The sequence below is a fragment of the Erinaceus europaeus genome, chromosome 19, assembly GCF_950295315.1.
Source record: "Erinaceus europaeus chromosome 19, mEriEur2.1, whole genome shotgun sequence".
NCBI classification, from domain to species: domain Eukaryota; kingdom Metazoa; phylum Chordata; class Mammalia; order Eulipotyphla; family Erinaceidae; genus Erinaceus; species Erinaceus europaeus.
Window position 1 is genome coordinate 63,149,624 of NC_080180.1, and position 72,089 is coordinate 63,221,712.

Sequence of the window (72,089 nt, forward strand, 5' to 3'; positions counted from 1 at the left end):
AGAGACACTGAATTGAACTTGTGATTGCTAAATACATGTGTACATGTACACATGTGAACACACTGCAAGTTGGCCAAGAAGATGACCAGAGAGATGAGACCTGCTCTAGATAACATAGTAGGCTACAACACAGTTATTACAAAGAGTCTTGGAAAAGCATATGGTTTAAAAATAAAAGCAAATTCAGTATGATACTGCCATTTGACTGTTGAAAAGAGATCAATGATGATGCTACTACCTCCCTCCTTCAGTCACCAGTGGGGTTATGATAGTAGTTACCAAACACAGTCAAAATAAAAGATGGATTTTCAAAAGCACAAATTAACCTGTTAAAGAAGTGGCTCCAAATACGTTTTTCATCACTTGACATTCGTTAGTAAGAAAACCAAGTCTCCATTCATATCATGTAGAGACAAAGAAGAATAGCTACCAGAGGCTTAATTCTTCAGTTGAAAGACAGTGAGAATGACCCTCCACTGTTCCTTAGAGGATGCACTTGCTCTTGATCACCTTGCTGTGCATGCAATTCAAAGTAATATAGTAAATATAAATCAGTATTTTATTTATGTCTATTTATTCAACTGTATTTTCCACGAAAAAATTTAATGAGAAACATTTTTTTTTAACTTTTCTTATTGTGGTGTGGGGGATTGAACCTGGCACCTTGGAGCCTCAGGCATGAGACTCTCATTGCATGATCACTATGCTATTTCCCCCACCTTGAGAAACAAACTTTTTGTATCACATTCAATTTGAACCTCTAAAATATTTTATATAATTTTTAAAAACTACTTGTTTTGAACTGATCATTTACATTAATATTACCAAAGTGTTTTATACACCTGTTATAATTTTGTAAATCAATAGTCACCAATAAAATTTTTAAAACTTATATTCAAAAAATATAGATAAGAAGTAGACCTATAAAAAATTAGCAAGAGGTTCCTTTTTTTTTTTTTTCAATCTGAGTAGTGATATATCTCATATTGTTTGATAGTTAAGTGCGATGTTAAAATGCTGGTGTATCTTCCCCGGGCCAAGACAGGAAGCACTGAAGCAGAGAAAGGAGAGAGAAGTTTCCACCAGATAGCTACGCTTGGCTGCTCATTGCGTTCGACACACTTCATGATGAGTGAGGAGTATACCCAACACAGCCTTACTGCAGCTAGACACCACACAGTAAAAATTGGAAATTAGAGTTATTCCCAAGTGTAGAACCTATAAAATTAAATTTAGTGTTTGCAAAAACCAAGATCAGAGGACATTTTGCATTCTACTGTTACCAGTATTGAGATTTTATTTTTTCTGAAAAAAATATACTTTCAAGAAAATTACTTCTTTGACTTGACAATATTACTAAGGAATGGGATCAGAAGTCTAGCTAGATTTAATCTTATGGTTTCAGATACAGATAATTAGCAAAATAATGGACAACACAATGATGAAACTATACGTAGATATTGAATGAGTCTGTGAGAGAGAGTTGAGCCCTGCTTTTAGCCATCAAGAATTGACAAGTTGTTCAAGCTTTCCAAGATTCAGGGACATCTATCCTCTTCAGGGTGTTTCATTATTTCCTCATTCATTTCACCTTACTGCTGTTTTCTTTCCTTTTGAAATTGAATATAATATACCATGTCTAAACATTGTGTACGATTTCAAGCACCATATAAACACCGCTACTAATATTTGTCCCCTACCTTTCAAGCTAGTTGGTATAATATGCTAAAGCCCACCCTGTTTCTTCTGCAAGGGTATGGGACTTCCACGCATCCTAAAATCTTTCTGTAAACAGTGGAATTAATTTTCTCATCCATTCCAGGAAGTTTCTGAAGCTTTGTTTATAAAGCTATTGTTACCTGGACATGAGCTATGTATATGCCACATAATATGCACAAGTAGCTTTTTTTTAAGTTGTTCTACTTTTATTTATTCCCTTTTGTTGCCCTTGTTGTATATTATTGTAGTTGTTATTGATGTAGTCCTTGATGGATAGGACAGAGAGAAATGGAGAGAGGAAGGGAAGACGGGGGGGGGGGGGGGGAAGAAAGACAGACGCCTGCAGACCTGCTTCACCACCTGTGAAGCAACTCCACTGCAAGTGGGGAGCCGGGGCTCGAACCGGGATCCTTATGCCGGTCCTTGCACTTTGTGCCATATGTGCTTAACCTGCTACTGCCTGACTCCCACAAATAGATTTGAATGGAAAAAGCACGTCTGTAGGTGTCTGTCTTTCTCTCCCCCTCTCTGTCTTCCTCTCCTCTCTCCATTTCTCTCTCTTACCCAACAACAAACAACAACAACAATAACTACATCAATAAAATAAGGGCAACAAAGGAGAATAAATAAATAGATAATCTTTAAAAAAAAATAAGCTGGGATGTGTCATTCCAAATAAGCATCGAGTGCTATCCAGGATGTGTCATTCCAAAAAGGTGGGATGATTGCTCCTAATTGTTTAGAATGGTGAGGAACCTGAAGTGTCCTCTTGGACAGTCATCTTTAACAAGTAAGTAGTTCTTTGCTTGGCATCAAATCAGTCAACAGAGTGAAGCATCATCACTTACGGAACTGCCATCATCTAAAAGTAAAGAACTGGACACTTCCTTGAGGGAAGTAAATTATACCTTGAATCTTGTACTAAAAAGAAAGAAAACTTGAAATCACATATGGGGCTCTAGCTAAAAAGTCAAAAACCAACAGTTTAAAGCCCTTGTACTGATAATGAAGTCACAGATTTCCTATGTCTATAGATAGTATAATTTCTTTAGATAGTGGCTAAGAGTTAATATTGACACAATGACTTTGTGCAGGGGTTCGTGAAATATCCCCTCAGACTGCCAATTAGATTACAGCCTGATATTCTTACAATGTACCCAAGTGAGAATTAGCATGCCGAGATCCAAAATGTGGGTTGGAGTTCCCTTCCTGTTAGCTGAGGTCAAGTGATTGTGTGTTTTTCAGCTGAAGGTGAATAGAAACAAGCTATGCCCCTCGCACCCCGGATCTTAAAAGACAGACTTTAGTCAAGATTCCACATGCTTCCTTTCCCTCTGCTAACTGGAGTGGTTGCCCAGAGACAGGCTGCGGGACAGAAGCTGATGCTGCAGCATCTATGGCTTGTTACTGTTTAGTCACCATAGGCGAGAGCATTTCCCTGACAACAAACACCATGACTTGAAGGAAGGAGGAGCCTAAGTCTCTCACTGATAAACATTCATGCCTAGGTGTGTATCCAGTGCTAATCTTTGCCAATTTAAAGCATCAACCTGCACAAGAGATCTTCTTTCTGAGAGGCATGTTAGTTCTCTGCCTTTCTATATATCTGCAGAAGCTAGTCCTTACTTTTAGACTGTGCTTACTTGAAGACTGGTGTGGTAGTATTTGATGTTCAGCACCTTCTTCGTGCGCCTGTATTTCTTTTTTAATTTAATTTAATTTTATTTTTTATTTAAGAAAGGATTAATTAACAAAAACATAGGGTAGGAGGGGTACAATTCCACACAATTCCCACCACCCAATCTCCATTTCCCACTCCCTCACCTGATAGCTTTCCCATTTTCTATCCCTCTGGGAGCATGGACCCAGGGTCATTGTGGGTTGCAGAAGGTAGAAGGTCTGGCTTCTGTAATTGCTTCCCCGCTGAACATGGGTGTTGATTGGTTGGTCCATACTCCCAGTCTGCCTCTCTCTTTCCCTAGTAGGGTGTGTCTCTGGGGAAGCTGAGCTCCAGGACACATTGGTGGGGTCTTCAGTCTAGGGAAGCCTGGCCGGAATCCTGATGACATCTGGACCCTGATGACTGAAAAGAGAATTAACATACAAAGCCAAACAAATTGTTGAGCAATCATGAACCCAAAGCTTGGAATAGAGGAGAGGAAGTGTTAGGGGGGTACTCACTGCAAACTCTAGTGCACTTCTGCTTTCAGGCATATATTGTGCAGTAGTTTATGGATACGTGTAAACATATGCTCTCTCTCACAGAAACTGGTGTATATCTAGGTTTGGGGACTTTGTTAGAAAGTGAACCACCTGAGATGAAATTAGAGTATACTATGAAAGGAAAGGTCTCACCCGAGTAATGAAGCTGAAGGGTTGCCATTCCACACGTGAAGTCTCTGGACACAGTCTGAAGTGAAGCATGTTGAGGTGGCAATCGTTGTGTTGGTGAGGTTGTGATCAGCAGATGCAATATTATTTGATATGGATTGGGAGAGAGATACGGGAAAGTGAGCCCTATCCAAAGGTTCCAGGCCTGGGGGGAAGTAGGGGCTCTATAGTGGAGATGTGAGGTTCCTACTGTCTTAGGGTTCAAAAAGACAATGGATAGTTAATGTTATCATAACAATATTTGGTAATTGGGTTAACTTTGAAAAGTCCTTTTGTTAGGATTTGCTGTACAGTACCCAGTGTCTTGTATATAGCTGTGCTATTGGATGCTTCTAATCTACTTGGTCTAGGCTTTTGAGAGAGTCTGCATATCAATTACACAGCCTATATATTGAAAAGATTCAGTTTGTGTTTTGAAAAACTTAGAAACATACAATTAATTTTCCCCCTCTCGTATTAATTAACTAGTGATTTATAGGACTACATTTTACTAGGAGTGTACATAAACACCATTCCCACCACCAAAAGACTGTGACCCATCCCTCCCATCCACTTTCACCCCCCACTGTCCCAGGAAGCTGCATGTCTACCCCTCACCACAGGGTTTTTACTTTGGTGCCCTACTTACAGTTTGGTCAGGTCCTGCTTTTAGTTTCCCTTTCAGATCTTCTTCCTCAACTTCTGTTGATGAGTGGGATCATCCCATACTCATCTTTATCTTTTTGACTTATCTCACTTAACATAATTCCTTCTAGCTCTGTCCAAGATGCGTCAGAGAAGCTGGGATCATTGTTCTTGATAGCTGCATAGTATTCCATTGTGTATATATACCACAGCTTTCTCAGCCACTCATCTGTTGTTGGGCACCTGGGTTGCTTCCAGGTTTTAGTTATTACGAATTGTGCTGCTATGAACATAGGAGTACACACCTCTTTTTGGTTGGGTGTTATGGAGTCCTTGGGGTATAACCCCAGGAGACGAATTACTGGATCATATGGAAGGTCCATGTCTAGCCTTCTGAGAGCTTTCCAGACTGCTCTCCACAGAGGATATACCAATTTACATTCCCACCAGCAGTGTAAAAGGGTTCCTCTGTCCCCACAACCTCTCCAGCATTTGTTGCTGCTGTCCATTTTGCTGTATGCCATTCTTACAGGAGTGAGGTGGTATCTTAGTGTTGTCTTAATTTGCATTTCTCTGACAATCAGTGACCTAGAGCAGTTTTTCATATGTTTGTTAGCCTTTTGGATCTCCTCTGAGGTGAATGTTTTGTTCATATCCTCTGCCCATTTTTGGATAGGGTCATTTGCCTTTTTGGTGCTAAGTTTGCTGAGCTCTTTATATATTTTGGTGATTAGTTTCTTGTCTGATGTATGGCATATGAAGATCTTCTCCCATTCTTTGAGGAGTCTCTTTGTTTGTTTAATAGTTTCTTTGGATGTGCAGAAGCTTTTCAATTTGATGTAGTCCCATTGGTTTGTTTCTGCTTTGGTCATCCTTGAAATTGGGTTTGATTCATCAAAGATGTCCTTGAGGTGTAGGTGGGAAAGTGTTTTACCAATGTTTTCCTCTAAGTATTTGATTGTTTCTGGTCTGACATCTAGGTCTTTGATCCATTTGGAGTTGATTTTTGTTTCTGGTGAGATAAAGTGGTACAATTTCATTCTTCTGCATGTTGCAACCCAGTTTTCCCAGCACCATTTATTGAAGAGAGCCTCCTTTTTCCATTTAATACTTTGGGCCTCCTTATCAAAGATTAGATGTCCATAGGTGTGGGGATTTATTTCTGGGCTTTCAATTCTGTTCCACTGGTCTGTGTGCCTATTTTTGTTCCAGTACCATGCTGTTTTGATGATGATGGCTTTATAATATAGTTTAAGGTCTGGGAGTGTGATGCCTCCATTTCTGTTTCTTTTCCTTAAGATGGTCTTGGCAATTCTATGTGTTTTCAGGTTCCAGATAAATGATTGTAGTGTTTGTTCTATTATCTTAAAGAAGCTTGGTGGAACTTTGATGGGTATTGCATTAAATTTGTATATGGCTCTGGTTGAATATTCATTTTGATGATATTTATTCTTCCAATCCATGAGCATGGGATATCTTTCCATTTCTTGGTAACAGTTTCTATTTCCTTGAGTAGTGACTCATAGTTTTCAGTATATAAATCTTTCACTTCTTTGGTCAACTTTATTCCTACGTACTTGATTGATTTTGCTGAAACAGTAAATGGGAGTGATTTCTGGATGTCTTCTTCTTCAGATTTAGTGTTTGCATAAAGAAATGCCACTTATTTTTGTACATTGATTTTGTAGCCTGATACCTTGCTATATTGCCTAATAACTTCCAGTATTTTTTTGCTGGATTCTTTAGGTTTTTCTATGTATACTATCATATCATCTGCAAATAGTGAGAGCTTGACTTCTTCCCTTCCAATCTGTATTCCTTTGATTTCTTTCTCTTGCCTGATTGCTATGGCAAGAACTTCCAATACTATGTTGAAGAGTAACGGTGACAGTGGACAGCCCTGTCTAGTCCCCGATCTGAGGGTGAATGCTTTCAGCTTCTGTCCATTGAGTATGATGTTGGCTGTAGGTTTGCTATATATAGACTCCACTGTCTTGAGGAATTTCCCATATATTCCCATTTTTGTAGAGTTTTGAGCATGAATGGGTGTTGGATTTTGTCAAAGGCTTTCTCTGCATCTATTGAGATAATCATGTGGTTTTTGGCTTTGCTTTTATTGATGTGGTGAATGACATTGATTGTCTTACTGATGTTGAACCAGCCTTGCATTCCTGGGATGAATCCCACTTGGTCGTGATAAACAATCTTTTTGATATGTTGCTGTATCTGGTTGGCCAAGATCTTGTTTAATATTTTGGCATCTATGTTCATCAGAGATATTGGTCTGGAGTTTTCCTTTTTCGTTCTGTCCCTATCAGCTTTTGGTATCAGGGTGATGTTGGCTTCATAGAAGGTGGAAGGGAGTATTCCTGTTTCTTCAATCTTATGGAAAAGCTTCAGAAGTATGGGTACTAACTGTTTCCTGAAAGTTTTGTAGAATTCATTTGTGAAGCCATCTGGTCCAGGACTTTTGTTGTTGGGGAGGTTCTTAATAACGGTTTCAATGTCTTTGTCTGTGATTGGTGCATTTAGATTTTGTAGTTCTTCTTGGTTCAGTTTTGGAAGGGCATATGCTTCTAGGAATTGTTCCACTTCTTCCATATTCTCTAGCTTGGTGGCGTATAGTTCTTTGTAGAAGTTTTGCAGGATTCTCTGGATTTCTGTGGTGTCAGTTGTGAAATCTCCTCTATTGTTTACAATTCTATTAATTTGAGTCTTTTCTCTTTTTTGTTTGGTAAGTCTGGCTCAGGGTGTGTCAATTTTGTTTAATCTTTCAAAGAACCAACATTTGGCTTCATTGATCTTTTGTATGGTTCTTTTATTTTCAATGTTGTTTATTTCTGTTCTAACTTTAGTGATTTCTGTCCTTCTGGATACTTTAGGGTTCCTTTGTTCCTCTTCCTCTAATTCCTTGAGGTGTGCAGTAAGGTCGTTCATTTGAGCTTCTTCTTGGTGTTTAATATGTGATTGTATGGCTATAAGTTTCCCTCTCAGTACTGCTTTAGCTGTGTCCCAAATATTTTGATAGGTTTTGTCTTCATTTTCATTTTTCTCCAGGAACATTTGAATTTCCTGCTTGAGTGAATCTCTGACCCAGTGGTTCTTAAGGAGTATGTTGTTTAGTTTCCAAATTCTGTGACTTTTAATAATTGTCTGTTTGTTGTTAAATGTTAGTTTTACTCCACTGTGGTCTTAGAAGATACTTGGGATGATTTCAATGTTCTTGAATTTATTGATGTTGTCTTTGTGGCCGAACATGTGGTCTATCCTTGATTATGTGTTATGTGGATTTGAAAAGAAGGTGTATTCCAGTTGTTTGGGGTGAAGGACTCTGAAAATTTCCAAGAGGTCTAGTCTGTCAATCTCTTCATTCAGTTCTCTTGTATCTTTGTTGGTTCTCTGCTTTGTTGATCTGTCTAAGTGTGAGACTGGGGTACTGAAGTCTCCCACTATTATTGTATTGCTATTGATGTATTTTTGAAATTCTTTCAGTAAGTGCCTGACGTATTTGGATGGTCCCTCATTGGGTGCATAGATGTTGATGATTGTTAAGTCTTCTTGGCTGATTAATCCTCTAATCATTATGTAATGTCCTTGCCTATCTTTTATTACTTTATTTAATTTAAAATCTATCGTTTCTGAGATGAGAATGGCTGTTCCTGCCCTTTTTTGTGGTCCGTTAGCCTGTATGATAGTTTTCCATCCTTGTACTTTAAGTCTGTGTTTATCTTGTTGTGACAGATGGGATTCTTGTAAGCAGCATATGGTTGGATTATGTTTTCTGATCCATCCCCCAACTCTGTGCCTTTTTATGGGTGAGTTTAAGCCATTGACATTTATGGATATTATGAATTTAATGTATTGTAGTGCCATTGTTCAAAAAAATTTTTTTTTGTTTGCTCTGATATATTGCCAGTATTATAGTGATGTTCTTGTTTATAAGAGGTCTTTTAGAACCTCTTTCAGGGCCGGTTTGGTGATGGTTGCCTCCTTTAACTGTTGTTTGTCTAAGAAGGTTTTGATCCCTCCATCTAGTTTGAATGAAAGTCTAACAGGATATATTATCCTTGGTTGAAACCATTTTTCATTCAGGGCTCGATAGATATCTTGCCATTCTCTTCTAGCTTTTAGAGTTTGAGTGGAGAAATCTGCAGATAATCTTATGGGTTTTCCCTTGTATGTGACTTTTTTTTTTCTCTCTTGCAGCCTTTAGGATCCTTTCTTTATCCTTACTACTTCTCATTGTAACTATGATGTGTCTTGGTGTCTTCAGGTCTGGGTTGATTCTGTTTGGTACTCTTTGGGCCTCTTGAATCTTGATGTCCTTTCTGTTATTCAGGTCTGGGAAGTTTTCTTGTATTATTTCCTCTAGAATGTTTGCTTCCCCTTCCTCTCTTTCTTCCTCTGGCAGGACAATTATGCCAATGTTACTTCTTTTGAGATCATCCCATATGTCTCTGTTGTTGTTTTCAGTGTCTCTCAATCTCTTTTTAAGCTCTTTCACCTCTTTCTTCGTTTTCTCTAACTCATCCTCTGTCTGACTAATTCTGTTTTCTGCTTCTGTTAGTCTGTTTTCCCTTGCCTCCGCTTCTTTCTTCATTACAGCTATTTCAGCTTTCAGTTCTCTTATTGCCTCAAGATAATCAGTATTTTCCTTGGGGGTCTCAACTGTTGTTTCCCTAATACTGCCATTCCTTTCCTCCAATGTTGTTTTCATTTCTGTGATTAATAAGTTTATTATTGCTTGCATACTTTTCTTATCTATGGTTACTTCTGGCTGATTTGTAGTTTCTCCTGGTCTCTTGTCTTCATTCATTGGAGTAGCCTTGTTATTTGTTTTTGATCTACCCATTTTTTTGATTTATGTGTTTCTTTTTTTTATATGCTCTGTTGTTCCTCAGTTGTTGTGTCTTGAGCACAAGCAACACTGTACTAAATACCTTTATGACAATTGCACTCACCAACCTCAGCAATTACAGTAGCAACTGAAGCAAGTATTGAAGCAGTTTAATCACTACCAGTTAGCCAAACAATTTCTCCAGTCCGTGAAAAAATAGTAACCAAATCCCAGTGAAGAAGAAAGAGAAAAGAAAGAAGGGATAGCAAGAATAGACAGTTATGCAAATCTACTATCCACTGTATATTCTAGGGTTAACAAGAGGGGAAAGGGGACTAGCACATAGATACACACATAGAGAGTCCATTCTGAGTCAGATTTATTCCCCAAAATAATTCACAAATTCAGAAAGGCAAAGAAGAAGGAAGGAAGGAGTGTATGACAAGATAAAAAAAGAAAGAAAGAAAAAAGAGACAAGTGAGAGAAAAGGGGAAAGATAAGAAAAAGAGCTGTAATTAAAGAGCAGTGAAAAGAAAAAAACCCTCAGGACTAGACAAGGATGGCTGAAATAGACAGTTATGCAAATCTACTATCCACTGTATATTCTAGGGGTGGCTAAAGGAGGAAGGGAAGTTGAGCAGAGACACTCACAGTGAGAGTCCACACTGAGTCAGAATTCTTCCCCAATATAATTTGCAAATGTGTATAAGTGAATTCAAAAAAGCACACTGTTTGTTGGTGTGGGGCCTGTGGCTTTGGAAGCTGTAGGATTAAGGAAGAAAGGATGACAAGAATGAGAAAAAGAAAAAAAAGAAAGAGAGAAAAAAGAAAAAGATAAGAAAAAGAATAGTCATAAAAGCGGTGAAAGGAAAGATTTTTTAAATTTATTTTTAATTATTTAATTAGCTATGCAGGGTGAGGTGGGGGGGATTGGCTACTTAGAAAGAAAAAAAAGGCCAGAGTTTTCAGAAGGGTATAGACTTAGAATGAATGATACTCCCTGGTGGGACAGGAATTTGATAAAGAAAGAAAGAGGCTCAGCAGGGGAGCCTGCTAGGAGCTGGTCCCCAGGGACTGTTTATGGGGGGGGTGGGGAGGGGGAGGAGGTGTGCTTTATAATTAAATGGAAAAAAATATTTTCCCCCTTTTTTTCTACTCTATTTCTTAAGCCAAATTAAGTTATAGTCACCTCCTTGGTGTCACCACTAGGACCCCTTATTGACTGGCCTACTAAAGGCAGAAAACCCTACCGTTTCCAGAAGATGTGGTCAGAGCTCAAGTCACTAGCAGCTTCTCAGTCCTCCATCTTCTGGGAACCCCCGCGCCTGTATTTCTTAAGCCTGTGTTTTCTGAGGCCTTCTTTCTCTTCCTCATATGTGTCCCTTTCGTTTCTGCATTAAACTCTGACATTTAAATTTCTATTCTTTGTGGCCCTAGAGGTGGTTTACTGGTAGAGCTCTTTGGACTTGAAGGATAAGGTTGTGAGTTTACTGTCTGGTACCCCATATGCCTGAGTGATGCTCTGCTTGCTCTCTCTCTCCCCTTGTTTTTCTTTATCTAGTGAAGTAAATTAAATAAATATATACATATTTATTAGTGACTTAATAGTGGTTTACCCAATTATGAGGTAACAGGCATATTTCCACACTCTTCCCACCACCAGTCCTATGTCCCCATTCCCTTCACTGGGAACCACAGTAATTCTTCCAAGGTCAGAGATATGGGTTAGCTAGTAGTTATAGAACTATCTATATTTGTAGAAAGTTACCCATTTTCTTTATGGTCCTTTAATAATCTCACCTACACCTATTGGTACCTCTGAATGCCCCCCCCCCCAGAATTTTACGGAATTGGAGACCAGAACCCTCTGGTCATCTTCCCCTAACACCTCTCCCCCTCTAGGAGTATGGACCAGAATTCGTTTGGGGGCTGCTGAAGATGGGAGTTCTGGCTTCTGTAATTGCTTCTCTGCTGGACATGAGCATTGGCAGGTCTGTCCATAACCCCTGTCTTTCTCTAGTGGAGTAAGACTCTAGAGAGGTGACATTCCAGGACACATTGTTGAGGGTCTCTGCTCAAGGAAGCCAGAATGGAATCTTAACATCTGCAACTTGGTGGCTGAAAGCCATAAGATATAAAGTAAGACAAAACAAAAAAAAAATTAAGCAATAAATAGTAACCCAAAAGTAGGGATAGAGCAGATGACAATAGGGATATTAGGATGGAGAGAAACTAGGAAATCTACATATTACTAGGGGTCCATCACTTTAGTAATTTTGCTTGAACTTGATAGTTAACATGGAGTTGAGCTAAAAATCTTGTCTGGGAAGATGTAGTCAGAGTTTAGAGTATAGCTAGAAAGCTGGATTAGGGCAGAGAGTAGTTTCCAAACTTGAAGAAAGTATATAAATACAATTAATTATATAAATAATACTTAACTCTTTGCCCCATCGATCTGACCCAGGGCCCATATATTTATATTTAGCATGGGAGTCCCTGTGGTTTGAGCTTGCAGTTCAAGGGGGAGTTCCTAGCTCATAACTGGGAACATTCTAGGCTGCTATCATTTCAGGACCAGTCTTCCTGGAGTGGCAGAGTAGGATGCCCCAGCCTCTCTTGGGAGATTGGGGCAGTCCTTTCCATTGCTACTTTATAATGAGGTCATGGTCTGGGTGAGGCCCACAAGAAAGTTTATGTTGGCTTTCCTGGTTCCTGATGGGAGTGACCACTGATGGTGGATAGAAGGATCTATTAGAAGTCTAGGGTTATCATTTCTATGAGGGAATCTAAGGATTCCCTAACTAGGATCTGGTGCTGGGGTGGCTGCCAGTTCTTAGCAACATCGCCCCACCAGATATTCGTAGGGATGCAGCATCATCTAAGTTCATTTCCCACGTGTACGCTCGACTGGACCTGCCAATATACGCGGATATCTTCGCCCACCCTGTCCAACGCTTGACGTCTCGTCATCCAATCTGGTCCCCTACGCCTACACTGAACTTCTCTGTTCCAGACTCTTGGAAACAGAACTGGCAGTCAGCTGAGGTAAAGAACAAACACCTCATCACAGACCCCTGTAAGCGTCAGCCTGGCTTTGACCTAGCACGTTATGATCGGGCCCTCCTCAATCGCTATTGAACAGGCCATGGCTGGTGCGCCGCTATGTTCCATCGCTGGGGAGCCAGAGACGACCCGAACTGCCCCTGTGGCTCCAGACAGACTATGACCCACATAGTCAACGACTGCCACCTCTCCAGATTCAAAGGAGGTCTCTAAACTTTACATCAGGCTCAACCTGATGCTGTTGACTGGCTACGGAAGAAGGGCAAATGCTAGAAGAAGAAGAAGGTATTGGCCAAAAGGGTCATCATTAATTAAGCCTGTCTCCTAACCCTTATCCAGCTTTTGTAGGCTAACATACTTTCTAACAAAGTTAGAGACCCTAGATAAAGGTTAGGGCCTAGGGGACTGGGTACACGTGTATACTTATGCATAAATTAGAGGCAATTATATACCTCAAAGTAAAAGTTCTCCTTAGTCTGCTGCGAGTGATTAGACTTAGATTTGACCATCTCAGAACATAAGTAGAGAGGCCTAAAGAAAACACCATAAATTCTTAAATCAAATGTTTACTACTCGGCCTAGACATTCTCCTCTCATTCTCCCTACTTCACTGTCCCCAATCACTCTGTCTACTCAACTATCTACACAAAAGAAAATTAAAAAGAAAAAAATCTAAGGAAAATAATGATTTTTATTATTTGACATTCTTATCAAATCAGTACTTATAATTATCCCCCCTTTTTTTTGCCTAAATGACTCATCTTTCTTTTAAAAAATATTTTATTTGTTTATTCTGGATAGAAATAGAGAAAAATGAGAAAGAAGGGGAAGGAAGGTATAGGGAGTGAAAGACATGTGAAGCCCTGCTTCACCACTCACGAAGCTTCCTCTCTGCAGGCGGGGGCTGGGGGATTGAACCCAATTCTGTACGTTGTGATGCTTGTACTCTACCAAGTGCACCACCTGAATCCTCATCTTCCACATCATACTTTTAATGTTGTCAGCCCTGCGAACTCTCTTTGCCCATATTCATGTAGAGCATCTACTGCTAGCTGCTTGTAGATTGTGTTATGTCTATCATTATCAGAATTTTGCTTTGTTGGTTTTGAGTTTTGTTGTGTGCAAAGTGTGTGTGTGGCCTTCCTTTAAAGCTCCCCTTCTGTACAAATAAAACATTGACTTTTTCATTCCTGACTTCAATGTCTCAGGTAATTCAGATAATTCACGGTACATAGTAGGAGTTTGAAAAATACATTCTAAATCATTATATTTGTTCAAAGATAGACCGAGAAATAAAACATTGGAGAAACCAGTAGATGCCAAGTGAGTATTGCTGGTTATAATGGTAGTTTATCTTCAAATATTGCTGAGCACACAAATTCATTTACAATAGGATTGAATTATATGGAGAGATAAAGAAGGAAATATTGACTGGGACTGAACTTCTATACAAGTTTTATAAGCACCTATTTAACATTTCGTAAAAATTAAATGAATCTATAGTGCTTTATATACACCAAAACCTCATAGTTAATGAAGAATTTACTGCCTCCAGGGAAAGTAATTGAAAAGGTGGCTTATTCATTGATTTTGTTATAATATTCAATGAACTTTTAAACACAGTATTATTGTATTTTCAAATTAATGGCAATATGAAAATCATGTTTTACTTATTTAAAATACAAAATGATGTTGTTTTTCATTCAAAACTAATAATTCAAATGAACATTCCTTCAGAAAATGCATAGTTTCATTTAATCTACATTATATTTTTGAACATATGGAATGAATGACAATGCAGTTAAACACAAAGACAAGTTAAATCTGATTAGTTTATAATTAATTTCTATTCACATACCCTACAGTTTAATTAAGTTATATTATTCACGGTAATAATACATTTTAAATTACAATGTATATATTTAGAAAATCAATTATTTTTCCTGAACACATATGATAAGAATAAAAACATCTTTGAAAGATAAAGATGAAGAAATAAAAAAAAGAAATTAAGAGTTACCTTGATATCAATGAATACGACGTAAAACTGCAAAAAGTCTTTCATGCTTGAGGTACTGAGGTCCCAGTACCACCCAAGCCAGAGATGAGCAGTGCTCTGGTAAAAAAAAAATAAATAAAAATAAATAATAATCAGTAGAATTATAATCCTCCTTCCTTATAATATTGTAAGCCAGTATTAAATCACTAATAAAAGGAGAAAAAAGCTAGGTTTTTATACTCAGGGTAAAAATAATGTATTCAATGAAAACAGACAGGAATCACTGAGCAATATACATGGTTCATGTAATAATGCAGTACTGATGTGACATGGTAAGGAAGCATAAGAACATTAGATTCATGTTGGAAATTTGAAAAAGCCATGTAGGTGAGGCATGACTCAGTCATTGTAAACATTTTCCCGTCCCTTTCTGGGAAAGAAAAAGGTGTCAGAAGCATGTTTCATTTTTTTGAAGAGGTAACACTTTCATTAAGGAAAGGTATTATAAGTACTCTTTTTGAGCATAGATGTCTTTTCTTTATTCAGACAAATTATTTAATCTCTGTGAGCTGAGAAACGGACATATTTCCAAAACAAGAACTTTGATTCAAGAAACTTCTTTGATGAAATGAAGTTCTATTCAAGTCTCTTTCTCTATCACGAAAGTTACATTTACACCTTCTATATTTATTCTTCCATTCAACAGAACTGAATAAAAACACTTTTTTATTGACTAGTTATATTAGAGTGGTTGATTTGTTTGAATCATAAATATTTACATGTTTATGAATGTCAGAGCTTGTAAATAAATTTTAATAGATGTGAATCTCATAAACCACAGAAAATGTAGTAAATAGTGACAGTTCACAAATACAAACATTGTTGATCTCTTCAGATAAATATAAACTTGAAATTATACTTTCAGATGTTAGCACTTTAAATTGAATTATTTTCCCTCAGACATTATTAAAAACCCCAAAGTGATTTATAGTCTTAAAATAGCTGTCCTTCCATTTTCTGAACCTATACTGGTAAAAAAAGTAAATAAATGTCTCTGGGAAGTTTCAAGATATAAGTATGGATTTATGTTTGGTTAGTATTTATTTGTTTTCCAATATTCTCTTTCTATAAAAGGCATGTCACATGGACAAATGTGGAAATAGATAAAATATTAAGGGACATCAATAAATTAGAATTTCAAAAGGCTTGAGTATGTTTAAAACTCATTGGCTATATAAGTTGAAGGATTGTTGAATCCTATCCTATTTTTTCTGTTTTCGTGGTAATATTCAATTTTTAACTAATTACAAAATCCTTAGTGAAGAGAGCTGACTGCTCCCTATGAAGCTTGCAAGTGCAATTGTTAATTAAAAATTATGAAAAGAACCTATTTTCTATTTTCTTACTTTCTTAGTAACTCAAGTGCATCAGTGAATATCATATTTTCTCCTTAGTTTAAATAATGCTTGAAAGAATTCAGCTTCTATTTCATACTATATTCAGTTAGTATTAATTCATTGTCTAACCGTCCAACCTCAGAGGGCTAAAAAGATTTCAATATCTCCTACTTTTTCCACTAGTCCATTATCCACAATTAATTTAATCTTATCACTGAATTTGAGTTACATTCATTCATTCTTGTGACAGTGTAAAATACCAAGTTAATCTCAACCTTGATCCTTGTTTTTGATCTCACACTTAGCCAGCCTCCTATTGTATATTGCTGGCTGATTACTATGATTTATGTAATTTTTTATAATGACATCCTGACTTAAAACACCAGTCATCAATTTATCTTAAGGGTAGTAGCCTGGTCTTGGTTCTGAAGCCAAATGTATACCCTTCTCAAAAAGAATTCAGTCCCCTCTTAGAAACTTCTGTGTGTAGGACTCTCAACTTTATTTCTGTCTATTGACCTTGGGAACATTTATATTTTGTCTACGCTAGAGTCCCCATTGTAATGCACTTTCAACTCTTAAAAGAGAAATTCTGGAAGCTTAACCTGGCACGAAGCAGAAGGACCAGCATAAGGACCTCAGGTCAAGCCCCCGGCTCCCCACCTGCAGGGGAGTCACTTCACAAGCAGTGAAGCAGGTCTGCAGGTGTCTGTCTTTCTCTCCCCCTCTCTGTCTTCCCCTCCTTTCTCCATTTCTCGCTGTCCTATCTAACAATAATATCAATAACAATAATAACTACAACAACAATAAAAAAACAAGGGCAACAAAAGGGAAAATAAATAAATTTTAAACAAATTTTTAAAAAGAGAAATCCTATTTCTTTGTTTGACTTCCTACCCCCCCCAAATAATAATCCAGTGATATCAGCATCCTTGAGTCAATGAGCTCACCCACCAGAACCAAAAATTTTCTCTCAAGGTGCTTGAATCTACATTAGAATTTGTGTGAAATCACGTATCCTTAAAACCAGCCTTTTCCTACTGTGAATACCAGGTCCTTACCAAAGGAGAAGAACTTAATATAAGATTTGAGCTAAAACACAGACAGCATGCTAATAATAAATCTTATTAAAACCTATTTCATATGGTGTCTAAGACCTAACAAAACTATTATTTGTGTATCTGAGTTGTTCTCTCTCAAGCATAATGGTCATCAGAGCAACTTTCTTGCCTGAGGTGAGGCTGGGCGATCTCCAGTTCAATCCTCAGCACCACTAACTGCTTCTGGCAGACTTGTTTTTCAATAGGACAGAGAAAAATTGTGGGGCTGGGGGGCTGGATGGTAGACAAAGAGATGGAGAGAAAGAGAGACACCTGCAGACTTGCTTCACCGCTTGTAAAGCAGCCCCCTGTAGATGGGGAGCCTGGGACTCAAACCCAGATCCTTGGTTCTTGCACTTTGTACTATGTGCACTTAACCAGGTGTGACACAGCCTGACCCTCTGTGCCAACTCTCTCTCTCATTAAAGTAAAAATATTTTTAGGGAGTCGGGCTGTAGTGCAGCAGGCTAAGCGCAGGTGGCGCAAAGCACAAAGACCAGCATAAGGATCCTGGTTCGAAACCCGGCTCCCCACCTGCAGGGGAGTCGCTTCACAGGCGGTGAAGCAGGTCTGCAGGTGTCTATCTTTCTCTCCTCCTCTCTGACTTCCCCTTCCTCTCTCCATTTCTCTCTGTCCTACCAACAACAACAACAACAATAATAACTACAACAATAAAACAACAAGGGCAACAAAAGGGAAAAAATAAATAAAATAAATATTTAAAAAATTTTTTAAAAAGATGAAAATAAAAATATTTTTAAAAAGCAATAAAAAGAGGTCTATTAGAAATTTTATCAGTGAAATGTAAACAAACCACTAGGCTGATGGCCTGTGAAGGCCAGGGTCCTAACAGTAGAATCCAGCATCTTCACAATCCCATCCATGTTTTCTGCATGGATGATGCCAGCTGTTAGGAAACAACTAACATCTGTGTATGTTGCTGGAGAATTGATTTACCTTTTATGAATCTGTGGCCGAACACTTTGCCAATTTCTTTTAATTTTGTCTACTAGTGTATCTGCACATTCCTCTATGTTTGCTAAAGCTTATCCTCAGTGTCTTAAAAGATAGGCGTTCCTTATCTAATCTTTATACTTTTGATTTATTTTGCACTATTTTATTTTCTTAACTAAAAAAAAGCAGCACACTGTAAAAAAATATGACAATGATTATGGAGATCTCCCTCTTTTATTTTTCCTGAGTTTTCTCAATTTTCACAGATTAACATTAAGCTATAGAAGTTTTATAGCTAATCTTTATTATGTTACAGAATTTACCTGCGTATCTCAGTTTTATAGAAGGCTTTCTTATATAAAGACCCACTAGAATTTGACAACATTTGTCCCATAGCGCTCATATGTGCTCGCTTATTTATTTATTTATTTATTTATTTGCTTCCAGGGTTATTGCCGGGGGCTGGGTGCTGACATTATGAATTCACTGCTCCTGGAGACCAATTTTTCCATTTTATTGGTTGGGACAGAGAGAAATTGAGAGGAGATGGGGAGATAGGGAGAGAGAAAGATAGACACCAGCCAGCCTACTCCACCACTCGTGAAGCTTCCCCTCTGTAGGTGGAGAGCTGGAAGCTTGAACCTGGGTCCTTGTGCTTCCCACGATGTGCGCTTAACCAGGTGCATGACAGCCAAACCCTGTTCTTTCTGTGCTTTACTCTAGTGTCTTGAATAGTTTTTACTGATTTGGTGTAACAACCTATTCTATCCTTAGCATAGTTCATTTTTTTTCATGTAGAATTACCTAAGTATACTCACTAATAGAACTGAGTATTAATAATAATTTGCTAAAGATATGGGGAGCCTTGTTGAGGAAGGCAAAACTGAAATATTCTTGTCTGATCAGCTATCTGTCTCCGTTTTTTTTTTTTTCCTCCTCCAAGGTTATTGCTGGGCTCGGTGCCTGCACCATGCATCCACTGCTCCTGGAGGCCATTTTGTTCCCCCTTTTGTTGCCCTTGTTGTAGCTTCGCTGTGGCTATTATTATTGCCCTTGTTGATGCAATTCGTTGTTGGATAGGACAGAGAGAAATGGAGAGAGGAGGGGAGAGAAAAATAGACACCTGCAGACCTGCTTCACCGAAATGGAGAGAGGAGGGGAGAGAAAAATAGACACCTGCAGACCTGCTTCACCGCCTGTGAAGCGACTCCCCTGCAGGTGAGGAGCTGGGGGCTCGAACCGGGATCCTTATGCCGGTCCTTGTGCTTTGCGCCCCCTGCGCTTAACCCACTGCGCCACCGCCCGACCCCCACCTGTCTCCTTCTAATAGGAGTGAATCTGGCCCAGCTGGATGAGTCGGGGCTTGTCCCTTCTCTTTTCGACATTGTTTTGGGAACACTGGCTAACTTGGGAAGATATGCCCCAGAAATGGCTTCTAAGCGTCTTCCTCACCTGGACGGTGTTTTCCTCATGTGGTCTACACGGTGTGTCGCTACCTGGTTTCCCTTCTTCTTGAGTTTTATAATGAATATTTCCAATTATGTAAGATTGATAGGGGGCTTCAGTCCTTCTGGGATTCAGATGAAACGTATATTTTCCCGGACCAGGCGGTGGCACACCCAGTTAAGCACACACATTCCAGTGCACAAGGACCCAGGATCAAGCCCCAGGTCTCCATCTGCAGGAGGAAAGCTTCACAAGTGATGAAACCGAGCTGCAGATGTTTCTCTGTTCCTCTTCCTCTCTATCTTCCCCTTCAATCTTTGTCTCTATCCAATAATGTATTAATTAATACATAAATAAAATATCTTTTAAAATTACATTTTCCTGGAAACTGATATTTCACTAAAATCTTCCCTAATAGAATACTCATTTTTCAGTGCATCTGTGTGTTATTACTGATGTGACTTTTCATATATTGATTTCTCTCTTTTTTTCTTGCTCATTTAAATCAGGTACTTTCTCTCCTTTTTCCTTCAAGCCACACTTTCTCTACTGATTTTCTCCATGTTGTGTCTGTTTTCTAATCTTTCCTGCACTGTGCTCTTTACTTTTTTTTTTTTGTCCAAGTCATCGTCAGTGACTGCAATCCACCCACCCTGCAGAACACTAACTCTTTTACTTTTTCCTGACAATAGTATTTTTTGTTTGTTTGTTTTTTGGTCTCTGGGGTTATCACAGGAACTCAGTGTCCGCACTGTCAATCCACTGTTCCTGGAGGCCATTTTTTCCCCTTTTGTTGCACATGTTATTTATGGTTGTTATTCCTGTCGTTGTTGTTGGATAAAACAGAGACAAACTGAAAGAGGAGGGGAAGACAGAGAGGAGGAGAGAAAAGCAGACACTTGCAGACCTGCTTTACTGCTTGTGAAGAGACACCCCCCTCCCCCCCGCAGGTGTGGAGCCAGGGGCTTGAATGGGATCTTTGCAAGGTCCTTGTGCTTGGCGCCATGTGTGCTTAACCCGCTGTGCTACCGCGGTTCCCTTTGACAATAGTTTTTTAATACAATGGAAATCATTTTTTTGTTTAGAAGCATTCTGTTTATAACTTTAAGCTGTGTTCCTAATTTAAGGAACCCTTGCCAGCTGGCAAACTTGCGGTTCTACCTTGCATGTGTTTAAATCATGTCCATTGTCATATGTCAGTTTGTGTAAAGAGAGGACCTGAGAAATCTAAGCGTTATTTCCGCAGCTCCTCATTCACTCCAGTTAGCTTCCTCAGGACTGTTGCAACCTCAGGTTGTAGCGTATGCTAGGAGGATGTGTTTTAAATTTCCTAGAAATGTGAACATGTCACATTAGGTGTTGGTGCCAGTCTATCAGACTTATTGGAGATTTTAAATCTGCCATACAGAGTTCTAAAATACTTTAAAAATGAATGAATATTTCCTTCCTAAAGGTGTATTAGTTATTAATTAAGGGGAAAGAGAGCGAACCAGAGCCTCACTCTGGCAAGCGCAATGCCATGTACTGAGCTCAGGCACTCATTCTTGAGTCTAACACTCCATTCACTGCTCCACCTCCCAGGCCACACTACCATCTGGAGTTTTGTTAAAAACAACCTTGAGCTGTTAAAAAAAAAAAAAAAAAAAAAAAAAAGAGGGAGTCGGGCTGTAGCGCAGCGGGTTAAGCGCAGGTGGCGCAAAGGACAAGGACCGGCATGGGGATCCCGGTTCAAACCCCGGCTCCCCACCTGCAGGGGAGTCGCTTCACAGGCGGTGAAGCAGGTCTGCAGGTGTCTGTCTTTCTCTCCCCCTCTCTGTCTTCCCCTCCTCTCTCCGTTTCTCTCTGTCCTATCCAACAACGATGACAACAACAATAATAACTACAACAATAAAACAACAAGGGCAACAAAAAGGGAATAAATAAATAAAATTTAAAAAAAGAAGAAGAATATATAAAAGAAAATAGAGTGCTATGGATTTTTTGTGTGTTTGTCTGTTTTCTAGAGCACTGTTCAGTTATGGCTTCTAGTGGATTTTCACAAGGACTTTGTCTGCTTCAGGCAGGCGTCTCCCTGCACAGCCACTATGCTGTCTCCCTCGCCCATGCCAGTCTATGGCGGTACTACATCAATTTCTTCTTCTTGCTTTAAAGCTATCATATCCATTCTGTCAGCTATCTGTGTGTCACGGTTCACATCTCTTCAGTATTTCCCGTGAGTAAAGGCTTCTCAAGGTGAAGGTCACATCTCAGTGGGGAGACATTAGGGAATGGAGTTTGCCTACCTGGTTCTGATGAGGACTTCTGACCTAGATCTAATTCTTTTTTGTTTTAATATATATTTTTATTTATTACTGGATAAAGACAGAGAGAAATTGAGAGTAAAGGTGGAGATAGAGAGGGGGGAAAAGACACCTGCAGCCCTGTTTCACCCCCCGTAAAGCTGTCACCCTACAAGTGAGGACCAGAGGGCTTGAACCCAGGTCCTTGCACACTGTATGTAATATATGCGCTTAACCAGGTGCACCACCACCTGGCCCCTCCTAGATCGACTCCTTTCAAGTCTTTAAATTGTTACAACTAAAACAACTGGTTGAATAATGAAGAGTTAAACTATCATCTCAAGTCACAGAAGAGAAAAAATAGGATATTCAAATAAAGAAGGGAGTAACTTTATTAAACAGTTTCAAACAGGTACTGTCTTCTGACTTTGTGAGAGAAACAACAGAATGAACCACAATTCTTTGAAATATATACATATATATATATATATATATATATATATATTCAACCAGGACACTGCTCTGCTCTGTTTTATTGAGGTGCTGGGGATTAAACCTGGGACTTTAGAGCCTCAGGCATGAAAACTTTTTGCATAAAGGATTACCTCCTTGAGCCCCTTCAAACAAACAAAGGAATAAGGGAGTCAAGTGGTAGCTCAGCGGGTTAAGCACAGGTGTCTGCAAAGCACAAGGAACAATAACCACAACAGCAATATATATCGTTTGTTTTGTTTTGCTTGCTTTGTTTTGTTTATCAGAACACTGCTCAGTTCTGGCTTATGGTGGTGCAGGGGACTGAGCCTGGGACTTTGGAGCCTCAGGCATGAGAGTCTCTTTGCATAACCATGATGCTATCTAAACCCACCCTCAAAATAATTTAAATACAGACTCCAAGAAGGCAAATGTAATTTATGCCAGTAAAATAACGGTTTATTGATATATTAAGCCATTTTATTTAGAAATACGTTTATTAATCTGAGTGAGCTTTTCAAGAAATTAATACGCTTTAGTCAACCCGTTCATTTAAAATTTAAGCATAATAAACATGGACAGTGATGAAGAATGTTGAGAACTTTCTTTCGTCAGTACACCTACCCAGCATGCTGTATTCCCCCATATCACACAGACATACTCCAGAGGATGTATTTCAAACTCTAGAAGTTCCTAGTTCAGATGGAAGAAGGGAGAGATAACTCACCTGTGTTAATGTGACATCCAGAGGCAGTAGTAAGATACAAGGAACCAGGCTAAAGACTGTCCTATCCTGACTGAGGTCTGGCCCATGGCCAACATCACTGCAACTGGCTTTAATTACACATTGTATTCCTTGCTTTGTATTTCTTAGAGGTGTCTAATGGGATCCTTCCTACTCCCACAAGGCTAGGGGACATTTGATCTGAGGTAGGGACAACTTTTGGCTTTTATTTTATTCAGTTCCAGTTGGGATTCTCTTCAGGGATTTTCGAATTGATATTCAGTGCGAGTATTTCTTCTTCTCTAGATTATTACCTTATTATGACACTTATGAATGGTACACAGAATACTTAATTAATTTAATTGTTCACTTTTCTCGTGCTGGGTGTACGTCTGTTCCACAGGAACACACAATGATTGCTTTGAGCAATGAAAATTGAGAAAAAAAAAATTGTCAGGAACCACTATTAATAAGGTTGTATTCAAATGGCCTTTTGTACCTCTGGAAGAATTGGGGCCTAAACTTTAAGAGGTCCATAAAAAGAGAAATAGTATTTGTTTCATATCTGTCAGGGAATGTGAGTCCTGGGTAAAATTGACTCTGATGGGGAAATTGTTCGGTGTAAGTAGGTATCATTCTATACATCACATTGCGCAACAAAAAGATAACGAAGATGCACGGGGCCTCCACATGGTCCTGCTAGGTAACCATCAGATGCCGGCAGCAAGACTAGCAGTAAACAGCTGGAATGAACGTCAACTTCGTACACACACACACACACACACACACACACACACACACACACACACACTCAGAAGCCATGCATGTGACTATCTGGGCAAATAAAACCCTTAGATGTCACACAATGTGAGAAGGGACAAGAGAAGACCACATGACTTCCATCCAAGGAATCCAGAAAGACAAGGAAGGCAACTGAGTCAGTTTCTCACAGTCACTCAGCCATAGAAAAATGCTGCACCAGCCTCCTAGCAAGGAGAGTCAGGATGAAAGTGAAATATGACGGATTGCTTAACAAGACACATGCAATAGAGATGAGAAAGACACAAGGAAATAGAAAATGTTTATTCCTCATGGTCCAGGAGGTGGCACAGTGGATAAGGCATTAGACTTTCAAGTAGGAGGTCCTAAATTCAATCTCTGGCAGCACATGTCCCAGAGTGATGTCTGGTTCTTTCTCTCTTTCCTCTCATTTCTCATGAATCAATAAATAAAATCTTAAGAAAAAAAAAGAAAATGTTTATTTTCTCTATGACTGTCATTTATCTACCCGCAATAGACTATCACTTGATCAACAGACTTCTTTGGTTTTCATGTGAAAAGTGTGCACTTAAGATTCAGGTGTGTTGATGTGAATAGATTAACCATAGCTCAGGGTCTGGTATAGGTGAGATATATAAATAAATGGAAGAGGAGAAGAAACTCAGGCTTAGAACTGTGAGCACCCATCCATGGAAGAAGGACTCAGTCATGGATGGGGTGGTGGCTCAGAGCAGAGCATGTGTGCTTTGCTGATCTAGGCTCCTAGTGCCATTCCAGTATGTGGACGGTGTAGACCAGAGCTGTGCTGTGTTCTCCTTAAATAAATGATTAATTTTTCTTATTTTTTATTTTTTTAAATGTTTATTTATAAAAAGAAAACACTGACAAAACCTATAGGATAAGAGGGGTGCAACTCCACACAATTCCTACCACCAGAACTCCGTATTCCATCTCCTCCCCTGATAGCTTTCCTATTCTTTTAACTCTGACCAAGATGAATAGAATAAAATACACAATATTGGAAGAACTGTACTACAGGCATGCTTCAAATCTTTATGTTTTGATAGCAGATTTTGTTCAAAAAACCTAATTAGAGAATCCTTACTTCATCTGTCCTGAAGGAAATACAATATATACCAGGGTCATTAGTCTGTGAGTTATGTTGTCCAACATTTTGGAAAGAGTTTAGATTATTATTTTATTTATTTATTTGCCACCAGTGTTATCATTGGGGCTTGGTGCCAGCACTATGAACCCACTGTTTCTGGTGGCATTTTCTCCATTTTATTGGATAGGACAGAGAGAAATTGAGAGAGGAGTGGAAGATAGGGAGAGAAAAAGAGAGACACCTGGAAATCTGCTTCATTACTTGTAAAATGAACCCCCTGCAGATAGGGAACAGGGAGCTCAAACCCCAATCCTCACAAGGGGCCTTGTGCATAGATTATCCTGAAATATCTTCGATGTATAAAATGTGTAAAGGATTTGAAAATACTCCATCTCCACTATTAACAACAAAATCCTAAAGTAGAAGTGGATCATCTTCCCTTCAACCCTTCACTGACTGAATTTCTCTTGGTCAGATTTAAAATCTCTTTCCACAATAAAATACACATTACCTGAGAGGGATCAGTGTTAATAGATCTTAATCGAACATTACTCATCGGTATATTCTAGCATTCTTACACCAAAACTATGTTCACAGCTCTCTTATGATCTTTCAAATATTCTTATGTGTTAGACCAGCACTTTCAATTATGTAGGCAAGCCTTTAGTGACTATGTTTGTGTAAATGCGCACATTTTCACATACAAGTCTCTGCATCATTGATGTGTGTCCTTCTCAATTATCTCCAGGGGAAATTTTTCACTAAATGATCTCTGGTAAATAGAGGCATGGCATACAATGGTATTTTCCACTCTTTCTTTCTTTCTTTCTTTCTTTCTTTCTTTCTTTCTTTCTTTCTTTCTTTCTTTCTTTCTTTCTTTTCCCTTTTGTTGCCCTTGTTGTTTTTCATTGTTATTGTAGTTATTATTGTTATTGATGTCATTGTTGTTAGATAGGACAGAGAGAAATGGAGAGAGGAGGGGAAGACAGAGAGGGGGAGAGAAAGACAGACACCTGCAGACCTGTTTCACCTACAATGAAGCGACTCCCCTGCAGGTGGGGAGCCGAGGGCTGGAACCAGGTTCATGACACTGGTCCTTGCACTTCACGCCATGTGCACTTAACCAGCTGTGCTACCGCCAGACTCCCACACTTTTTTTTTTTTACATTTGTTGTGAATAGCTGATGTATCCTATTGAACTCAGGTATACAACATAGGCGTTCGATTTGTGTATTTCTTGCCAAATGATCATCACAGTCTAGTTGTGATCATAACTTTAAATTTTTACACTTAGAAGCTTCCTATTATGCATCACAGTGTTATTACTTATAGTCTCGTATAGTGTGTCAATGACTTGATTCTTTTCTATCTGGGAGTTTGTAACTTTGACCTTAACCCACTGTTCCACTTTCCCCCTCCACTCGCAACTTCCAACCTGTTTTCCAGCTATACGAATATTTGCTTGTTGTTTTGTTCTGTCTTGTGTTTTAGATTCCATATATAAGTGAGATTACTGAGCAGTTATCTTTCTTTGTGGACTGATGTCACTTAGCACAAGGTCCATGTTATTGCTGATGGCAAAATATTCTTCTTTTTATGAGAGAACAATACCCTGTTAATGCATTACATGTGTATACACTGTGATTTCGTTTACACCGTTGACAATTCACTAAGGCCGTTCAGTGAGTTGGACAACAGTCTTTATCCAACATTGAAGCTCTTCTCTCCATGATGTGTATTAATTTCATGTTTATATTAACTTTCTTCATATCTCTCTCTCCTTTTAAACAAAGCCATTAGACTAAATAATATGGAAACTCTCATATGGTACAAACGTGTTAAGGTAGAGACAACTGAAAAGAAAGATAGCATAGCTGCTAGAAGAAAGATGTGCTTAGTATAAGGCAATGAAGAAATAGTAGTGACTTCCCTATGATTTGCACTTACACAGCTACTGAATTTATACATAAAAATACCTTTGGTGGTTACAAGGAATAAAGTAGTAACTTCCAAACCTTGACTTCGAAGTTCAGAGTGCATGTTTTCTCATTTTACTGTTAGAGGCAACACTAAGCTTCTGCTTTAGAACTTTGAGCTACAGTATTTCATTGGGTTTTCCAACCATCACCTTGCATCTCCGCAACCAGAAGAAAGCTAGTCAGTGAAAATCTACCCATAGAGTAGAGCTGCCTTTCTTGAAATCCAGCCTAAGTGGAAGAAGCATGAGAAATTGAGTGTGAAAGCCTTGGAGGAAACATTCATTGCTTCCAGAATCCAGAACCACCTAGTTTAACTCTAGTCTATACTATCAAATGTTTTCTTTTATGCCTTCATAAGTTTGCTTGTATATGTGTCCCAAATTTCTGTGTGTTTCATATTTTAAACGCTTCTGGAAAAAAAATGCAGTTAATTGAAAGTCAGTAAGGAATTAGCCATCTGTTTCCAGAGCAGCAATGATAAGGCCAAATGCTAGCCTGTGGTACATGTCCAAAACCCTCACAGAAATGTACAAGCCACATATGGCTGCAAATGTTGTTTTAAAATCAGAAGCCAATTAGTGTGCTCTGTGTCTCCAAGCCTGATCTGGATTTGTATTACTGACAAATAAGGAAAGACTTTAAATAGAACCTTAAAACTAACCACTTAGGGTAGAGCCTAGCACTTGTTCTTACCAGTAATAAATGCTGTAGGAGACCTCTACATTTTATTTTTCAAATGTTTTTTTTTTATTTATTTATTTACTATTGTAAAAGACAGAGAGAAATAGAGCTGGGACGGGGGTATAGAGAAAGAAAGATAGACGACACCTGCAGCCCTGTTTCAGAACTCATAAAGCTTTCCCCATGCAGATGTGGTAGACTTCTACTTTTTAAAGATTTATTTACTTAATAGTGAATATGAGACAGAGAGAAAGAGAGAGAGAGAGAGAGAGAGAGAGAGAGTGAGAGAATCATTCATTCAGGTACCTGAAATGCCAGGATTCAACTTGGGACTTCATACTTGAGAGTTCAAAAGAAATGTTTTTAACTTTATTGGGGGAAAATAATTTATTAGAGAATGGTTGTTTGCACATGGGCACAATCTCTCACATCTCCTTTAGAGGTTTCATAAAAACACTCTCATAATTTCTTTTCTTCTTTTAAATTATTTTTTATTATCTTTATTTATTTATTGGATAGAGATAGCCAGAAATTGAGGGAGGAGGGAGTGATAAAGAGGGAGAGAAACAGAGAGGCACCTGCAGCAGTGCTTCACCACTCACAAAGCTTTTCCCCTTAAGGTGGGGACCAGGGACTTGAACCCAGGCTCTTAGGCACTGTAACGTGGGCTCAACTAGGTGCACCACCCGCCACCTGGCCCCGCCAACCCACTCTGATAATCTTCCATCATCATACACCAGGATCCCTGGGTCATGACTTCTACTGTTTTTAAGGATGAATTCTCTATTTTATTTTAGCTTTTGAGCTCTCTCTTTAAGTGACTGGTCATAGGGAACCATTTTTGGTTCTCTTGATAGGATTGAACTTGCATAAAGTGCTGAGACAAATGTGTGTCAAATACTCATCAGACCCAAATGTATTAGCTCAGTTAAAACATTAGGACTAGGTAGGAAAGCATCAGGACTAGGCAGTGGCACACCTAGGAAAGTATGCACATTGCCATGTTCAAGGACTCAGGTTCAAGCCTTTATTTCCACCTTCCCTCCTCCCCCATCCTTGTCTCTCTCAGAAAACAAACAAACAAATAAACAAACAAACAAATAACTGACTATAAGGAGCAGTGGAGCCATCAAGCAGGCACTCAGGCTCAGGGATATCCCTGGAGGGAAAAAGAACCAAGCAGAAATCACCCCATTACATGTGCATTAACAGTACTCCAACAGCAGCAGAAGTGAATGAAACATCAAGATTTCCAGAGAATAAATTGTAAATTGTCCAGTGATTCTGCTTCTTCTTCTAGCGTTTGCCATTCTTCCGTAGCCAGTCCACAGTGTCAGGTTGAGCCTGATGTAAACTTTCAAGACCTCCTTTGAATCTGGAGAGTTGGCAGTCGTTGACTATGTGGGTCACAGTCTGTAGCCACTAAGTGACAGGAACCCAAGCATTGAGAAGCTCCGTGCTAAGGCTGTGCAGTGGCTCACTTGGTTGTGTGCACACACATTTTCTTTTTATTATTATTATTATTATTATTATTATTATTTTATTTCTTTATTGGGGAATGAATGTTTTACATTCAACAGTAAATACAATATTTTGTAGATGCATAACATTCCCCAGTTTCCCATTTAAAAATACAACCCCCACCAGGTCCTCCGCACACATTTTCATGCACACAGACCCAGGGTCAAGCTCCCAGTCCCCAGGTACAGGAACAAACTTCAAGAGCCCTGAAGCAATGCTGCAGGTTTCTCTCTTTCTCTCATCCTATCTCCCTCTTCCATCTTTGTTTATATTCAATAAATGAATGAATAAATAAATATTTTTTAAAATAAGTTAAAAGAAGGAAAACTCAATACCGAACTGATTTTATTTCTGTCCTCCGTAAGTGGATATGAGCTGAAGTATTTTTACTTGTTGCCTTCTTCATTCACTGAGGTATCAGAAACTGTAGCATCCTCTCCACTTCCCATTTTTTTCCAGTTGTCAGGTTTAGAACAGTAAAAGTAAATCTCTTAATCTTAAGGGCCCAAGTCTAGGGAGGCACCCATGTAAGCCTGAAATGCACCAACACTCACTTTTGGAAAGGCCAGTGTCTCTTTTGTAGCCTCCTGTGTGCAGAGAGATGCAGATTGGACGTAGATCTCAGTGAGATGGGCTCCATGTAATAGTAATAACAAACACCTTACATTTATCTAAGGGTAACATACCCAAATTTATTCATACCAAATGAGGCGAGAATCAAATTGACCTTCAAGTGATGGAATGAGAACAACTGTCACAGAGAGGTTTTGGGTAAACACATATAAATGCATCAAATTTAATAGGATGGTTAAAAACTAAAATCAATAGTAGCTGAATATTCAGCTTAGACACTTTCCCTAACTCAAACTTTACTGCAGCAAACATTGTTATTGTTAAAGATTGAAATCAATCATATTTTACATTCTATTTTCCTGGAATGAAAATACTTTTTTAAAAACTTATAAACATTTGAAAGAAATAAATTAATGTCATTCTCTTTGACATTATGCTTATGTTTTCAATTTATACTTGAAAGTTTGAAAACAGAGAAATAAATTATGTGGATGCCTCACATTAGTGTGAAAACTCCTCTGACACTGTAAAAATAACAACAGCATTAAGTTACTTCAATAATTGGTGGTGTTTGAAGAAAGCTCATTAGCACCTTGTAAATTTTCACATAGCCTGTGTTATAACTTCATTTCCAGAAGAGCTATCATAGCACAAAAACAAATCCCATGTGCAATTAATAACTGAAAAGATTCACTGAATGATTTTGAACAGGAGACAGGACATAATAAAGAATAAATTTTCAACTTAGTATGTAGGGCTGAAACATTAATAAGAGTCATATTGGTAGAAATTCTTCACCTCTTTTCTTTCTTCTTTTTTCTTTTTTTCTAATCTGTCCACCCACTTGCAAGATTGACTCTATGCTGCAGCTTCTGCAATTTAGTAGTTAGTTATGTTGGAAGTAAAGTATGATTATTTTATAGCTTGGAATATGTGCCTCTAGAAGCCCATGCATTATTTCCCTGAAGCTATGTTTTCTTCTAACTTATACTTTGATGTCAATGTAAAAATAACTATTTCAGGATTTAATATGAACCATTAATACTAATCTGATTTTAAATTCAATAGATAACTACACACATAGGGGGAAAAGTGAATCTATTTTTTGCTGACTGACAGCAGCATTTTTTTCATGGAACCACAAACAAAACAGAACTTCTGTGGAAACTAGGACTGGCCATTGTCACCAAGAGATGCTGTATAAAAGGTGAGTGTTTGGACTAAAGAGAAATGGGAATACAGCAAAAGAAACCACCGTCAAGATGAAAAGATAAAACCAATGAGTGGAAAAAGACATTTACAAATCACACAGTCAACAAGGACTTATGCACAATAGATAAAGAACTCAAGAAGCCCAACATTTTAAACATCTTAAGCTTTATTTATTTTATTTAACAAGAAAAAGAAAAATTGAGAGCACAAAAGAGATAGAAGCACACCTGCAACACTGTTTCAATATTTATTTATTTATTTATTTTTTATTTTATTTATTTATTTTTTATTTATTTATTTTATTTATTTATTTATTTTTTATTTAAGAAAGGATTAATTAACAAAACCATAGGGTAGGAGGGGTGCAACTCCACACAATTCCCTCCGCCCAATCTCCATATCCCACCCCCTCCCCCGATAGCTTTCCCACTCTCTATCCCTCTGGGAGCATGGACCCAGGGTCATTGAGGGTTGCAGAAGGTAGAAGGTCTGGCTTCTGTAATTGCTTCCTCGCTGAACATGGGCGTTGACTGGTCGGTCCATACTCCCAGTCTGCCTCTCTCTTTCCCTAGTAGGATGTTTCAATATTTATGAAGCTTTCCTTCTGCAGAAGGAGCCCAAGGCTTGACTCTGGTTCCTTGAGCATAGTAACGCATGCTGTTAACCAGGTGCACCACTTCCCAGCCTCTTCAGGTCAATGTTAAAGAGAAAAAAATTAAGAAAGAAAGGAAGGAAGGACTCCGAAGTAATAGGTATGACTTAGAAAGGAAGATTAGGCAGGATCATAGAATGGATATATATACATATGTATAGTTATATATATATAATTATATAGTTATATAAATAATTACGAGCCCATATCAGTGATCTTGGGAGAATTAATACAATGTCCAGTAAAGAGAATGGGGACACAGAATTCTAGTGGTGGGAAAGTATGGAATTATGCATCTGTTATCTCATAATTGTGTAAATCTATATTAATTCACTAATAAAAATAAAACAACTGCATTAGCAAAGAGGGAGAGACTTTGAACAGATAGACAGCAGGCACATCAAAATATGGACATGCACTTCTAAACCACAATGAGCTGTTACTTCATACCTATGAGAATGAATATTATCAGCAAGACAAAAATCACCAAGTGCTAGCAAGAACTGGAGAAAATGGAACACTCTTCACTGTTGGTGGGGATATAAACTGGTGCAACCATTATGGAAAACATTATGCAATTCTCTAGAAAATCAAGAACATAAATCCTGTGTGATCCAGCTACTCCCTGCATGGGTATTTATGCAAAGAATATGGAAATACTAATTAGAAAATGACATATATGCATCCTATGTTCATTGAAGACTTTCAAAGACTTGATTTGGAAAGAAGCTCAATGCCCAAGATGAAGAATGTGTGGTTAATGTATACACAATGGGATAGCTAAAAAAGGAAACCGTGCAACTGCACTTAGTGAAACAAGTTGAACAGAGACAAATACACAATGATTTCATATATATGTGGAAAATAAAGACATAAAACAAAAACAGAGTCTTAGGTATAAAAACAAAACGATGGCTACTCAAAGGAGAAGGTGGTATAAGAGCCGTCCATTTGATAGTGGAGGATAAAATCTAGTTGAGTCACGATAAGAATGTAATATATATAGAAACGTCAAATAATAATGCTTCACACAGGCACCCCGGTTCCATGGCTGCCAGTTCTTAGCAACATCGCCCCGCCAGATATTCGTCGGGATGCGGCATCATCTAAGTTCATTTCCCAAGTCTACGCTCGACCGGACCTGCCAATATATGCGGAGATCTTCACCCACCCTGTCCAACGCTTGACGTCTCGTCACCCAATCTGGTCCCCTACGCCTACACTGAACTTCTCTGTTCCAGACTCTTGGAAACAGAGCTGGCAGTCAGCTGAGATAAAGAACAAACACCTCATCACAGACCCCTGCGAGCATCAACCCGGCTTTGACCTAGCACGTTATGATCGGGCCCTCCTCAATCGCTATCGAACAGGCCATGGCCGGTGCTCCGCTATGTTCCATCGCTGGGGAGCCAGAGACGACCCGAACTGCCCCTGCGGCTCCAGACAGACTATGACCCACATAGTCAACGACTGCCACCTCTCCAGATTCAAAGGAGGTCTCGAAACTTGACATCAGGCTCAACCTGACGCTGTTGACTGGCTACGGAAGAAGGGCAAATGCTAGAAGAAGAAGAAGAAGAAGAACAGGCAAAGTATAAACCAATGATACATTATTGACATATAAGGAAGAGGAAAAAGAAATAGCATCTACCAAGTTTTTAAAACATCCATAAGATTAATTAGAGACTATAGAACTCATCTCTTCTGCAACCACTAACCCAATAACTCTCCAGTCTCACCATCAAGGTTTATGATAGTTTGACTGATGAGGGAGAAAAGGAGTCAGATCTGTGTGTCTCAGGCATGATCATCATTATGATTCTTTTTTTTTTGGGGGGGGGGGATTGGAAAGGCCAAGTCCCTGAGGCATTGATATGAATCACTTCCCTGCTCAAATTTTGCCGAACTGCAGAATTTGCAGAACTACCCTCTACTTTTCATTACTGAGAATAGCTTGGTGAGAAATCTTGAAAGACTTCCACAAGCTTATGGATTTTTAGTGTAGCTTTGAAAAAGGTGGCTAATGAACTGTAGTCTTATTTCAGGAAGTTTAAGTTCCAAAACATTAAGAAACTCAACATACCACAAAGTTTCTGGAAATTTGTGCAAGAGGTTACCAGCTTGACCACTAAAGATTCTTTAACAAAATTTTACAAGTGCTAACAATAAAGATTAAATTACAATAATTCAAATTACATCTAATATATAAATTTATATTTATCATATATATAGCTATGTGAAACAGTATATCAAAATATATACACATATGTAAGTCAAGCCACATAACACAAGAACATATTTATAGGGGGCCTAGTGGTAGCGCAGCGGGTTAAGCACAGGTGACACAAAGCTCAAGGACCTGTGTAAGGATCCTGGTTCGACCCCGGCTCCCCACCTGCAGAAGGGTCACTTCACAAGTGGCGAAGCAGGTCTGCAGGTGTCTATCTTTCTCTCTCTTCTCTGTCTTCCCCTCATCTTTCAATTTCTCTCTGTCCTATCCAACAACGACAGCAATAATAGCAACAACAGTGATAAACAACAAGGGCAACAAAATGGGCAAATGGCCTCCAGGAGCAGGCACCAAGCTCTAGCGATAACCCTGGAGGCAAAAAGATAAATATAAAAAAAAATAGTAAATACAGTGGCAAAAAAATAAAAATAAGAAGAAATTTATAGTAGTGTAACTAGTAGTTTCATTGTACTTGGAATATGTAAAAAAAAAAGGTATCACTGATTGATAATAAATATGTCGACAGCAATAAAGGCACATTTTTAAGATAACATATATATTAACAGGAACTGTGCCATTTTTGGCCAGAGAAAGAGACTGAGTCTCAAAGATGGGTATTTCAACAGTAGTTTGGAAAACCTTCAGAAATACTAAATACTGTCACTTAACACTGCCAACCCCTCTTAAAAAAGAATGCCTGTAACAGGTGGTAAGTTTGTCTCCGTGGTTACAGTTGTGTTCTTGTGGGTTGAAGGAGACAGAGAAGATGCCTCTTTTATTCTAAGGTCTTGAGAGCCAGAGAAAGTAATTAAAGAGCTCCAGCTACAACTTAATTCAGGTTATAAGATTCTAGAATTCATTGGAAGGAGACTTGGATAGACAGTAAGTTCTTTTGCATGTGAAAAGCGCAGACACCATCCCTAGTTGGAGGCAACACTGTGGTGACTAATTTCAGAAAGACTTCCAGAGGCTTCTCACAGTTCCAGCCCTACTGTCCCATGCCCACAATGAGTAGAGTTGACTGATGAGGATAATGGGACAAGAAAAACAATTGAGTGATTGCTCATAGTTTTATGACAATCCCGAGTTGTTTCTGTAATCCAGGAAAATGAGGTATGTTGAAGTTGCACTGTCATGGCAGAGGACACAGGACCCCAAAGATGGACTCAGAGAGATAAATATTCTGTGCTCTAAGAGCAGCCTGAGCATGTCCCCATTGGATGTCTCTCCTTAAAATGGGGAAAAACAGTGGAGCACCCCCGAAAGGACCATAAATGTTTTTTATAGTAAGTTTTACAATACATCAAGAATTCTAGGTTATAGCAGAGTAGATTCAGCAGGAAGCAGGGCAAACAGTTTCACAGGTGGGTGAACAGCTGTAGGATACAGGGAGCAGGAATAGGATTTATACGTTTTAGATCATCATTTATACATTTTAGACCCCTCTCCCAGTGAGTTACTGATTCTTCTTTAACAAGAGCAGGAAGTGGCTTATCCTGGGGCCATTGTGCTTCCATGCTTCACCTCCAACCCCTATTCATAACTTGAGGATAACTTACAGATAACTGGTTACCGAGTCCAGCAGATACTAGGCTAGGTGTTAAATGGAAATCAAGTCTGAAGTCATCACATATCTAGTTGCAATGTTCTGCTACATGTTGGGAGAGGGGAGAGAGTTTGAGGAGCTTTAGTTGTTGTTTTTGTTTTGTTTTGTTTGGATAGCATGGTGATATGGAAGTGTATCCCTTCTGACTGACAAGGTAAAGCCTCACAGGAGAGAGAAGACTGTTAAGGATATCTTTGATGAGTTCAACATGTAACAGTGACATAGGGCTGAGAGAATTTGTGTCTCAAGTCATGTATAGTTAAGACAATGGTGAAAGAGAAACAGTAGCAGGGACTGTTTAGGGACGCCTTCACTTTTAGCTAGGGTGAGGGGGATGCTTGAGGTTTGCCCATGAACCAGATATAAACTATCCATAACACGTCACACATACACACACTTTCATGTTATGAATATAGAGCCTCTCAAAAAAAAACAAAAACAAAAACTTCTTAAGTGTGACCAAATCATAACGGACAGGTAGAAGTCTATCTGTATATCTGAATTTCTGAAGGCAGGTGAAGTCCTAAGTAGTCAGCTGAAACACAGATGCAGTCTTTCCCATGAAGGAAGTTGTTGTAGGCTCAACATTCCCAGCGATGTATAATAGTTAGCGAAGCGGGAAAATGTCTGGAGAGACATATGCAAACACCCTGCCTGCCTGTCCGATGAGTACCGCTTTCACTAGGCATGCTAGCTCATGGACTTCATGAATAAAAACAATTCTGTTCATGATGTGGATAGTTTATTTATTTATTTATTTTTGATTTTGACAGCCATTTAGCTCAAGTCCAAACTAAGGACAAATGCAAAATGAAAACCATTTTGTACATGATGAGTACAGATCTATTCATGTAGTCTTTGAAGAAAAATAGGATGGAGGAGCCCTTACCTGGATTCTTTCTTTTATTTTTAAATATTTATTTTATTTATTTATTCCCTTTTGTTGCCCTTGTTGTTTTATTGTTGTAGTTATTATTGCTGTTGTCGTTGTTGGATAGGACAGAAAGAAATGGAGAGAGGAGGAGAAGACAGAGAGGAGGAGAGAAAGATAGACACCTGCAGACCTGCTTCACTGCCTGTGAAGCCACTCCCCTGCAGGTGGGGAGCCGGGGTTCGAACCAGCTGCAGGTGGGGAGCCAGGGTTCGAACCAGGATCCTTATGCCGGTCCTTGTGCTTTGCGCCACCTGCGCTTAACCCGCTGCGCTACAGCCCAACTCCCCACTTGGATTATTTCTTTATAGCATGCCTGGTTTTGGAAATTCAGTTTCAGAATCATAAATTATTTTGTTTAATCTAACTTGTTAGATAGATACAGTTCACCCATTGTTCAAAAAAAAAACCCAAAAGTTTTTATTAGTGATTTAATATTTATTTACAAAATTATAAGACAACAGAGATATAATTCTCCACCATTCCTACCACCAGGGTTTGTGTCCCTACCCTTTCTACTGGAAACTGCAATATCTCTCCCAAGATCACATATATGAGTTGACTATTACATATATTTTTTCAAATAATATATATTATTTTTCCATATAAAACAATTCTTCTTCTAGCGTTTGCCCTTCTTCCGTAGCCAGTCAACAGCGTCAGGTTGAGCCTGATGTCAAGTTTCGAGACCTCCTTTGAATCTGGAGAGGTGGCAGTCGTTGACTATGTGGGTCACAGTCTGTCTGGAGCCGCAGGGGCAGTTCGGGTCGTCTCTGGCTCCCCAGCGATGGAACATAGCGGCGCACCGGCCATGGCCTGTTCGATAGCGATGGAGGAGGGCCCGATCATAACGTGCTAGGTCAAAGCCGGTTGATGCTCGCAGGGGTCTGTGATGAGGTGTTTGTTCTTTATCTCAGCTGACTGCCAGCTCTGTTTCCAAGAGTCTGGAACAGAGAAGTTCAGTGTAGGCTAGGGGACCAGATTGGGTGACGAGACGTCAAGCGTTGGACAGGGTGGGCGAAGATCTCCGCGTATATTGGCAGGTCCGGTCGAGCGTAGACATGGGAAATGAACTTAGATGATGCCACATCCCGACGAATATCTGGCGGGGCGATGTTGCTAAGAACTGGCAGCCATGGAACCGGGGTGGAACGGATGGTTCCAGAAATGATCCTCACGGAGGAATATAATTTGGAATCGACCAAGTGGACATGGGGGCTACGGAACCATCCTGGGGCACAGTATTCTGCAGTGGAATAGCATAATGCCAGAGATGATGATCGCAGTGTGGAAGCGCTCGCACCCCATGAGGAGCTGGCCAGTCTTGCAATGATGTGATTCCTCGCGCCCACCTTTGCTGCAGTTTTTATGAGATGTTCATGAAATGACAGGGTGCGATCGAGAGTAACGCCAAGATAGACTGGCTGAGCTTCATGCCGGATTCTCGTATCGCCAAGCTGCACATTAAGCTCACGCGAGGCCGAGGCATGGTGTAGATGGAAAACAGATGATACCGTTTTTGCAGTGCTAGGGATTAATCGCCATTTTTTACAGTCATCAGATATCAGAGACATGTCTTTCGTGTTTCCAATAAAATACAAAATACCTCTCTAATAAAAAAAAATGAGTCTGCAAAATATTTTTGTTAAAAAAGCATGTTAACTTTTAAAACGTAATACATGTCTAAAGTTTGGGTGTCAAAGCAAGCCATAGTCTATTCCGGTTACTCTAATGGGAACTTCATTTTTTGGCAAAAACAAAACCAAAAATGGGCTTTCTTATGTATCAACCGTTGTCTCTTTGGGTTCCAAATTCTCAGTCATCTCTGGATTAAGGAGATGAGCTAATGTAAAGGAATAAAAATCCCTGAATTTTAAGTCCCATGAATTGTTTAAACAAAATAAAGGTGAACATAACGCACATCTATGCTCACCTGCTTCCCCCTGTAACCTGCCTTATCAAGGAGAACCTGGAATCAGAATGCTCCTGTGTTTCCTGAGGCACCAACAAACCTTATGGGCCCATAGGGCTGCGGAGGTAGGTGATGGCACCCATAAGGGTACAAGCTGTGTGCGGTGTGTGGTCCATTTTTGTACCATGGTATCACTTTCTATGCCTCTGTTTCCTTTCTGTCTGAGTGAAAAATCAGTCTAGAACATTAAAACCACACCCATGTGAGATCCTGGCTCTGAAAAATCACCAGTAAAAAGATAACATCTATCAGATACTTCTTCTCAAAGCATAATATTTAGAATTCATTTTTTAGGGATAGGTCTAAGGAGTTGTTGTTTTTTTAACTAACCTTTGTTAACTTGTAACAATATTATTTTATTTTAGTATTTTATCTTTTTAATGACAGATTTGATAAACATGTTGATAGATAGGTAAATTGATTGGTGAGTGATATAAAGACAAAATGAGATACCTTAATTATACTAACACAGTTGTTACATTGTACTTACTGTCATTTTTGAAAAGTCAATTTTAGAACAACTTTAAGTTCTAGCATATACTGCAGATAAAAAGTTTAAAGGCGGTGGCGCAGTGGGTTGGGTGCATGTGGCCCAGAACAACATCAACAATGGCAATAATAATAACCACAACGAGGCTACAACAACAAGGGCAACAAAAAAGCGAAAAAAATGGCCTCCAGGAGCAGTGGATTCATGGTGCAGGTGCTGAGGCCAGCAATAACCCTGGAGGAAAAATAAAGGTTTAAAGGGGCGGGGGTAGATAGCATAATGGTTATGCAAAGAGACTCCAATGCCTGAGGCTCCAAAGTCCCAGCTTCAATCCCCCCACACTACCATACACCAGAGTTGGGCAGTGTTCTGGTCTCTCTCTCTCTCTCTCTCTCTCTCTCTCTCTCCATCTCTCTCAAAAATAAAACATTTAAAAAAAAATGTTGAAAGGGAAGTAGAGAGAATGGCCACGTGCTACCACACACATCGTTTCCCCATTGTCAGCATGGCTCACCAGAGGCAGATATGAATTACAAGTAAAGAGTTTGCATTCAGTACTTCACCCCATCGTCACCACAAGCCCAGAGTCTGCGTCCTGGTCTTGGCTCTTGGTGTTGCTGACCATTTGATGCTGCTGTCCTCTGAAAATTCTTTTGAGTGTGTTGCTGCTTTTTTTTTTTTTTTTTACACATTTCAGAGTTCCAGTTCAGGTTTTTGTCTTAGACTCTGAGCATGAAGTACAGGTGGTGCCTATGGCTGTCTTGAACATTATTAAAGAAATTCTGTTGGGAGTCTGGCGGTAGCGAAGCAGGTTAAGCACAGGTGGCACAAAGCGCAAGGACCAGCGTAAGTATCCTGGTTCGAGCCCCAGGCTCCCCACCTGCAGGGGAGTCACTTCACAAGCGGTGAAGCAGGTGTGCAGGTGTCTGTCTTTCTCTCCCCCTCTCTGTCTTCCTCCTCTCTCCATTTCTCTCTCTCCTATCCAACAACGACGACATCAGTGACATCAACAATAATAAATACAACAATAAAAAAGGGCAACAAAAGGGAATTTTAAAAAATTCTGTTCATATCTTGACACAAACATACTTGAGATCATTTAAGTCCCAAAGGCATGCTGATTTACTTGACTTTGGGGTCCAGTTGGCAACTGGAAGACTGAGAGAAATTGCCTTTGCAAAACCCTGAAACTGATTGACAAGGGGACTTTCAAAAGCAAAAAAGCAAAGGCATACCTCACTTCTAGTAATGTCTTATTACATTTCATTACAGCTTATGTTAAATGTCTTATGTTAAATGTCTCAACCTATAAATTTTGGGAGCTTCATTGCTGTTGATGTAAGTGCAATTCCTTGAAAACTTTTCAATATCCAGTTTTTGTCAGTTTGCTTTCCTCTTCAATATTTTGAACAGATCGGCCAATTGTCAGCTGCAATGGCAGGAAAACCAAATTACTGGGAAATATACTTCAGGGACAGTTTTTATTGTCTATGGTGATATCCTTTTATATCTTTAAAGTCATTATACGATTTCAAGGTATGATTCCTGAATAGTAGAAAAATAATACCCTTAAAAGAAATTCGGCCCCTTTTTTAAGATTCCACATTACTTTGGGAATTCTAAGTACTGGCTGTTATGTCAAACATGAATCATGTGTAGCTCCAAGAGATGGTGTTTTCATATTCACTGTTTACTCAGAAGGATAAAATATTTTAAGCAGTTAAGTTTTCATTTATATCTTTAAAATAAATGCCAGCGACAGCTAACATGCCGAATGCACTCGACTTGTGATTTTTCATAGAATATTAAAGATCAACAGTTTTTAATGCAAAGTTTTCTAAGACTTGGTATATTAAAAATGTTACTTTCTTCCCCCCATTCTCCCCATGCACTAAACCTTCTTGTCATACAGCCTAGTGTAGAGCTGCCATGCAATAGCTTTTAGAAAATCATTTTTTCCTTGTTATGGGGAGTGTTAGCAGGCTCTAAATATCGTAGGAAGAGCCATGAAACATTGTCAGGCCCAGTCATCCACTCACTGGTGGGAGAGTAGTTGCCAAGGACAGATGCTGCTGCCTTACTCTCCCAGTATGGACATACTTTTGGCATAAATGTCATGAGTGAGGTGTGATGTGACTCCTCGCTAACCTGTTAATAAGATACTGGACAGTACTTTTTCATTTGGCAGAAAAACAACATAGTTTTCTTAGGGGGCCAGGCAGCAATGCACAGTGCATAAGGACCCAGGTTCAAGTCCCTGATCCCCATCTGTGGCAGGGGGGAGCTTCATGAGTGGTAAGGCAAAGCTTCTGTCTCTTCTATCTATCCTTTTTTCAATTTCTCTCTGTATTTATCAATAATAAATAAATGAAAAGATGTAATTTGAAAAAAAAAGTAAGAGAAAACATTGCTTAAGGAAGAAAATCATCTATTAAAGACTATTAACTCAAGTTCGTTCTGAATTCTGACCTAGTTACACGGCCCGCAGTGTCATGAGAGGGACACACGGAAATACTGTCCCTTTGGTTTACACAGTGTGCTCACTTTAGAATAGACATGGGATTTACCTAGTCCAGGGAAATGGGTTTCTCTATTATGGGAGTAAGATTAAAATACAGCCTTGGGGGCCGCGTGGTGGTGCATCTGGTTGAGCACACATGTTACAGTTTCCAAGGACCCAGGTTCTAGCCCCTGGCCCCCACCTGCAGGGGAAAAGCTTAGCGAGTAGTGGAGCAGGCCAGCAGGTGTCTCTCTGTCTCTCTCCCTTTCCTTTCTCAGTTTCTGGCTGTCTCTATCCAATAAGTAAATAAATATAATAAAAATAAATGAAACTATGAAAATGTTTCTAAAAATAACATAGCATCAAACATACTGACATATTGCATTTTAAATTTTTTATTAGTTATTTAATAATGATTGACAAGATTGTGGGATAAGAGGGGTACAGTACCATATAGTTCCCACCACCAGAGTTCTGTATCCCATCCCCTCCCTGGGTAACGTCCCTATTCTTTATCCCTTTGGGAGTACAGACCAAAGATCTTTGTGGGATGCAGAAGGTGGAAGGTCTGGCTTCTGTAATTGCTTCTCCACTGGACAGGGGCATTGGCCGGTTGATCCTCACTCCCAGTCTGTTTCTATCTTCCCCTACTGGGCAGGGCTCTGGAGAGGTAGGGTGCCAGGACACAGTGGTGGGGTTGTCTGCCCATAAAGTCAGGCTGACATCATGGTAACATCTACAACTTGATGGCTGAAGAGCATAGTAAATTGTTTACTCATCAGGATCCTAAATATAAAAGTGAAGCACATGAAATGTGGGGTCTTCATGTTGGAAGGAGCTAGGAAGTCTCTTTTAGGTACGTTCCGACTTGCTGCATTTTATTCATGTAATACTTTGAAAATATAAATACAAACCCATACCCAGCACAGGGTTATGAGGTACTGTTTTACATCTCTGAATAGAATAGTGTCCCCATCTGTTGGTATTCTTCGTGTTGCTTTGGTCCCCTTCCCCCTACCTCTGAGAGATTTGGTTTGGCCCGGCCGCTTGTCTCTGCCCCCGGAACCCCTACAGAGTTCCAGAGTTCCAGCAGCAGCCGCAGAAGGAGAATGATGGGGAAGCACATGGGGTGGTGATTTGCCCGCTCTTGAATAAAGATTGAACTGCAGCTTCTCGGCCCAGCTGTGTGTCCCCGAGTCTCTGTCTACTGCCCCGAAGCTAGCCCGGCCTGCTGGAGCCCCGCACTTAATGACACCCATCTTCAAAAGTAATAATGTGAAAAATTTCAAGAAAGCCCATACATGGCATGGAACTTCAATTTCTTTACACTGAAATATGACAGTGTTGAGTATATCAGAAAGCCTGTCAGTTACCTTCCTTTGAAATATGGATGGTGTTCGGATATGAAGGCATTACTAACACTGAATAAAAATTCTATGCAGAATTCCTTGGTGTAAAGAAACATAATTCCATGCGGTGGATGGATGGTGATAGAAAGAGAGGAGGTAAGTGCAAAGCTCAGAGCAAGCTGCAGAAAGATTCACTTGGGCAGAGTCTTTTAATAAATGAAGTTAAACCATTGTGCTTTCTAGTACGTGTTCTCAGTCACATTGTCAAAGAATTGTGTTTTATCTTTGCTCTCTGGGACATCGAAAGTGGTTTTGTATTTCTCTACATCCTAGTAGGATCTTATAAAATTAAAAGTTTCTCCAAGAGTTCTCTTCCATTCTCATGAGAGGAACATGTGGTAGGAAGGGCAGGTGCTCTTTTATTGCTGATAAAATCAAGAAAGAGTTGAAAGAATCTGGTGAAAATCATGTGACTAGGAGATGTAGGTCTAAGACTCCAGATGGAGTATTCATTCTCATCTTGAAGAAAGCTCTTTAGTGCTAAGCTTTATAGGAACAACTAAATCACAGTTTGTTTTGTTTTGTTTTCTTACTTAATGATAATCACCTAAGTGCACTGGCTCAACTTATAGTGGTTATCTTTTCTAACTCTCAGAAACCCTGTGTGTAAATATAGAAAAATAAAAGTATTGCAATATTTATTTTTCACTCCTATTTTAATATATAACATTGAAACCCTTATTTTTTCTTTCTCTTGCCCTTGAACCCTTTCTGCTCTTCTCTGTTTTCTACAATTTCTGAGGACAAAATTGTAGTCTGGAATTAGCTACACACTCCAAATAAGACTTTGATAAATGGGTAAACTGAGATATTGAAAATATAAATTTGGCATTATTCATCTCACAATTTAAACAATATTCTTATTAAATGTTTATATATTCTAGACATTCTCCTAGATGCCATAAGTATGAATGCATGGTCAGTGGACCTTTTTCTAACAAAATCTATTAAACATAAATGCAAATTTTAGCATTCACCACTGAATTTATTTAACTTTCTGGTTCTACTCTAATTCCTTACTTGCCTTATTTCCCTCCACAAACATTTAGTGTTCATTTTAATGATGTTCTATCAAGGATAATGTTCTATTAAGGTGAACATTACTCCCTATGAGGTGATTTGGTTTTGTGGAGAGGGAAAATAAAGTGTTTAGTGTTTTTCTCAGATGGTTACTTTTCAAAAATATTTTTCAGAAAGTAGAAGTTGCATTGGGGAACTGAGTCCTCAAAATGTGTAGGTGATTTCTTTGTGGTTTGAAGTGAAAATGTACATTAAGTTTGAATCTGCACCCTTGCAAAACAGCATCAATAAAGTCCAAGGAAGACAAAAGTGACTTAATAAATTCACCATTTAGTGTCCAAAAGTAACAGATATTCAAGTGGAAGAGGTCAAATAAAACTCTTAATAAATATTTACTATGTTTTAATTTCTACTATTTTATGGTATTTTTTTCAAAAATATACATTTGTCTAAATATCATAATAGCTAGGCCTTGATATGAATGACATTTTTTCTACAAAATAGTGATTTTATATTGTATGCAGTGATTTCATGAATAAAATTTAAGAAAATACACAGCTTATTCAAAGAATTTAAATATTTTTAAATACATAGAAGGCAAATAGACTAGTAATGATACTATATCTTAAATAATTTTAAAGCTGGGTTTTTAGAATCAAATCTGTGTTTGCATAAGAAAATAATAAAACCATAGGTATTATTACACATTCAAGTAAAAGAAACACAGTATATCCCCCAATGTTGAACTAGTATGTGGACACACACTTTTTATTTGCTTTCTTTTCTCTCCTTTTCTTTCTTTCTTTTTTTTTTTTCGTGTATCAACATGTTTTGATTTTAGTTTATGAGTTTCTGTGTATCCACCTTTCTGAGACTCCTCTGACGTGCTTTGGAAATCTGCAGTTCTCGCTATTAGACTGTCTTTTTGTGTAACCATTGCATGCCTCATGACATCTACTTCGCTGCATGGGTCTGTGATTCAGTGATAGATTCCAAGATGACACACGGAGGGATGCTAGGGAATGAGGTTCTGTCTCCTGATTGTAGTCAAATTCCTGGGTGAAATTCTTAGGATTTGAGGGACAAAGACAAAATGACAAGAGCTATATATATAGAAAAAGACCTAGGGACCTATATCCATAGAAAGAGCTATATACACAGAAAGAGACATCAGGGACCTGGGATATATGGTCACCAACCTGTCAGATACAACTTTTTTTTTTTTTTCAGATGCAATTACAGAACAGCCATGGTAGGGAAGGAGACCTGTTCTGTAATTGCATCTGAAAAAATTATCTGTAGTATTATTCCTTGTGGTTTTTAATTGAAGTCATATTACACTATAGCAGTATATAACTTACAGGTGTGATGTTACTTCTTGTCTTCATAGTTACAAACGATATTTTTGTAGAAGTAAATAATAGCATAATTCTAATAGTGATAACTTGAGTCACTGATGTAGCCCTGAATGTTTTTGAAGTATAAGGGATTTCCCCTGCATACCAACTTTGATTCCTGACCCAATGGAAAAGAGAGAACTTTAAATTCACGAACATGGAGATCCGTAAGTATGGAGCTTAGTTCATGGACAGACTAACCTGTTCATGTGGTATATATGTTCACACACACACACACGTGTACACACATACGGGGAGCAATGAATCTGTAATGGGTAGGACAGAGAAATTCATGAGATTTTTGGTTTAGATTATGAACTTGATGTGTGTAGAATTCGTTTACATAGCTCCTGATTCTTGTCTGAATGTAGGAATGTCTCTCATCTCTTGACAAAGGAAGTACATTTCATGCAAAGACCTATTTCCTGCTTTCATAGGGGACAGAGAGGAGAAGGACCAGAGACAAGTCCTGATTTTAGAAGACGAGGCATTAAGGACACCCTCCATAAAATGACTATTTCTTGAATTCAGATGAATCAGTCTGTTCCTTTGGCATATCAAGGGGTGGCCTGACCTAGGACCCAGCAGAAGCAATAGATGCACTTCATAGTCTCACTGGCAGAAGAGACACAGTCAAGTATGCAGAATCCAAAGCGAGTTCAGGGAGTTGCAGGGAGCCTCCGCAGGGAGCTGTCAGAATTTTTTGAGCTGGCTCAGCTGTCCCTGCTTCATTCTGAAGGCAGAGTGATTAGATTCTGGCTTCTGAAACCTTGCTGAGGAAGGTGTTCAGCCGTCAGCATGTGCTGCTCTGTCTAGGATAGGTGCGCAGGAGTGTAGCACCCATTCAGGGAGGAACTTTGCTGCAGGAATTCTCAGTCTTTCCTGAGGTAGATCCATTGTTGGAGGTGATGAGACAAGTGGAGGCCAAGGTCCTTGAGTTCCTGGTAGCAACATCTGCTGATAGCAATTCAAACACCCGTCTATTGATGGGAAATTGAAATCATAGTTTCACCTGTCCAGTGGCTTTATCCAGCTCAAATCACAGTGTCAGTGACAGAGACTAGTTCAGTAAGACATTCAGTGATCCTATTCTTGAGGATAAGATAGAGAATTCCTCTTGATACTGTTTCCTTATCGTGTGGCTATGGTGACTAGGTAGGTATAAGAGCACATTCTCACTTTTGAGTTACAATCCTTTCTTGATGTCAATAAAAAAAAGTTTGTGGGGCCGAGTGGTGGCACACCTGGTTAAGTGCACACATTACAGTGCACAAGGACTCAGGTTCAAGCCCTGCTCCCCAACTGCAGGGGGGAAGCTTCACAAGTGGTAAAGTGGTGCTGCAGTTTCTCTCTCTCTCTTTCTTCTTCTTCTTCTTCTTCTTCATCTTCTCCTCCTCCTCCTCCTCCTCCTCCTCCTCCTCCTTCTTCTTCTTCTTCTTCCCTCCCTCTCTCCCAACTTCCTCTTAATTTCTGGCTGTCTCTATCTACTAAATAAATAAAGATAATTTTTAAAAAAGCTTGAAAGTCACTCATCTTGAATCTGAAAAATCATCCTTCTCTTAATTCTTTACCAAGAGAATTTATGGAATACTCACCTGGAAGTCTCTCATTCTCTCAGCCATTCTGATCCTTTCTGAAAAATTCCCTAACTTTTTCTCACACAGGCTTCTGATGTGGAAAGAGAGAGAAGGGGCTATGTTGTGAGGCTTTTCTTCCTGCATCATCTCACAGAGCAAAGGCCTCACTTCTCCCTCTTGCTCTCACTTCCTTCTCCATTTCTTCCCCTTGGAAATGAAATGAAAGGGATGTATATCTTCATGTATATGCCAAGTTTTCTCAGAACCTGTCTGAATATCTCACTGTTACTCTTTCCCTAAGAAGTGCCGCAGTGAAGCGCCTATTAGATTTTGACTTACGCATCTACACATATAGTTGTAATCAGTGATGAAGCAGGTGATAGTTAAGGTACCACATATCCCACTCCCAGAACCTCCCATGTATACGTAGTGAGAGAAAAGAAATGCAACAGTCCAGGCCATGGAAGGAATATCAAACCTCAAATTAAAGAAGTGACTGAGAAGCTAAATGATAGCTAGAACCTCCAATGGAAAGACTTAGTCCTGACTGTGATTGAGAGATCAATGACATTTTCCCAAGAAAATGAGGATCCCAGTACATGACATGAGTTAAATGAATGCCTTCCCCCCACTTGGATATACTGCTTTCACAACATTCTCAGTAGTAACATCAGAATAACATAATGGAAAAATATAATTTTAGAATATGCCATCAGCTCACTGTTGCCTCAACGAAATATTTTTCTGTGTAGAATTTTCTTGTTTAGTTTTACAAGTATCATGTAGGTAAGACAAGCATATATAACTATAACTTATAAATCCATTTCAAATTATATTTTCTCCTGCTAAGTTAAAAAAAAAGGGCAGATGAAGAAAAGAAAACCTCTCTGGTGTTTCGTCAGCTTGGCATTCAATAATCCTTAGGGGAAACTTGACTTCTGAATTCAACTTAATAGAAAAGCTCCTGTGAACCTGTCAAGGGAATAACTGTTACAGAATTTGACGCAAGTGTAGACAAGCAGGATCGTTGCAGCAGAAAATCCTGTAGCAATAAACCAACATTGTTTTTTGACATAAGAAATCTAAGTTTGGTGATTATAAATTAGGGAGCTAGAGAAAATGGATGCAAGAGTGGGCTAGAAGCATAATTTTCCCCAGGGTGGAGAGAATGGATAACTATTTCCATCCTTGGTGAACAATTTGAATCATAGATAAGAACAATTATGACTAGACAACTCAAGTCATTATTTCAGCTTACTGGAATAATCATTTGTGTGATCAGAAGCATAATGAGTTGGAAAAACAATCAATATATTCACTTTAATTATTTAAAAGCATGAAGTTATATCTGTGTAATGTATTCGACAACAGTAAGCAAAACAGTAGTTCTTAAACATTGTTAAAGATACAAAATAACCTACTTAGAGCCTAGAGATTAGCTCAAATAATCATTTTTTATTTGTAAGGGAATAGACATATGTAAAATGTTGGTCTGTGATGCAAATAGTGAGCCATCAATTTCCCTACCACTTAAAACTAGTGGAAGACATCAGACTGAGGTCCACACCAACAAAACAACATGCTTACAAGTAAGAATGAAGAAAATCTTCATTTTTGACGGTATAGACAATTCCAAAGCAAATGCCCACAATGAAAGTCATATAATTATGCAGAATGAAACTCTGGAGTTTTCTCTTCCTGCAAGCTAACGAGTTAGTCTGCCCCAGAATCATGGATGCTGGCAGAAGGCAGGGGCCATCTGGGTCACAGAAAAGAGACTTTTATTACTCACAGTAATAGCAGTAGCTATAGAATCAGCACTTTCTTAAATGACACCAAATTCCTGAGTCCCAGATTCACAGCCTAAGCCAGTATTGCCATTTGACACCTGCATTTGCAGGCTTCTGCAGTGCAGGAGAGGGACTCTAAGCCTAGAAACTCTTAAGAATTCACAGAGAATACATGTAAGTGTGGCACACCGCTTCACCCTCTCTACACTGAGGTTGATCACTGTGTAAGCATTATTGAAAGGTAAGTTCCAGACACACATCAGCCTCCCTCTGGTCACAAGGTAGGAAAATGACAGCCAACTACCCTTGCATTTATTTTATTCACTAGTGTATCTTTATGCTGAATAAATAAAAAAAAAATAGAGGCCCATCTTTTATATCCCCATTTCTCAAAATGTCTGGTGTATTTTCTTTGCCTTGTGTCAGACTAGCAATTCTCAAGCTTTATTCATCTTAGCTCTCCTCCAAGATGTCTTTAAGACTTGTTTCCCCTTATAATATTTTTAGAGAGTATTTGACCCCTTGCTGTTTAACTAGTGAAGAAGCTGGGATTCAGACGATGGTCATACCTTCCATTTCCCTGTCCCTAGTAAGTAGCAGGTGAGACTTACACTCTAGCACGGAAAAGCTGGTTCAGATCCCATAATCCCTAAATTACATAATTGACCTTCTAAACACAATCTTTTAAGTAGAATTTTCATCCCCATACTAAACCTCAGTATGTTACAGCTGCTCACAACATAAAGCTTACTTTGTTCACCCAATTAGTTTTGAACATCTAAAATAAATTAAAACTTGCCAAGAATGAAAGGTAAAGCAAACAAGCAAACAAATACCAGAGAAAGCAAAAGTAAAGAGTTCTTGATTTTCCATTCAAATCAGTGAACATGCCATGTCATGTCTGTACTCCTTCTCTCCCTGAGAAGGGCATCTTTTTGATCTGATTTTCCCTAGGTGTTTTCCAGCTATGTGTGTGTATTCCTTCTTTTCTCTTTCTTTTTTAATTTTATTTGGGGAGAGAGGTTTAATGTTTCATAGTACAGTCTTTAACACACAGTGACTGCCTCCTGCCTCCCATTGACTGATGCCTAGGAGACACACCAGGATACCAATGTCTCATCCTGTCCCTCTCCCTGCTTCTCCAGAGTTCTTTACTTTGGTCCAATATGCCAGTTCTCCCTTCCTATCCTTTACTCCTAAGCATTTCTTTCAAAAGAGCTCATGGGCCTTTGCAAATTTTAGCGTCATTCTTTTCAAATGATGCTTTTTCAGAGGGATCTTTAGCAAAACCAAAAAAATCTGAGTAACCAATTCTGTGTATCTTGTAGAGGAGAAATACATATTTAATTTTTTTTTACACTCTTTAAATTCAACCTTTCATTGCTTTATACATTTTCCAAAGGCTTTCAGTATCCTTGCTGTAGAAGATTAACACATTTTTTTAAACGAATGTAGCCAGCGGAAGCATTTAGAACGTAGCAATAATTTGTTCTACCAATAATTATCTCAACACAAAAATAGAATTCCATGCCATTGAGACATTATTAACTGAGAAAGAGCCCATGAAAACTTTCTCCTCCCCTATCTCAGATGTAGATAGTTTTCCAAACATCTCTTAATGACTGTTTATTCTTTTCCTCTAGCTTGATTTTTATGAGTTTTTTTTTAAATATGGAAATCAGAGTAGAGGCATAATAGAAAGAGTTTAAACAAAGAGACCGCATAGCAAAGATGAAAAAGCCATGGAGAAAAATCTGACAGGAAGTACTGTTAAGAAGCATCTAAGCTGTCAGAGCTGCCAGTGGCGAGGGTCCCACAGAGTCCTGCATCCTTGGAATGGCTAATAAGGGTGGCGGTGCTGGGAGCATCGTGATTGTGTGGCTTCCCCATGGCAATGAGCCTGGTAACTCACCTTTGTAAAGTATGCATTAAATCAACTATAATATGAACGGTGTTATACATATCAAATAAGGCCCAGGTGCTTATGTACAGGGGGAGATTATGCATAAGAAAATTCCAATAGAGTCACCATCTCACTGAGAATAGAAGTGTGTTTGAAGCTGGGTACATTTGTTAGACTCTCATGACTTGTCAGGAAGAGGATTATGAATGCAGAGTCATGATGAGTCTACTGTTATCTAACCCTGGTTCTTGCTTAGAACTCTTAAAGTCGCCAGTTAGAAAATGAATTTAGGTAAGATACAGCTTTCTTTTCTAAAATATCAATTTTGTTGGTGTATCATTATTGCTTTGTAATCTTCCCACATGATAAAAGCATTTACTTGATAATACTATAAAATTTCAGAAGGATTTCTACACTTGTGTATGTGTAGAGTGAGAGCTAAGTGGTCTATACACCACCAGGTGTGAATTATAAAATCTCATGGAGCTACTGAGTCATGAAGTCACGATTTGCTGATGTAATAGAGATCTTGGCTAAGCCACAGTGACAGTGATGTCACATCCCTCTTAAAATTTTTTTTGTATTTATTTATTGAATAGAGAAGACAGCCTGAAATTGAGAGGGAACAGAGTGGTAGAGAGGGAAAGAGACAGAGAGACACCTGCAGCACTGCTATACCATTTGTGAAGCTTTCCCCCTGCATGTGGGGATTGGAGGCTTGAACCTGGGTCCTTGTGCATTGTAACATGTGCACTCAACCAGGCGCACCACCACCAGGCCCCTGTTGTTGCATCCTTTAAGCATAACTTTCGTAACACCAACTTTAATTAAAAGGGGGTTAGGGATGGGTATAAGATGTTGCATGTAGTAACTGCTTTCAAAGTGAAGAGTAATAGGCAAGAGCCTGTTGGATTATACCCAAGAAACTTTGTATTACAGAAACTCTAATTTTTGGGTAATAAGAACTCTATAATCTTTGGGTTACAAAAACTCTAATCTTTGGATTATAAGAACTGTAATCGCTGGGATACAAGAGCTCTAATCTTTGGATTACAAGACCGTCAATCTGGGTGCTCTGTGGAGATAAATATTTTCAATTCTAGAGATAGTTCTGGAGATACTGAGAGAAGAAGGAAATGTACAGAAACAAGTGTACTCTTCTCTGCAAAGAAATACCCTGCTTTCTACAAAGAAGATACCAAGCCTACTCATTAAATACCAAGAGAATTTAGAAGAGTGTACAGTGCTTTAGAGAACAGACCAAAGTGCACATGTGAAAAAGAAATGGTGATGAGAAGATGGTGGTAGAAAGCCAAGTGTCATTCATTCAAGAGCAAACTGCTGCCACGACCCAAATTCTATGTTTAGATGGGCCTGGGTTTTACAAAGCAGTTAAAACTTGTTGTTTTCGCCAGGCTGGCTTCACGGGCGGGTAACAGACAACCAGGGACTCATGGTTGAGCTGTAGGAAGTATCTCTTTATTCATGCAGGACGCAGCACAATCTAAGCTGAGCTAAGCTAAACTCAAGTCCTGTAAAACTCACAATGCTGTCTTTATATATACTTGCCAAGTAGGGTGGAAACAGGATGTGACATAGAGAGGGTGGAGAGAAAAGTGACTGGTGAAAATCAGAGTGTGACAAGGAGAGGATCAGGGTGTGACAAGGAGAGGGGGTGGAGCAGGTGAGAATTCTATCACTGAACCACTAATGCCCTGGAGGGAGGGTGGTGCTTGTTAACAGCGGTTATGTAAATAGAATGAAGTGGTTATGTAAATAGAATAGTGTTAAGCAGGGGGGATTTAAACCAAATGAAACAGAAGGGGTCTCATGCATACCAACAAAAACTGTGTTTGTTGAAGATTTGGTTATCACATAATGAAAGACATTTATGAGAAAGCATACATGAAGTTCCTTCTAATCAATATTCAGGTTCATGGCATGGATTTTTGCCACTCTAGCAAAGTTAGTACCATGCGTAGATAGGAGCTTTGGGGCCAGGCTGTGGTGCACCTGGTTAAGCACTCAGGTTATAGTACACAAGGACCCAGGTTCAATACCCTGATTCCCCCCCTGCAGGGGGAAAGCTTCACCAGTGGTGAAACAGTGTTGTACATGTCTTTCTGTCTCTCTATCTCCCTCCTCTCAATTTCTCTCTTTCTCTATCAAATAAATAATAATTAAATAAACAAAAAGAAGTTTTGTACTGTCTGAGGAATAGGGCTTATCGGAGTCTCAAACCTATCTGATTGAAGAACAAACATGCTTTTCTTCAACAAGAAAAGTCATAAAGAACAATCAGGTATTAATGGGCTGTGCACAGAAATTAGCCTTGTTTGATGTTCCAGCTCATTTTCATAGGTACAAGATGCATTTGGAGTAAAAAAAAAGTTTTCTATCAAAACAATTCCCCAGGCCAAAATCAAACCCAGTGTTCACTTGTCAGGAAGACATCTATCCCTATGAGAAGAACTGCTGAATGTCCAATGTGTCCGATTGTACTATTTTCAGATCACACATTGACAGGCATTTTGCCCTGAAGATGGTATGGTCAAAACTGTTTAAAATTCATAGATATTTTTTTCCTTACCAAGATTAAGAGCTCAGCATTGAGCACCTTATGTAGGTTACTGTGCCTCTCCCTCAGTTTAAAATGTTCCCGGCCGTCCTCCTGATCATGTAGCCTGAACAACTTTGACAAGATTTCTCTGCTTCCCTGCATCTTGTTAAGACTGACCAAGCTACCCATTTAATCTAAGATTTGCAAACAGTGTTGTTCTCTCAGATGTGAACTTTTACTCTCCCTGCAGACTTGCGGAATAGGATGTATTGATTAGAAGTTCATGCCTGTAAATACATACAACATTATCAAATATTGATCTATAATATTGATTAGTGAATATTCACATTGGATTGTAGTAAATTTTAAGCTTTTTCATTATATAAATAATAGTGTAAATACTTCTTTTTGGAATCCAGAAATATTTTTTTTTGTTAACTAGGCCTTTGGTGATTTTTTTTTGTTTGTTTGTTTATTTTATTAGTAATTTAATTGACAAGATTGTGGGATAAGAGGGGTACCACTGCACACAATTCACACCACCAGAGTTTCACATCCCATCACCTCCATTGGAAGCTTCCCTCTGGGAATATGGCAAAGATCTTTATGGGCTACAGAAGGTGGGAGTTCTGGCCTCTGTAATGACTTCTCTACTGGGCATGGGAATTGATAGGTGGATCCATACCCCCAGCCTGTTTCTGTGTTTTCCTAGTGGGGCAGGGTTCTGGGGAGGGGAGGTTCCAGGATACATGGGTGAGGTCCTCTGCCCAGGGATGTCAGAATGGTGTCATGGTAGCATCTGCAACTTTGTGGCTGAAAAGTTTTAAGATATAAAGCAGAACAAATTGATTTATAATCAGGAACCTAACAGTAAGAACTACTTATTTCAGTGCTGACCATGACAAAAGTTGTGTTTAGCTAGTCTTGCCCATCATAAAAAGGCAAATCCCTTCTCCATTTGTAATGCAAGAGAGATCAATGGGTTTAAGTGTACATACATACCTCACAACTCAATATTGTTAAAAATATGATTACAGCTTCAAGCAGATTCACCTACTAAAATGATGTGTCTGAGAATGATGGCATGGAGATTATTTTCCCCACAAGAAAAGGTCAGGGTGGTTTTAAGATCATATATTTACATATTTAACTACGTCAATGCTATGACAATTATAGTGATCATATGTCATCGAAAAAAAAAAAAGAAAGTACAGACCTTTTTTTTTAAATCTGCTGTAAAGGTGAATTTCTATTTTGAAAGTAAATATAAGAAAAAGAAATGATTGCGCTAGATTTTTTTTTATTGCCACTGAACATTATTACAGAACAGAGGGCCTTTGCTAATGCTCATTAATTAGTTCTAAGTTGTGTGGACCAGAAATGAGTGGACTCTGTCCTGGTCTCATAGACTGAAATGCGAGGACCAGTCAGACTGGAATCTTACCTGGAGGTAGACTCTAGATTAGAATCTCCATCTGAGAGTATTAAAGTGTTTGGTAAATCCATTTCCAGGTGGGTATCTGTAGTCTCTGTCTGCTTCTGCCTATCCACTGGGGATCACATCCAGCTTGTGGGGACCCCCAGATCCAACCTCTTTGGCTCCCTTCATCTGCAAATGAATAACAGCTGGCCAAATCCTTCTCCCCTTTGTAGTCTCTCTAATTCACCCTTCAGCTTCCTGTCAGGGAAAACTACAGTGGTTAAATTCTCTGTAGAGGATCCCAGTGGTTAGAGACTGCCTTCCCTGATAATTTCCTTATCGATTAGCCAAAAGGAAGTTGATTAGTAAGCTTAATTACATCTGGAAAAAGGGCTCACATTAGCAAACTTTATTTATTTATTTATTTTTAAAGATAGAGCAATTTGTAAAGGCAGAGAGACAGTGAAAGAGACCACAACACAGAAGCATCTTTCCAAGTTGTGGCCAGGACTGAACCTGGTTTGCACACAGGCCAAAGCAGGACACTATCTAACTGAGTTATTTCACTGACCCTAAAACATCTTCTTTGTTTGTTTTTTTGCTGTTCAAGGTAGTATGGAATCATGACTGTAATATCCAGCCTACTACATTCTGGGGACCAGGTAGGAACATTTGGAGAAGGGATATTATTTTGGAAGTCTGACTATTAGATTTTCTTGTTTACTTATTTTTCTAGTTTTTATTATCAGGAACATAAGAGTATAGCTTTGTAATTGTTTATGTGAGCTCCTCTCTCCATCTGACAACCACCATTATTTTCACAGTCATTTTTTTAAAAATATTTACTTATTTGTTTTTTTCCCATTTGTTGCCCTTGTTGTCATATAATCTTAAGACACTTTGTGGGCCAAAAAAAAAAGAAAGCTATTTTCTCAGAGCGGTTGTTCAGATCTTTGAAAGCAGAGACTCTGTGAAGAGACCCAAAAGGCCGAGAAACACATGAGAAAATGCTCCAAGTCTCTGATTGTCAGAGAAATGTAAGTAAAGAGAGTACTGAGATATCACTTCACTCCTGTGAGAATGTCAGACATCAGAAAAGGTAACAGCAGCAAATGCTGGAGAGGGTGTGGGGAAAAAGGAACCCTCCTGCACTGCTGGTGGGAATGTCAATTGGTCCAACCTCTGTGGAGAACAGTCTGGAGAACTCTCAGAAGGCTAGAAATGAACCTGTCCTATGACCCTGCAATTCCTCTCCTGGGGATAGATCCTAAGGAACCCAACACACCCATCCAAAAATATCTGTGTGCACCTGTGTTCATAGCAGCACCATTTGTAATAGCCAAAACCTGGAAGCAACCCAGGTGTCCAACAACAGATGAGTGGCTGAGCAAGTTGTGGTCTATATACACAGTGGAATACTACTCAGCTATAAAAAATACTAACTTCACTGTGTTCAGCCAATTTTGGATGGAACTTGAAAAATTCATGTTAAGTCAAATAAGTCAGAAACAGAAGGATGAATATGGGATGATGTCAGTCTCAGGCAGAAGTTGAAAAACAAGATCAGAAGAGAAATCACAAGTAGAATGTGAATTGGAATTGGTGTATTGCACCAAAGTAAAAGACTCTGGGGTGGGTGGGGGAGGGGGAGAATACAGGTCCTGGAAAAGGATGGCAGATGGCCTAGTGGGGGTTGTATTGTTATATGGAAAACTGAGAAATGTTACGCATGTACAGACTATTGTATTTACTGTCGAATGTAAACCATTAATTCCCCAATAAAGAAATTAAAAAACAAAAAACAAACCTCTGCACTTGGCCTGGACCTCCCTGGTTCTAGAGATGCCCTAGCTTCAGAAGCCACTGCTTTTGCTTCACAATCTGTTTTTACTCAGTGACATTGTCTCTTTATAGTATCGCATATTTGCTAACATATCTCACTTCTGAATTTATGAAATTAAATCTGCAAATGCTCAGTGACCACTGCCATTTAAGTACATTTTAAGTCACCTATCACCCTGTCTACTGGATCCTCTGCAAAGAGTGGATCGTCAGGACTTTGGGAAATTCTGGGAATGTTGGTGGCTTGCTTCCTTTTTTTGTGGGTGATCTTTCTACAAAAGGAACAATTATTTGACTTGTGTTTACTGGTCTGTTGGTTCTTTCTTCTGGCACAACCCAGACTTTTGTGTTGTCCTTGCATTTTGACATAAAGGATCACTTGTAGGTAAGAAGAATTTTTCACATGTGTGGTTTATAATAGTCAGTTGTTCATCAGCAGTGCTCTTGGGTTGCTAACCATTGTGCATCTAACTGGTCTTCTGGCCATCCTACCTTCTGAACTACAGAAAATAGGATCCTTTCAAATCTTATTATTTTTATTTTTCAATTTCTTTATTGAAACATTAATGGTTTACAGTCGACAGAAAAACACAATACTTTGTATATTCATAACATTTCTGTTTTCCACATAACAATTCAATCCCTACTAGGTCCTCCTCTGCCATCATGTTTGGAACCTAAACCCCTTTCTTCCTTCCCCCCTAGAATCTTTTACTTTGCAGCAATACACAAACTCCAGTCCAAGTTCTACGTTGTGTTTTCCCTTCTGCTTTTGTTTTTTTTAACTTCTGTCTATGAGTGAGATCATCCCATATCCATCCTTCTCTTTCTGACTTACCTCACATAATATGATTTCTTCAAACTCCATCCAAGATGAGGTGAAGAAGCTAAATTCACCATTTTTAATAGCTGACTAGTATTTCATTGTGTATATATATATATATACAATATATATATATACAATGAAATATATATATATATATATATATATATATATATATATATATATATCACACCTTTCTCAGCCATTCATCTGTTGTTGGAATCCTTTCAAATCTCAAACTTTTGCTCTAAAATCTTTAGAATCTACCTGGGTCTCCTCATATGAAATTTGTTTGTTTGCTTAATTATTTCTCCAGAGCTGAGACCTCGCACATATGTAGTTTCTCTTCCCCTAGGATGCTTTCCCATTCAGACTGACAAAGACAAAGACAGAGAAAGAGAAGAAGAAAAATAAAGAGAGAGAGAAAAACTACAGCACCTGAGCTTCTCCAGTACCACAACCTTCCCACTTCATTCCCAGGCTCAAACCTGAGTCACTTGAGCATGGCAGTGGGGGTACCCTACCCAGCGGGCTTTCTGAGCCCTCCAGATAGAACTTAAATCCCTGAAAGATCTATGTGTAATTTATGCATCATCTGATCTGGTCACTTTACTTCTCCATGGAAACTTTTTTTCATATTTTATTTATGATTAATAACTTATAAGACTTTAAGGGAGTCGGGCGGTTGCACAGAAGGTTAAGCGCACGTGGCACAAAGCGCAAGGACCAGCATAAAGATCCAGGTTTGAGTCCCTGGCTCCCCACCTGCAGGGGAGTCACTTTGTGAAGCGGTGAAGCAGGTCTGCAGGTGTCTGTCTTTCTCTCCCCCTCTCTGTCTTTCCCTCCTCTCTCCATTTCTTTCTGTCTTATCCAAAAATAAAAAAAAGATTTTAAGGTCACAGTACATAGTTCCACACCAAGCCCATCACCACCGAAGTTGAGCATCCCTGCCTTACCACCACCCAGAGGTAACCGTCAGAATTCTCACATGTCTTAGAAACAGTTTGCTTGCTTCTTTGTTTCCTTTTATTTCCAAGTCCATATGTATTGGATCTGTAGGGCCCACATATGAATGAAACCACCTAGTAGTTCTATTTTATCTCTTGTTTCACTAAACATAACATGTCCATTTTGTCCCAAACAACACAATATTGAAGTCATTTTTTTTATCACAGAATAGTATTCCATGGATAATTTTGTAATGTATCATATCTTTTCAGATTGAAATAAAATGAATAGTTTATATGGTTTTTCTTTGCTTGAAGCGTATAAATGCATTGCCTAGTTACATCAGACATGTTATGGTTTAAAGGTTTCAGATAGACATATATATATATAGTAAATAACTGAGGTTGAATGTAGATATTCTGATCCAGTAGATATATAACTGTTTTTTATTTACATTACCTAGAATGACGTATATAGTTCTTTATCTTATCCAAATGCATGTTGAATTAAACTGAATCCAGAATTTATTAGAGACAATGCTAGATTAAAATTGAGCATATTTGCATTAAAAATATGTACATTGAAGCATGGTTATAATGCTTCTTACTATAAAATGAACAATGTGAGTTTGACCCCTTTTATATTACATCTCGGAGGGTAGGCTCCTGAGAACAAATTGCCATCATTATGCTCTGGCTTCATCTAGAGAGCAGTTCCATGCTGGGCTTTGGAAGACAGCTGTGAAAGCTGCACTGTCTAATGCATTGCGAGCCTCTGTGGGGTTTATTTCTTCTGAGACATTGCCACACGAAGCCAGCATAACTGAGCTTACTCTATTACAGGGTCTTGAAATAAATTGTTGTGACCCATATAACTTGCATTCTCTTTCAGAAATGTATATAATTTCTCAAGGGATCTTGTGAAATGCTGCAAAGTGCCAAACTGTATTATATGTCTAGATGATAAAGTCTATAGACTCATCCAGGAGAAAGAAGAAGAAGAAGAAGAAGAAGAAGAAGAAGAAGAAGAAGAAGAAGAAGAAGAAGAAGGAGAAGGAGAAGGAGAAGGAGAAGGAGAAGGAGAAGGAGAAGGAGAAGGAGAAGGAGAAGGAGAAGGAGAAGGAGAAGGAGAAGAAGAAACAGATGTTATGATAACTCAGTGTCAATTAGGGACAATAAGATTGCCGAGATGGCTTGTTGAAGGTTAGACCATGTGTTTCTCATCAACATCTAAAAGGAGGTCTTTGGACTGGTAGTTCTGGAATTAACAGAATATTCTAAGCTAGAGATCCAAGACCAGAAATTGGGGAAAAGAAAGCATATTCATTGTTATCTAAGTTGGCTTATATTGTGAGCAAAATTTTTTTCTTCAGATACATATTGAATGTCCCAATTTTGAGAGTAATGTATTAAACATTTAATCATTTGAATCTCCTAGTTTGAGCTCTAACCTTGTACCCAGTTATAAACTTACCTTTTATGGTAAATAGAATTGTCTTTAAATATACCAGCAAGAAATGGATGTTTTCCTTTTCAACAATTGTATTGAGTTTGGTTGTTTGCTCATATTTGACATTATTTGTCACGATAGTATCTATCTATCTATCTATCATCTATTACTCCACCACTCTGTCACCTACAGATCTATCGACTCATGTCCATCATCCCAGTCTTCTGTCTAATATATCTGCCTCCTATCATCTATCTGTCTAATAAGCTATCACCCTTCTACCATCTATCTCCTATCATTTATCTATCTAACCTATATAATCTGTCTATGTGTCTAATCTGCATCCAGTTCATCTGCATAAACTGATGGGTAGATAGTCTGCTAAGAATCCTTCTACATAGTTAGATGTACCTGAGGTGGCAGCTTAGTTGTGGTTGGAGGAGGATTTGAACCAGTAATAGTGGGGTCTTTCATATGCAGAGCCAGGACTAGGGCACAGCCTGGGTCAAGTTTCAGCTAGAGGTTCATTGTGAGTTAGAGGCTAGGCTTTCTTGTACATTCGGGACTGTTTTGAGGGCACAAAGCAGCCCTCCAGGATATGTTTGTCTTCTTTGGCCATGTAGTGGAGGTTTTTTAGTTTGTTTGTTTGAACTTTTTTTAAATTTCTTTATTAGGAAATTAATGTTTTGCATTCGATAGTAAATACAATAGTTTGTACATGCATAACATTTCCCAGTTTTCCACATAACAATAACCCCCCCAGTAGGTCCTCTGTCATCCTTTTTGGATCTGTATTCACGCCCCCACCCACCTCCGAGTCTTTTACTATGGTGCAATATGCCAATTCCAATTCACATTCTACTTGTATTTTCTCTTCTGATCTTGTTTTTCAACTTCTGCCTGAGAGTGACATCATCCTATATTCATCCTTCTGTTTCTGACTTATTTCATTTAACATGAATTTTTCAAGTTTCATCCAAAATTGGCTGAACACAGTGAAGTCAGCATTTTTTATAGCTGAGTAGTATTCCATTGTGTATATAGACCACAACTTGTTCAGCCACTCATCTGTTGTTGGACACCTGGGTTGCTTCCAGGTTTTGGCTATTACAAATCGTGCTGCTAAGAATATATGTGTACACAGATGTTTTTGTGTTGGTGTGTTATCTCCCCAGGAGAGGAATTGCAGGGTCATAGGACAGGTCCATTTCTAGCCTTCTGAGAGTTCTCCGACTGTTCTTCACAGAGGTTGGACCAATTGACATTCCCACCAGCAGTGCAGGATTCATTTGACCACACAACCTCTCCAGCATTTGCTGCTGTTACCTTTTCTGATGTATGACATTGTCACAGGAGTGAAGTGGTATCTCATTGTTGTCTTTACTTGCATTTCTCTAACAATCAAAGACTTGGGGCATTTATTTCACATGTTTCTCAGCCTTTGGATCTCTTCTGTGGTGAATGTTCTTTCCATGTCCTCTCCCCAGTTTTATTGGGGTTATTTGTTTTCTTGTTGTTGAGTTTGGCAAGCTCTTTATATACTTTGGTTGTTAGCCTCTTGTCTGATTTATGGCATGTAAAGATCTCCCATTCTGTGAGGGAGGTTGTCTCTTGGTTTGGGTAGTGGTTTCTTTTGCTGTGCAGAAGATTTTTAATTTGATATAGTCCCATAGGTTTATGCTTGCCTTAGTCTTCTTTGTAATTGGACTTGTTTCATTGAAGAGGTCTTTAACATTTATACAGAAAAGAGTTCTGCCAATATTTTCCTCTAAGTTTCTGATAGTTTCTGGTCTAATCTAACAGTCAAGTCATTGATCCACTTGGAATTTACTTTTGTATTTGGTATTGTGGTTCAGTTTCATTCTTCTGCATGTCTCAACCCATTTTTTCCAACACTGTTTGTTGAAGAGACTCTGCTTTCCCCATTTAATATTCTGGGCACCTTTGTCAAAGAATAGATGTCCACTGGTGTGGGGGCTTACTTCTGGGCTCTCAATTCTATTCCACTGGTCAGTGTGTCTATTCATGTTCCATTACCAAGCAATTATGATGACAACAGCCCTGTAATACAATTTGAGATCTGGGAGTGTGATGCCTCCAGTTCTGTTCCTTCTTCTCAAGATGGTTTTGGCAATACTAGGTCTTTTCTGGTTCCAGATAAATATTTGGAGCATTTGTTTTATTTTCCTAAAAAATGTGGTTGGGATCTGATGGGGATAGCATTAAATTTGTAGATGGCTCTGGGTAGTATATTCATTTTGATGATATTAATTCTTTCAACCCATGAATATGGAATATCTTTACACTTCTTTGTGTCTTTTTCAGTTTCCTTGAGTAGTGATTCATAATTTTCAGTATACAAGTCTTTCACTTCTTTGGTTGGGTTTATTCCTAGATATTTTATTGTTTTTTGTTGCTATGGTAAAAAGACTTAATTTCTGGATTTCATCTTCTTCTAACTTTGTGTTTGCATAGAGAAATGCCACTGACTTTTGAATGTTAAATTTGTTGCCTGACACCTGACTGTATTGCCTGATGATTTCCAAAAGCTTCTTGATGGATTCCTCAGGTTTTTCTATGTATACTATCATGTCGTCTGCAAATAGGGAGAGTTTGACTTCTTCTCTTCCAATCTGTATCCCTTTAATTCCTTGCTCCTGCCTGATTGCTATGGCAAGAACTTCCAACACTATGTTGAATAGTAATGGTGATAGTGGGCAGCCCTGTCTAGTACCTGCTCTGAGGGGAAATGCTTCCAGTTTTTCACCATTGAGTATGATGTTGGTTGTAGGTTTGCTATATATAGACTCCACTATCTTCAGAAATTTCCCATCTATTCCCATTTTTGTAGTGTTTTGATCATATCAATAGATGCAGAGAAAGCCTTTGACAAAATACAACATCCTCATTGTTGTTTTGTTTTTTGGTTGTGTCCTTGTCTGTTTTTGGCATAAAAGTGATTTTGACTTCATAGAAGCTGGAAGGTTGTATTCTAGTGTCTTCAATCTTCTGGAAGACTTTTAAAAGTAGAGGTATTAGTTCTTCTTTAAAGTTTTTGCAGAATTCATTTTTAAAACTATCTGGTTCAGGACTTTTCTTTTGGGGAAGATTATTGATAACTGTTTCAATTTCATTAGCTGTGATGGGCCTGTTCATGTTACCTAGTTCCTCTTTACTTAATTTTTGAAGTTTGTGGTATCTAGGAACTCAACCATTTCTTGCAGGTTCTCTAGCTTGGTGCGATATAGTTGTTCATAGAAGTCTCGCATGATATGTTGAATTTCTGTGGTGTCCATTGTGATATCTCCTCTTTCATTTATGATCTGATTTATTTGGGTCTTCTCCCTTTTTTGTTTTGTGAGTCTGGCAAAAGGTTTGTTGATTTTGTTAACTCTTTCTAAGAACCAACATTTACTTTTGTTGATCTTTTGTAGGGTTTTCTTATTTTCAATGTTATTTATTTCTGCCCTAATTTTAGTGATTTCTGTCCTTCTGGTTGCTTTAGGTTTCCTTTGTTCTTTTTCTTCTAGGTCTTTCAGATGTGAAATCAGGCTGCTTATTTGTGCTTTTTCTTGTTTCATAATGTGTGCTTGTATGGCCATGAACTTCCTTCTCAGTACTGCCTTAGTCCCACATATTTTGATAGCTTGTGTCTTTATTTTCATTGAACTCTCAAAGCATTTTGATTTCTTCTTTTATTTCCTATTTGATCCAGTAGTTGTTAAGTAGAGTACTGTTGAGCTTCCACATTTTGGGACTGTTACTAATCTTTTGTAGATTGTTAAGTTTTAGTTTAATTACACTGAGGTCTGAGAAGATGCTTGGGATCATTTCAATGCTCTTGAATTTGCTGATGCTGTCTTTGTGGCCTAACATATAGTCTATCTGTGAGAATGACCCATGTGGACTTGAATAAAATGTATATTCCAGTTTTTTGGGATGAAGAACTCTAAAAAAGTCTAATACTTCTAGTTTATCTATCTCCTCATTTAGCTCCCTCATGTCTTTATTGATTTTCTGCCTGGATGATCTGTCAAGTTGAGAGAGTGGGATGTTGAAGTCCCCTACTATGCCTGTGTTGCTATTAATATATCGCTGTAGCTCTTTTAGTAGATGTTTGATATATTTAGATGGTTTCTCATTGTGTGCATAGATGTTAATAATTGTTAAGTCCTCCTGATTGACTGATCCTCTGAGCATTAAGTAGTGTCCATCCCAATCTTTTTTTTAATTTTATTGATTTTTAAAGTATATTGTGTCAGATACGAGAATAGCTGTTCCTGCCCTTTTTTTTGTGGACCACTGACTTTTATAATAGTTTTCCATCCTTTCACTTTGAGTCTGTGTTTGTCTTGTTGAGTTAGGTGGGTTTCCTGTTGACAGCATATTGTTGGGTTGTGTTTACTGATCCATCTTCCTACTCTGTGCCTTTTAATAGGTGAATTCAGGCCATTCACATTTATTGATATCAAAGACTGAAGATATTTTAACACTGTTCTTGTAGATTTTTAGAATGTTCTGATATATGGCCTATTTATGGTGGTCTGACTATTTATAGGAGACCTTTCAGAACTTCCTTCAGGGCAGGCTTGGTGATAGTTAATTCTTTCAACTGTTGCTTGTCTGAGAAGGTTGTTATGCCTCTATCTAGTCTGAAATACAGTCTAGCAGGATACAGTAGTACTGATTTCAAGCTTTCATCATTGAGTACTCAACAGATATCTTGCCATTTTCTTCTGTCCTGTAGTGTTTGTGTGGAGAAGTCTACTGCTAATCTTAGGGGTTTTCCTCTGTAGGTGATCTTTGTTTTTCTCTTGCAGCCTTTCTTTATCCTTATTCCTTTCCATTCTAAATATGATGTGTCTTGGTGTTTTTAAGTCTGGATTAATTCTGTTTGAGACCCTTTGGGATTCTTGAACTTTTATGTCTTTTATGTTGTCTAGATTAGAGAAGTTCTCAGCTATTATGTCCTGAAGAATGCTTTCTTCCCCTCCCTGTCTTTATTCCACTGGTAAGACAATAATGCATATATTATTTCTTTTAAAATCATCCCATAGGTCTCTGTTGTTGTTGTCAGTATCTAATAATCTCATTTTGAGATCTCTTACTTCTTTTTTAGTTGTTTCTAATTCACCCTTGATCTTGCTAATTCTGTCTTCATTCTCATTGATTCTATTCTCTCTCTCCTCTACTGTTTTCTAGATTTTATATATTTTGTTACCCTGTTCTGATACTGTTTTAGCTTGTGCATCTAGTTGTGTCCTTAGGTCAGCTATTTCAGCTTTCAGCTCTCTAATAACCTTGAAATAATTAGTGTTTTCTTCCAGGGTCTTATTTATTGTTTCTGCATTTCTGATGACAATTCTTTCAAACTCTTTATTCACTCCTGTGATTATTTCCTTAACTAGTTTTTGGATGTTGACCTCATTATTTTGTGCTTCACCCTTTGGGGGGGGGGGGCTTTTAGCTGGACTCTCATTCTGGTTCATTTCTCCAATATTTCTTCCTGTTGGTTTAACCATTCTGTATAGTATGTTATGAGGTCCCTCTCTCAGTACTTTTCAAATTACTGATTACTCTTCTCTGGATTGAATTGTGTCTAAGTAAGGTAGTTAAACAGATTACACTTGTGGAAATTGACAATTGTTTCAATATTATTTTAATCCCTGAGTTGGAGCTTAAAAGGCTTAAGAGGCTTAAAAGCCTCTTTTGTTCTTTTTCTTCCCTATAGGCTATGAAGCCTGAAGCCTTTTAATCTATAAGTAGGCTTCTTAGCTTAATCATTGACTCCTGACCAAGAGATAAAGCAGTGTGGGGCAGAGATAATCCAGTGGTCATGCAAAAAGATTCTCACAGCCCCACTGCTATATCACCTAGGAATAGATCTTCTGAGTTTCCTTCTTATTTCTCTGTCCCCTGTTGTCAGCACAGGGCCTCCCCTCTGCTGCTCCAGATTCTGTGGGCTGTAGCAATGGAGACTCACATTTGCATTTGGTGAGTCTTAGGGGAGTCCTCTCCTCCCTTCAACCATCTTTTTGTTGGTGAAACAGCCTGGAGGTGGTGTCTCAACTGATAAACTGCCAGACTGTTACCAGCCACTTAATCTCTCCATAGGCTCTTCTCTGTGCATAAGCCACATGTGTTCGCACTCACTGGTGATTTGGTGTGTTCCTGAAGTCGTTCTAGTCCTGTCTTGTTGTGGTCTCAGGTGGTCTCCTTTGGTATTCCTAGTTGACCCAGAAGAGGAGAGGAGAGGAGAGGAGAGGAGAGGAGAGGAGAGGAGAGGAGAGGAGAGGAGAGGAGAGGAGAGACAAACAGCTGCTCCTGCTCCGTTGCTCCTGCAGTATAGGTTCTTAAGCCATCTCCTTTCCCATGGTGCAGGACAGTCCATTTTGGGGGAGGGGGTGAGTTGGGAGCAAGATGCCAGCCTGGATTTGTCTTTTATACTTAGAGTCTGCTAATATCCATAGCCTACTCTTTGGTCTTCACATTAAAATTCAGGATATTGATTTTGGCTTAAGCCTAAGTTGAAAATCATCAAGAAGGGAAACATTATTTTATATGTCATTAATATTTGATTTGCTAGAACTTTTCTTCTAAGTCTGTAAATAAATGCAGAATATGCCAACTTAATAAACTAATGATCCTTTCCTGGGATTGTTATATTTCTCCATTTGATCAAAAGAAAAGGGAAAGTTAAAAAAAACCCAATCCCTTAACTACGCAATAGAAACTATATTTATGCATTAATAAAAGTTCATTATTGACTTGAAATGTGAACAAATAATATTGCTAATAATAGAGCAAATTAATTTGGTGTTATATTCAATAATAATTTATTTAAAGATATTTTTCAGGGGTGTGGGACATTCAGATATGAATAGTTCACATGCTGAGTGAGATAAACTAGAAAGAGTGAAACAACTACTAAGTGATCACATTTTTAAAAAATATTTATTTATAAAAAGGAAACATAGACAAAACCATAGGATAAGAGGGGTACAACTCCACACAATTCCCACCATCAAAACTCTGTATCCCATCCCTTACCCTGATAGCTTTCCTATTCTTTAACCCTCTGGAAGTGTGGACCCAGCCTGGAGGTGGTGTCATTATGGGGTTCAGAAGGTTGAAGGTTTGGCTTCTGTAATTTCTTCTCTGCTGAACATGGGCATTAGCAGGTCAATCCATACACCCTGTCTGTCTCTCTCTTTCCCTAGTGGGGCAGGGTTCTGGGGAAGTGGGGCTCCAGGACACATTGGTGGGGTCATCTGCCCAGGGAAATCCAGTTGACACCATGGTAGCATCTGGAACCTGGTGGCTGAAAAGAGAGTTAACATGCAGAGCCAAACGAATTGTTGACTAATCATGAACATAAAGGCTGGAGTAGTGCTGATGAATATTGGGAGTATCTGGTTTGAAGATAGCTTATAGGCCTATTTTAGTTATATTCCAAAGGGCCCATGACTATACTAGTTTTTTTCTGATCCTGATATCTGATATGCAAGTGGACCCAAATTATTGTCTAGGGAGATGATGTCATGGCTGGAAAAATGGCTAGAAAGCTGAATCAGGGAAGGGATTAGCTCCCAAATTTGAGAAAGGTGTATAAATACTGTTGACTATAGCCCACATCAATTCGATCTGGGACCTATGTTCAGCTTAGGAACCTATGTAACCTTTGCATCCCTGTAGGTCTGTGCTCACATTCTGTGGTCATGAGTAGGAACATTCAAAGCTGCCCCAATTTCAGGACCCATCTTCTTCAGGTGGAACATAGAGCATGTTGTCCATCCTCCCATCGGAGGATGGAACATTCTCTACTGTTGTTGATCCACATTGAGGGCAAGATCCTATAGGGGCCCACAGAGGGATCCATTGTGTTGTCCCTGATGGAGATGACCAGTGGCAATGGTGAGAGGGATATTTTCAAGGTCTAGGCCCATCATGTCTGTTTGGGAATCTCAGGACTCCCTGACTAGGGCCCCAGCTGATGGGGTGGCCTGATATAACTAAAGAGTCATCATTAAAGTATGACAGTCTCTTGCCCTTATTCAGTTTTGTTGTCCTTACTTTGATAAGGTTAGCTTTGGAGTGACTGAGGGAAGTGTAATAGGAAATAGGTGAGGAGTGTATCTAGGTCTAAATAGAAACTACTTCATAAAGAACTATATGTTATCTTTTAAAAAAATATTTGTTTATTCCCCTTTGTTGCCCATGTTTTATTGTTGTAGTTATTGTTGTTGTAGTTATTGATGTCATCGTTGTTGGATAGGACAGAGAGAAATGGAGAGAGGAGGGGAAGACAGAGAGGGGGAGAGAAAGACAGACACCTGCAGACCTGCTTCACCGCCTGTGAAGCGACGCCCCTGCAGGTGGGGAGCTGGCGGTTTGAACCGGGACCCTTATGCCAGTCCTTGCACTTTGTGCCACCTGCATGTAACTAGCTGTGCTACCTCCTGACTCCCTTATGGTGTCTTTCCAGGTCTTTCTACTTGCTTGCTTCATTTATTGACTCACTGCAGACTATTGTGCACTTTTGCTTTCAGGTATATATTTTGCCCTAATTTATGGGTACATGTGAATATATGCCCTATCTCATGGGACCTGGTGATCTCACTCTTAAGGAGCACGAGAAGTAGAGACAGGAGAAGGAACACAAAGTGAAATGTGGACTAGGCAGGGTGTACTACATCAAAGCAAAGGATTCTGGAGAAAGGAAGTAGAGAACATTGAGGTTTTGGTGCATAATGAAACTGTCCCTAGGTATCAGTGATTACACTGTAAATCATTACCCCTTCCCCAATAAGACATTAACTCTTAACCAAAAATGGTGTGTTTTTAAATAAAAGAAAATTCATTTATTGAAAAAAAAATGACCTATAAAACAGAGTGAGTGCATTGGAAGAAAATGTCCTTGGGACATAAAAAGAGACAGATAAATTTTACCACACAGAACTGGAAGGCTCAGGCAAACTTGATATTGCCATTTAACTCACATTTGACAAATGGTAGGATATTCCCCGGGAACAAAAGCACATCAGCTTTAGGAGTTCACCTGAACAGAGCTATTGAGTGGTAGAAATACAGTTCACGATCATTAAAACTATCTCTGTGTAAATATGTGTGGGTCTTCTGAAAACAACAGGAGAATATCAAAGAGATTATACTCTGTTTTTAAAGGGCATTGAGTTTTGCATGGAATGGAAGTGAGTTAAACCCTTTCACCTAGGTGGAATGCAGAGTAGTGAGGGATCTAGGAGCAAGGCCTTGAGTGGTGAGATGTGAATCACCTGGGTTTGCACTCTTAAGTCTCACTCCGTGTGAACTTTGTGAAGGTTGAAGAAAGCAAGGGGGGGGAGTGACTTAGCTGAGCCTTGCTCAGGAGTGAGCATTAACTGAGATAAGTAAAGAGTTAGCTGGCTATCAGGGGCTCCTGAAAAAGTACTGGCCACTAAAATGACCACACACATGTCGTATGCTTTACATTGGCTTGTTCTAGCCCTCCCCCTCCAAGAGAATTGGATGAGTCCTGTTAATTTCGCGGGCCTGCTTGGCCCCGCCCCAAGGAACCCCGGGAGAGGGTTCCTGAGTTCGAGAGTGACAGAGTTCCTGAGTTCCTGAGTTCGAGAGTTTCAGGGTTACAGAGTAAGAGAGAGTGCCAGAGAGACAGAGTTCCTGGGTTCCTGAGTTCCAGAGAAAAAGAAAGAGTGCTTGCGCCGCCGCAAAGAGACAGCAGAGTTCTGTTTGGTGATTAGTTTGTCTTAGTTTATGAATAGTTCCTCCTGAATAAAGAAATACAGCTTCCCTGCCCAGCCGTTGTCTCCGCGTCTCTGTTACCCGCCGTGAAGCAAGCCAGCCTGGCCAGCTGGAGCCGTCCGGAAATTTTAACAACACACACACATAATAATTGATTCTCTAGTAGGAGTATTCTAAAAGTCCTTGGAAAGAGTATCTTGAGTTGTTCTTTCTTCATTTGAACCAATCACCCTTTCTCCGAGATTGTGTGTTTATTTTAATCAGAAAGAGAAATTGATGATCACTCCAACACACACAGTGTAGGAATCTGTTTTGGAATGTCACACACCCAGGTCCCTGGTTCTACCTCTGAACCACCTCCTTGTGCAGTAAGAGGTCTTGTTTTGATTAATCTTCCGTATCAAGTATATGTAGAGAATGCATTATGGACAGAGTTTTTTATGATTGGATCAGAAGGATATTTGCAAAATTAAAAAAAAAAAAACATCAGGAACTGGTAATCACTAAAAAAAAACTATAAAAAGCAGAAGTTTATGGGAAATTTCACACTTCCAGAGGCTATCAATAATGTTTTCCTAATGTTTGTATGTTTATTATTGATTTCCACTGACCTGGATGAATGTGAGAGTATCTCACTCATCTAAGAAAGTTTCAGGTAACTTTCACCATTTGTTTTCCTTGACACTCCATCATGACGTTCCTGTTAACATTAGTGGTGCAAACTTGCTTGCAGACAGATGAGATGGCATTATGTAAGTAATGAGAACATGTCAGGGTATTGATGATTGCACTGCAACATTTGGATGAGAGAAATAAGCACTTTCAATCTCTTGTCAGCATAAAGCAGTTGGAGAAAAATGTATTGAGCATTCCACTGTTACTTTTGTATGCCTCTGACACCAAGCTTCTCAACAACAGTATTCAGTGAGTAACCATCCACTATCTCTTAGATGTTTATAAAGAAATATATGACTCAATAAGTTTCCCAGAGTTTATTTTCTAAGGTAAAATATAACGTAAAGTGTTGGATGTCTGCTGACAAAAATATGAAGTTGTATTATGGTTATGGACTAGTTGTTCAAATGCCAGTGAACACTTAACAAAAAGAAGAAGAGGAAGAAGGAGAAGAAGAAGGAGGAGGAGGAGGAGAAGAAGGAGAAGAGCAGAGGACATTGTTTGCTTTTACAGCAGTTCTAAGTTGACAGTAAAACTGCTCAGAAGGTGCCGAGATTTGCATAGACCCCTGCCTCTGTGCTACAGTTTTCCCCTTGTGACTCCTTTCTCTGCAGAGTGACACGCTGTACACAAACATGCCATGGTCACCCAAAGTCCATCCCACATCCACAGGGAAAGATGGAGGTGGAGACTCTGAACAAATAATACACATTCGCCATCATGAACCAGGGTGATTTCACTGTCCTAAAAATCTCCTGTACTTTGCCTACTCACCCCTTCCTGCCCTCTCTCCGTTGTATTTAAATGATGAAAAATAGCACAGTAATCTTTTGGACAGCAGTGGTACAGAAATAAAAAAGGTAAAACAGATACACTGAAATAAACAGATGATGGTTCCTTTTATGGAAATGATAAATGGCTGTAATTTTGTTTTGAGTATTGTTAGCTAACTCTATTTCATACATCACCATACCTTCATGATGATTTTAGACTTTCATAAGATAAAGGAAATTCTAAAACCTCAGCTTGCTATGGCCATTTTTGTTGTAGAACTCTAGAGCTATAAAATGCTACTTGGAGGAATGGAAGATCCTCTGCAGTGACGTATGCCTTTGTCACTTTCACTGCCGTGCTAGACTTTCACATCTTTCTGCTTCCTTTGTGAATGCACAAATCATTTGAAGCACAAGAACAGTTCATTCATTTGCAAGTAGTATCACCATTTATTTTAGTTGGGAGATGAATATTTATTTTACTGTAGATTAGAATTAATTTTCATTTCTGTTTTAGTCATCCATAAAATCAAGTATGAAATGTAGTAAAAAGACAAAATAAACAGAAATAACTCAGTGTCATGTAATCTGTCTCAAAACAGATGCTATTTATTTAAGTGTATTTTCTTTAACATTGCCTTTGGAACATAAGTCTGCCAAAACATAATTTGTCTCAGAAGTTAATCATCGTTCTTTCAAATACCAAAGTTAAAATAACTGATATATATATGTTTGGATATTCATGTAGGACTCATGAATCCCATGGCTCTAGTGTAGTTTACCATACTAACTCTAACAGTGTTTAATTAATAATAATTATGTTTAATAAATAACAATATTTAATGAATATTTATGCTTCATAAGCTACATGTAAATTTGTGTGCATATATGTAAATATGTACATGTGTTTTTATCATGTAACTAGTTTTGTTTTTATTTATTTACATACTAATTTACTTATTTATTTATTTTGCCTCCAAGGTTACTGCTAGCACTTCATGCCTACACCATGAACCCACTGCTCCTGAAGGCTATTTTTTTCTCTTCTTTTCTCTTCTCTTATTTTCTCCTCCTCCTCCTTCCTCTTCCTCTTTGTTGTTGGATAAAACAGAGAAAAATTGAGAGAGGAGGAGGAGATAGCAAGGGAGAGAGAAAGATAGACACCTGCAGACCCACTTCACCACTAGTGAAGCCTCCCTGGGCTCAAACCAGGATCCTCTTGCGGGTCCTTGACCTTACTATTGTGTGTGCTGAACCAGGTGCACCACTGTCTAGCCCTTGTGTTTCTGTTTAAACTATATAGGACTTTTAAATTCATATTTTATAGATTTAAAAAAATGAGAAAACAAGTACCAAAAATAATATTAAATATTGGAGTTCATTGAGTTTAAGGTCTGATCCATGTCAAACTTGGGCAATGACATTTGATTTATTTGGTTTAGATGGATTTGCTTTTAGTAATCATTGCATTTATTTGTTGAGAGAGAGGCGTATGTGGTGCTTGG